At 41.5% G+C, this 56454-nt stretch overlaps 4 protein-coding genes across 8 annotated transcripts; 2 read left to right on the top strand and 2 right to left on the bottom strand.

The window, feature by feature from the left end:
* Positions 1 to 1295: 1295 nt before the first annotated feature.
* On the top strand, positions 1296 to 5989 carry mfsd4ab (major facilitator superfamily domain containing 4Ab). Its single transcript, XM_024375927.2, has 10 exons — positions 1296 to 2560; positions 3222 to 3420; positions 3519 to 3767; positions 3953 to 4115; positions 4313 to 4428; positions 4523 to 4696; positions 4874 to 5021; positions 5206 to 5276; positions 5356 to 5476; positions 5589 to 5989. Exons 1-10 carry the CDS (start codon positions 2331 to 2333, stop codon positions 5675 to 5677), a joined length of 1560 nt encoding a protein of 519 aa, XP_024231695.1. The 5' UTR covers positions 1296 to 2330; the 3' UTR covers positions 5678 to 5989.
* Positions 5990 to 6365: 376 nt separating this feature from the next.
* Positions 6366 to 14081, bottom strand: LOC112216153 (acidic mammalian chitinase). Its single transcript, XM_024375926.2, has 11 exons — positions 14035 to 14081; positions 13912 to 13941; positions 13199 to 13400; positions 13028 to 13084; positions 12023 to 12188; positions 11741 to 11865; positions 11435 to 11558; positions 11135 to 11320; positions 8535 to 8654; positions 6794 to 6935; positions 6366 to 6658 (listed from the first exon to the last, which is right to left on the bottom strand). Exons 1-11 carry the CDS (start codon positions 14057 to 14059, stop codon positions 6366 to 6368), a joined length of 1470 nt encoding a protein of 489 aa, XP_024231694.1. The 5' UTR covers positions 14060 to 14081.
* Positions 14082 to 26694: 12613 nt separating this feature from the next.
* On the top strand, positions 26695 to 30026 carry LOC112216155 (cell division control protein 42 homolog). Of its 3 annotated transcripts, none has more exons than XM_024375930.2 (6): positions 26695 to 26937; positions 27393 to 27523; positions 27710 to 27782; positions 27885 to 27994; positions 28194 to 28391; positions 28639 to 29089. In XM_024375930.2, the coding sequence occupies exons 2-6, from the start codon at positions 27419 to 27421 to the stop codon at positions 28720 to 28722; spliced, it is 570 nt and encodes a 189-aa protein (XP_024231698.1). In that variant the 5' UTR covers positions 26695 to 26937; positions 27393 to 27418; the 3' UTR covers positions 28723 to 29089. The 3 variants fall into 3 exon arrangements, with proteins under 3 accessions (XP_024231698.1, XP_024231696.1, XP_024231697.1); XM_024375928.2 differs by lacking the exon at positions 28639 to 29089 and adding an exon at positions 29097 to 30026 and having other exon boundaries at positions 26780 to 26937; XM_024375929.2 differs by lacking the exons at positions 26695 to 26937; positions 28639 to 29089 and adding exons at positions 26942 to 27031; positions 29097 to 30026.
* Positions 30027 to 32267: 2241 nt separating this feature from the next.
* Positions 32268 to 48458, bottom strand: LOC112216157 (F-box only protein 6). Of its 3 annotated transcripts, none has more exons than XM_024375932.2 (6): positions 47702 to 48411; positions 40723 to 40981; positions 40504 to 40621; positions 39520 to 39615; positions 39282 to 39417; positions 32268 to 33179 (listed from the first exon to the last, which is right to left on the bottom strand). In XM_024375932.2, the coding sequence occupies exons 1-6, from the start codon at positions 48071 to 48073 to the stop codon at positions 33033 to 33035; spliced, it is 1128 nt and encodes a 375-aa protein (XP_024231700.1). In that variant the 5' UTR covers positions 48074 to 48411; the 3' UTR covers positions 32268 to 33032. The 3 variants fall into 3 exon arrangements, with proteins under 3 accessions (XP_024231700.1, XP_024231699.1, XP_042155445.1); XM_024375931.2 differs by having other exon boundaries at positions 32269 to 33179; positions 47675 to 48410; XM_042299511.1 differs by having other exon boundaries at positions 32270 to 33179; positions 48329 to 48458.
* Positions 48459 to 56454: the final 7996 nt, after the last annotated feature.

Below are 56454 nucleotides of genomic sequence, written 5' to 3' on the forward strand. Positions count from 1 at the left end.
AACTTTTTAGGACGGTTAGGACAGCTACTTTCTGCATGACACAAGTCATTTATCCTACAATTGTTTACAGACAGATTATTTCACTTATAATTCACTGTATCACAATTCCAGTGGGTCAGAAGTTTACATACACTAAGGTGACTGCCTTTAAACAGCTTGGAAAATTCCAGAAAATGATGTTATGGCATTAGAAGCTTCTGATAGGCTAATTGACATCATTGGGGCGGCAGGGTAGCCTAGTGGTTAGAGCGTTGGACTAGGAACCGTAAGGTTGCAAGTTCAAACCCCCGAGCTGACAAGGTACAAATCTGTCGTTCTGCCTCTGAACAGGCAGTTAACCCGCTGTTCCTAGGCCGTCATTGAAAATAAGAATTTGTTCTTAACTGCCTTGCCTAGTTAAATAAAGGTAAAATAAAAAAATACAAATTTGAGTCAATTGGAGGTGTGGATGTATTTGAGGCCTACCTTCAAACTCAGTGCCTCTTTGCTTGACATCATGGGAAAAAGAAATCAAAAGAAATCAGCCAAGACCTCAGGAAATAAATTGTAGATTATGAAAATGATGTGGATATATTGAAGTAACATCTCAAGTCATTAGTCAGGAAGATAAAGATTGGTCGCAAATGGATCTTCCAAATGGACAATGACCCAAAGCATACTTCCAAAGTTGTGGCAAAATGGCTTAAGGACAACAAAGTCAAGGTATTGGAGTGGCCATCACAAGGCCCTGGTCTGGCCATCACAAGGCACAGGTCTGGGGAAGGGTACCAAAAAATGTCTGCAGCATTCAATTTCCCCAATGGAAGTAGTTTGGAACCACCAAGAATTTTCCTAGAGCTGGCCACCCAGCCAAACTGAGCAATCGGGGGAGAAGGGCCTTGGTCAGGGAGGTGACCAAGAACCCGATGGTCAATCTGACAGAGCTCTCTGTGGAAATGGGAGAACCTTCCAGAAGGACAACCATCTCTGCCCACTTTTTTTTGTATCCATTTTAGAATAAGGTTGTAACATAATAAAATATGGAAAAAGTTTAGGGGTATGGAAACGTTCCAAAAGCACTGTATTTAGCCTTTTCACAAGGATATGAAGCATATGTAGCATATTGCAGCATGAATGTGTAGTAAATGTGTAGCATAAATACTCTCTTCCAAATTACATGAAGGTCGTTGTGTTAGCATCTATGTGGAAGATACTGGCCTGGGGGCAATATGGTAAATGGTAAGGAATGGGATTCAATAAGTGCTTGTTCGAATTGCTACCATTTGTTGGTACCCATTCCTACTCTTTGACCTTGTTGTGACCCGAAAATTCATAACTGGCCATTAGCCTCAGTAAATCAATTCAGGGATGAGTTGTAAGCCAGCAAACCAAGACGCTCACCAAGACCAGTCTTGGGGACGTCCCTGCTGCTAAACAATTTTATCTTCCTGTCATGGTTGAAGTTTTACAACAAATATAAGTCAATATAAAACTAGTGGTGTTGTGTGATGCACATCCTCCAACCCCAGTCAACCTCCTAGACTTTAGACCTGCAAACAAGTTCATGTTGGTATACTTTATTTAACCTATATTTAGCTGGGGAGTCATTGCTTAAGTCTGCCATTTTAAATATACAACTGACAGTGAGTATAAGTGACACTTTGTCAATGACTTGCGATAATAATTTCCCCCACCTTGACTCTCATCATCAGTACTTTCCCTTGCTGCCCACACAGAGAAAGTCTCGGAGGAGGAGAGTGCCATAGAAATGACCAAGAGCATGTTGTAGTCCTTTTGAAGTTATATTCCAATCATTTATCAAGTATGATGCTTTTACATCTATGGGAATTCATTTTGGGCCCTCCACAGGTTAGGTCCCCTAAGCCCTCCTGGTGATACAACTCCATGCTGGCACCAAGGGAAGCCAAGGCACCCTTTCATCCTGTGTCATTTCCTGACCTGAATGAATGAATGGACATGCCTGACTATGACAGTTAGCTTTAAAATATAATTTTGACACAGTTTGACGCTTAACAGCAAATCATTGACAATTGAAAGATACCCAATGTTCATAGAGTCTCCTCTACCCATTAACTACAAAGGACATCCTTTCAGTTAAGTAATTTTGGTGGGAACTTGAAAATATTTAAAAGAGAGCGAATCACTCAAATATTATACTGCAAGACCTTCAGCGGGTAGAGACAGAGTAGTTACTAACCGTACTGTTGACTGGACACCTAATAACATAGAGGCTAGTTAGGTGTACTACTGGACAATTCTCTTTGCAAAATTGTGGACTGACTTTTGTTCATAATTTCTCAATTTGAATTTCTGAAGCTTGTGGAACAATAATGTTTATAGAAGAGCGGATTATAACACTTTTTAAAAGGAACTTTCACCACACCTGTACATACTGGAGTGTGTTCTTCAGTTTTGGACTGTGTATAGCCTTCCTGGGACCCACCATATTGGACTTGCGATGTCAAACCCAGTCTACACTGAGCCAGATCACCTGGGTCTTCTTCTCCCAGCAGTTCTGCTTGCTCATCGGCAGCTCAATCGGAGGGGTCTTCAAGAAAACGTGAGTGACTATTCAAACAGTTCTCTAATCCCTGTGTGAAGCATAGGGTCGAAAAATTCCGGGAACTTAAAAAAAAAAAACTATCTCTGGTTTTCCCAAAATCCCGGTTGGTGGATTCCCGAAATCCATAATGTGCAACCCTACACTTTTAGAAAAAAAGGTGCTATCTAGAACCAAAAAGGGTTCTTCGGCTGTCCCCATAGGAGCAACCTTTGAAGAACCCCTTTTGGTTCCAGGTGGAACATGGAACCGAAAAGAGTTCTACTTGGAACCAAAAAGGGTTCTCCTACAGTATGGGAACTGTGTTCCCTGGATTCTCACTTTAAACCAATTACAAAAAGATAGCTGTAATTTAAAGGGCTTTCTACGTAGTTCTAGGTACTGCATTTTTTTGAACCACAATGCAAACAGTTCCGTGGCTTCTTTTTGCTTAAACTGTGAAATCACTTTGCAGAGCCTTTAAGAGTGTGAAGGTTTGTGTATGCATCAGTTGGCAATTATCTCTGTAGCCTATTCTATCAACAGTGAGCCCCTAGCCAGCAGGCCTTTGCATATTTCAACCATAGTGTTGGCTAACATCTTGTTCAATGTTTGAGCCATTCAAACCTCTATATGTGTATGTTATTTCTAGTAGTAATAACTCCTCCCCTCTCTCCCAAAGGTTGTTCAGTGCTCTAGCTGCACTGTTCTTGTCCTCGCTACTCATCTCTGTAATATTTGCCATCATCCCCCTCTGCCATAATGTGCTGCTGTTGGCTATTGCCATGGCTGTGTCCGGTCTGGCCATGGGCATCATTGACACCATCGCCAACATCCAGCTGGTCGCCATATATCAGAAGGACTCGGCTGTCTTTCTCCAGGTGAGAGAGTAACTATGCCCAGTTCAGTTCAGCTTTCAGAATATACCCAAAGTGCATTATATTTAGAATGAATGATAGAAACTTTGTTGTTTTTGCAGGCCCTCCACTTCTTCATTGGGTTCGGGGCGCTGGTGAGCCCTCTGATTGCTGATCCCTTCCTGTCGGAGACAGGCTGCAGGGTGGGGAATGTGACAGAAAATGTGACCGAGATCATGCACCACTTCAGGAACACGCTGAGGAACAGCCCCATTGTGATGCACAACGTGTCCATGGACCACCTGCCCCTAGCAGAGGAGCCAGAGGAGTCCATCGTGTCCTACGCCTTCTGGATCATGGCAATGATCAATGTAAGATCTTGGCCAAGCATAGTGAGGTGAAACATAGTGTGTAAGCTCAAGCATAACTGCTCCTAATATTGATTCCGCTCACTCCAAACTTTGAATAATGTTGATTTATTATTGCAAAGGCTTTGATCCAAGATTTTACATTTCTTCCCATGATACATCATTTGAATGATATTTTCCTCTCCCAGCTGCCAGTGCCAATGGCAGTGTTATTCCTGATGTACCAGGAGCAGTTGATCCCCTGCTGCCGCAGCACCACACCTCTTTTGCTGGACAAAGACGAGCTGTCCATGGAGAACCAGGGGGCCGAGGGGCCTGACACAGAACCTAAAGACCAGGAGGAGGGAGGAGGTAAAGGGCAAAACTGGATCTTTTGGATCTGATCTGAACTCCTCATTTCCTCTATAAGATGACAGTATACCCAAGATAATTTGAAAATTATAATACTTGGATCACATCAAATTCTGAGTTTGGATCAGTTGAAAATTCACACCTACTGTACTAGACAAGTGGTTTAGATCTCTCCTAATGTTTCTCTCGGTTTGCAGGTCATGGGGATATCTTCAGCTGCTGTCAGAATAACAACCTGCGTGAGTTGCCTGTGTCCTTCTTTGGGATTCATATCGTTGGTGGAATGGTCCTGTTCATGACCGATGGCATTGTGGTGAGTAGTACCGATTCTGTTATGCAGTCTGCTCCATATTAGTGTATGTATGCAACAATGGATTAATCTGAGGACCTCCACTTTCTATTCCTAGGGTGCGTATGCAGGCTTTGTGTACACATATGCAGTGTCTCCCCCCATTTCTCTACCTAATAAGACTGCGGGATACCTGGTTAGTATCTTCTGGGCAGCCATTACTGCAGGACGTCTGGTGTCCATCCCTCTCACCTTCCGCTTCCAGCCCGTTCGACTGCTCATGATTAATCTGGTAATGCCAATGATATAATATTTTATTAATCCCTAAGGAAAAGGAATTAACATTAATGAAGGCTTGTAATAAAATATTTATTGTCTTTCAATTCCAATATGTTTATATTTAAATGGGCATTTCTCTCAATAATTGATTGTCTATATATCCAATTGAAGTCTTTCTTCATCTCTGCAGGCTGGTGTCATTGTCACAGTGTTGTTGCTGCTCGTCCTCGACACCAGCAGTATATTCCTGTTTGTTGGGACCACTCTACTGGGCCTGTTCCTCAGCAGCATCTTCCCCTGTATGCTGGCTTACACTGAGGACATCCTGGACTACCAAGGTACATTCATCAATCGCCAGCACAATAAGTGTCAATGACTCAGTAACAACACAGTAACAACTCAGTAACAACACAGTAACGACTCAGTAATGATACAGTAATAGAGTGGTTGGATAAATGATGATGAGATACTACAGTATATAATCTCTCTGTCTTACTCTGCTTATCTTTTCTCTCTTGGCAGGATGTGCAACCTCAGTTCTGGTAACAAGTGCTGGGATGGGAGAAATGGTCATGCAAGTCCTCGTTGGATCGGTAAGACTGCACAGAGACGTAGTACATGTTAAAGAGAGGGGAAGATTAACAGTCTAAAATTGTGCTTTTTATTCTCCAGATCATCCAGAGTGAAGGCAGCTATAGTTTCCTGCTCTGTGGAATGATAATCGGTTGTATGGGCTCCATCCTCTTCTTCGGGCTGCTGTTCTTACATCGCATGCACAGGAAATACCTCACTGGTACTAGGACCACCTCAGCCATATCACAGTTGAACAACTGTACATAGAGGAAAAAGTACATAATTTATCTGTAACCCATCTGTTCACATTCTAATCTTTCTCCACCCCACAGGAACCTCAGTGAAGTCAGCCATGGTGGAGGAGCTCCCACCAGCAGCAGCAGTAGTAGACAGTAAAACAGAACAGAAGGAGAGTAGCTGAGAGGCTATGTAGCTGGGGCCATTTGGTGCTCAGTATTGTTATTGACCAACAATGTGAAGAGGAAGAAAACACGCCGTCAGTGAAGACAAATACATACAGTACCAGGACATGTAATGTTTTAGCCATCCTGAAGGCTGCAATAGCCAGAAGAGTGAATAAGTCATGTTTAAGTTATTAATATATTCCAAATGATTTAGTCCCTCCTTTTTTCCTTCCTGAAAATGCCGCTACTGCTTCTTATTCCAATCATCATCATCCCTTTAGATATGCTAATGTTACCTTCTGTTTAAAACCCCTATAGATAATGACTTTGTAATAAGTGTGTGAGCAAGGGGTAGTTAGGTTACAGTATATGAAAATAATGTGCTTTATTTTCAAGGCATTTGGATTGGTATTCATTGTTGCTCATTGTCACAATGTTGAAATGTTTAAAAACATTTGTACATGAGTTGAATGACTACTTTTTTTATTTCAACAGATAAGACAGTGAAATCTTTTGCTTTCATTAATAGTTGATCACAAGAAGGGGATAATTCAAAACATTTTAGGACAATTTATTGAAATAAGTCTTTTTTTTATTGCTATCTGAAATATAATGTAGGATATATACTCAAAAAGGGATGCCTCCAGTTCTGAAATGGAGGGTATCTGACCATGAAATGTCACCTGCCATTCTGAAATAGGGACTTTAGGACCAGTTGCAGCAAGAGCATGAGGTGTCGAAGACCAGGCCAGTAGCACAGTACTGGAAGTAGGTCTTGCCCTGACTGCAGTTGTAGAACTGGTTCTTGTTCTTGGGGTCGGCGTACAGCCCAGCAGCTTTGCCAACACAGAAGTTACTGTTCATGCCACTGGTCGCACCGCTGGGGCTGCCTCCACTGGAACTGCCTCCGCTCGAGCTGCCTCCAGAGTCCCCACCATCATCACCTCCATTGGTAGTTCCCTTAATAAGGGGCAGGGGAGTTGCAGGGGGATTGCAAGCTGAAATGGGTATTAAAAACAAAATCATGAATTGAAAGAACACATTTTGGGTGTTTGATATAATTCTGTAGCACAGCAGTCAGAGATGTCATACTTTTCTGCTATTGAACCCAATCTAGTGTGCAGGTCTCTTACGTGCTGATTCCAGATTGAGGCCTTTCTTGAGGACGTTGATGAGAGGATATTTTCCCTGGCCACAGTAGGTGCCGGTATAGTCATCCATATCAAGAGTCCAGACCATGGCTCCTCCAAAGTTGTTCTTCTTCAGCCAGTCAACCTATAAACAGTGGTGTAAAGTAACTAAGTAAAAATGATTTGAACTACTACTTAAGTAGTTTTTGGGGTATCTTTACTATTTATATTTTTATTACTTTTACTCCACTACATTCCTAAAGAAAATATATACTTTTTAGTCCCATACATTTTCCCTGACACCCAAAAGTACTTGTTACATTTCGAATGCTTAGGCAGAACAGCAATATGGTCCAATTCACACACCTATTAATATAATGCATTGTCATTCCTACCCACTGGGCACACACTGGTTGTTTTATTTCAATGAAATTACCTTGAACCAATGTGGAATAGACATTGACGTGCCCAGCGTGTACTGCCTCTGATCTGGAGGACTCACTAAACACAAATACTGCATTTGTAAATTATGTATGAGTGTTTGAGTGTGCCCATGCAGTCCGTAAATAAATAAAAACTAGAAAATGTTGCCATCTGGTTTGCTTTATATGAGGAATTTGATGTATTGCTTTTACTTATTCAAGTATGACAATTGAGTACTTTTTTCACCACTGTACTTAAGTACCAGATACATTTAGACTTTTACTCAAGTAGTATTACTAGTTGACTTTTAGTCATTTTCTATTAAGGTATCTTTACTTTTACTCAAGTATGACTATTCAGTACTTGTTCCACAACTGCCGAAAGACAGCAAGGGGCACAACTTAAAATGTTAGCTAGCAAAAAGGCGCAACATTTTTTGTGGAGTTCAACACATGCAGAGAAACCCAGTTGAACAACTTGGTGCACTACTATAAGGTAATCCCTAGAGAGCAGCCGCACTAATCATTTCCATGTTATGAATGCACATTCATGTGCAGTGAAATATTTATGCTGTTGTGTGTGTTGAATGTACTTGTGTATATAAAAGCATGCCATAAATACATATTTTTCATATTACCCTCTTAAGGGTGTGTGTGTTGGAAACACATTTAGCAGACTGTTTGATCTAGTCTCGCCACACACGTTTTATACACTCAGTGTATGAATCATTAAGAACACCTTCCTAATATTGAGTTGCACCCCGTTTTGCCCTCAGAACAGCCTCTATTTGTCAGTGCATGGACTCTACAAGGTGTTGGAAGAGATTTACAGGGATGCTGGCCCACGTTGACTCCAATGTTTCCCGTAGTTGTGTCTAGTTGGCTGGATGTCCTTTGGGTGGTGGACCATTCTTGACACACACGGAAACTGCTGAGCATGAAAACCAATCACCATTGTAGTTCTTGACACACTCAAACCGGTGTGCCTGGCACCTACTTCCATACCTCGTTCAAAGGCACTTAAATCATTTTCTTGCCCATTCACCCTCTGAATGGCACACATGGACTATCTATGTCTCAATTGTCTCAAGGCTTAAAAATCCTTCTTTAACCTGTCTCCGCCCCTTCATCTACACTGATTGAAGTGGACAAGTGACATCAATAAGGGATCATAGCTTTCACCTGGATTAATCTGGTCAGTCTATGTCACGGAAAGAGCATGTTCCGAGTGTTTTGTACACTCAGTGTATGTCACCATAATGCTTAACGAAAAGTAGTTTCACATTGCAACAAATACTATTTTTTTATTGTATTGTTCTTACCTTGATCCCAAAGCTCTTGACATTGTCATAGCCCACCCACTGGGTTCCTTTGTAGGCGTACGGCACATCCTGTGGTGTGTCCCAAACCTCTGTGGCTCCGTCTTTCAAAAACCCACAGATCTGTGATACAGTTGAAGTCGGAAGATTACACACACCTTATCCAAATACATTTAAACTCAGTTTTCACAATTCCTGACATAGAATCCTAGTAAAAATTCCCTGTTTTAGGTCAGTTAGGATCACCACTTTATTTTAAGAATGTGAAATGTCAGAATAATAGTAGAGATTTATTTCAGCTTTTATTTTTCATCACATTCTCAGTGGATCAAAAGTTTATATGCACTCAATTAGTATTTGGTAGCATTGCCTTTAAATTGCTTAACATGAGTCAAACGTTTTGGGTATCCTTCCACGAGCTTCCCACAATAAGTTGGGCAAATTTGGGCCCATTACTCCTGACAGAGATGCTGTAACTGAGTTAGGTTTGTAGGCCTCCTTGCCCTTGCACACTCTTTCTCAGTTCTGCCTACAAATTTTCTAGGATTGAGATCAGGGCTTTGTGATGGCCACTCCAATATCTTGACTTTGTTGTCCTTAAGCCATTTTGCCACAACTTTGGAAGTATGCTTGGGGTCATTGTCCATTTGGAAGACCCATTTGCGACCAAGCTTTAACTTCCTGATATATGTCTTGAGATGTTGCTTCAATATACCCACATCATTTTTCTTCCCTCATGATGCCATCTATTTTGTGAAGTGCACCAGCCCCTCCTGCACCAAAGCATCCCCACAACATTATGCTGCCACCCCCGTGCTTCACGGTTGGGATGGTGTTCTTCGTCTTGCAAGCTTCCCCCTTTTTCCTTCAAACATAACGATGGTCATTATGGCCAAACAGTTCAATTTTTGTTTCATCAGACCAGAGGACATTTCTCCAAAAAGTATGATCTTTGTCACCATGTGTAGTTGCAAACTGTAGTCTGTCTTTTTTATGGCGGTTTTGGAGCAGTGGCTTCTTCCTTGCTGAGCGGCCTTTCAGGGTATGTCGATATAGGACTCATTTTACTGTGGATATAGATACTTTTGTACCTGTTTCCTCCTGCATCTTCACAAGGTCCTTTGCTGTTGTTCTGGGATTGATTTGCACTTTTTGCACCAAAGTACATTAATCTCTAGGAGATAGAACGCGTCTCCTTCCTGAGCGGTATGATGGCTGGTGTTTATCCTTGCATACTATTGTTTGTACAGATGAACGTGGTACCTTCAGGTGTTTGGAAATTGCTCCCGAGGATGAACCAGACATGTGGAGGTCTACAATCCTTTTCCTGATGATTTTCCTATGATGTCAAGCAATGAGGCACTGAGTTTGAAGGTAGGCCTTGAAATACATCCACAGGTACACCTCCAATTGACTCAAAAAATACTTGTGTCATGCACAAAGTAGATGTCCTAACCGACTTGCCAAAACTATAGTTTGTTAATTAACAAGAAATTTGTGGAGTTGTTGAAAAATGAGTTTTAATGACTCCAACCTAAGTGTATGTAAACTTCCGACTTCGACTGTACATGAAAGCACAGAGGATCAACAACACCGATCTCCATCAAGTGTCATCACTTTCTTTTGTTGTTCTTGAAAGTACACTGAACAAAAATATAAGTGCAAAATGTAAAGTGTTGGTCCTACGTTTCATGAGCTGAAATAAAAGATCCCAGAAATGTTCCAGAAGCACAAAAAGCTTTTTTCTCTCAAATTGTGTGCACAAATTTGTTTACACCCCTATTAGTGAGCATTTCTCCTTTGCCGAGATAATCCATCCACCGGACAGGTATGGCAGATCAAGAAGCTGATAAAACAGCATGATCATAACACAGGTGCACCTTGTGCTGGGGACAATAAAATGCCACTCTAAAATGTGAAGTTTTGTCACACAACACAATGCCACAGATATCTTAAGTTTTGAGGGAGCATGCAATTGGCATGCTGACTGCAGTAATGTCCACCAGAGCTGTTGCCAGAAAATGTAATGTTAATGTCTCTACCGTAAGCCGACTCCAACGTAGTTTTAGAAAATTTGGCAGCACGTCCAACCGGCTTCACAATCGCAGACTACGTGTATGGTGTTGTGTGGGCGAGTGGTTTGCCGATGTCAACGTTGTGAACAGAGTGCCCCATGATAGCGGTGGGGTTATGGTATGGGCAGGCATAAGCTACGGACAACGAACACAATTGCATTTTATTGATAGCAGTTCAAATGCACAAAAATACTATGATGAGGTCCTGAAGCCTTTAGTGGGGCTTTAAAGGTATCTGTGACCAACAGATGCATATCTGAATTCCCAGTCATGTGAAATCTATAGATTGGGGCCTAATGAATTTATTTCATCATATGAAATGTAACTCAGTAAAATCAATTAAATTGTTCCATGTTGCGTTTATATTTTTGTTCAGTATGATTTCCCTTGTTATGATAAAGCCATCAAATAAGAAGCAACCAGTTGAGTCGAAGTTGAGATACAATTGAAACCAGATCATAAGGAGGCCCTCAACAGTTAGAGTTCACTTTTTATGATGAAAGAAAGAAATATCACCATTTAAAGTACCTCAAAGTAAGCCAGCTCTCCAGCCTCCTGTGTGTATTTGCCTGGAGTTCCAGCCCCGGCAATAGATGCTCCGATTCCGTTGTTAGCTGCATTCGTCAGGGTGAATGTGTTGCCGTAGGTGGGGAACCCAACCATCAGTTTCTCTGCTGGTGCTCCATGGTTCTTCCAGTAGTTCATAGCATAGTCCTGGAACACAATAGCTTTATATGTTAGTGTTTGCTGTCTGCTGGATTAACTTTGCTCTTCAGCAGACTCATCACACCCACAAAGAGCCATCCACCCTTGTCCTGACATACTCACCACATTGAAGTAGATGAAGCCACCATTGTCAGCAGGGCTCTTGTACAGGGGGCTGTACTCTCCAGTGAAGGGATCCCAGGAGCCGTGGAAGTCATATGACATGACATTGATCATGTCCAAGGCCCTAGAGGTTGCAAAAGTGGCAAACTGTTATTATATGGTCAGTATCATAGCCTGAATAGCAGTAATATCTTTTTGAGAAAGACAATGACTGTATGGCAGTATACAGGCTACAAAGTACAGTAGATAGGCCACTACAGAGTGAGTGTAGAGTGGATAGGTAACTACAGAGTGCATGATGCCTACTGTCCAAGCTTGGGGATTTCGTAAGCAGAGCTGATGGTATCCCTTCCAGCGGAGACAGCAGCAGACAGCAGGAGACGGGCCTTGTTAGTCTGCTTAGCCTCCTTCTCAAATGCTGCCCTCATTTCCTGTTATAAACACATTTTTTTATTTTTTATTTTATTTAACCTTTATTTAACTAGGCAAGTCAGTATTAGGGCTTTACTATTTACAATAACTATTGCAACAGAAATATATTAAACTCTCTCAGTTGTATTATTGTTGTTCTTGTTTAGTCAACTTTACCTCCACGAGAACAGAGTAGAGCTGCTGATCCTGAGGAGGGCTCCCTCTGTTGGCTGGGTACTCCCAGTCGATGTCCAGACCATCAAACTCATACTTCCTCAGAAACACTATCACAGAGTTGATGAAGGTCTGGCGGTTGGTGGGGCTGGCCACCATGGCAGAGAATCTGATGGGGGAATAGAATGACTCTAATCACGTTTCCATCCACAGTTTTTAGGCGAGTAAAGACCTTGTAAAAAAATCACGACGATGGAAACATTACCTTTCGCTAGAATGTTATAAAAGCCTACAGATAATTTGTTCGTTTGACATGGTGGAATCGTTTGTATCTGTAAAATTATTTTTTTGCGAGAAATGGCGGTGGAAACGCCTCTATGCTCAAATAATAATATAATGACCATCATATTGAAGTACATTTTGGAGTCACGCGATGATATGCTGTGTGGTCATCCCACTATGACTCGGGAGACCATGCCGTTTATTAGGCTACAGATTAAATACAGTATGAACTTCACAGGGTAGTGAAAGTGTGCAGTGATGAGTTTGATGCTCCTTTCAATAAATATCGAGGGAATGATTTTTTTGACATGATGATCGATGCTCTTAACCATAATAATATCATAATGTAGACTGGCCTGCCGGCACTGTCGGCCTGTCTGCGATCTCACATTCCAAGACCATATTTGCTACTTTGCGCAACAGTTTTTGTGACAAAACTATCAGTAGAGTCGAAATGCAATGGAAACAGATTGATTTGTATTTGGTACATGAAAATGTAAGCGAAAAAGTACATCTTATCTGCAACAAGTCTGTTTGTGGAAACACAACTGGGGGGAAAATACATATTTTCACCATGCCAATTTTAGAATATTCGCATGAAAAAAATCTGAGAATATTCTGATGAATATACTGATGATCTATAGAGAGAAATAGGGGGAAATAGAGAGACACTGATGGCCGTTATCAAGAGGAAAGTATGCGAACAGATATAACGGATCATCTTACCCAGAAGAGCCGAAGTTCCATCCTCCAACAGACAGAAGAGTCTTCAAGTTGCCATTCCTGTTGAAATACAATATGTTATTCCATATTAAGGGAAATTAAAGTAGTAAATTGATGACATTTGTCTCTCTTGACACAATCTCATGAGGTGTTAGTTTCTCAGTAGGGGCTCACTGGTTCTTCAGGCCATTGAACTGGCTATAGAGCTCTACGTCATTCCACTCGAAGGTGGCCAGTTCGTTGTTCTTCATAGTGGCGAAGGCATAGAGAAGATGGGTACACAGACATGGGTCAATGTCATTGGGCATGTAAATGGCGGGGGGTGGTCTGTACTGTGCCCAGTTTGTGAAGTAGCATGACAAAATGTAGGAGGACCCTGAGACACAAGTTAAAACAGGATATGAATAGTTTGATATTTGCTCATTCACTTGTTTATAGGATTGAATTACTTAATTTTCAAATATAGTCTCATAATCCACCTAGTTTACATATTCTATTGCCCCATATTTAGTCAATTACAGATGTAGGATCTTAATTTGATCACTCTGTTGCAGGAGAACTTTCCATCAATGCAGGAAATGTAAAACGTAGTGTATTTGAGGTTTAAAAAGGCTTCTGAAGTTTGTCATTTTCACTTCGACATTTCAGACTAGATTTTACCTTGTGAAAAATGCATAAACCTCTACAAAAATGAATGTAAATGAATTATAATCCACATAATAATTCACATTTCCTGTTACTGCAGGATTATTTTCCTGCTGTCGTAAACTGGCTCACATGAAGATACTACATACAGTATGTACTGTACTTGGTCTATGGACCAATTGAGTTCAATTGAGACCCCTATCCCCAGCCTACAAAGAGTTTGTGTTCTGGAGTCCACTTACCGAGCTGTGCATGCAGCAGCAGGGCTAGAGCTATGGAAAGAGAAGACATAGATTACATTTTGTTATGCATACGTTGGATACCATACAATAATGTAGTGTTGAGCTTTCACCATAACTACTTACCCGTCACAAACAGTACTTTGCCCATGATTGCCTTGAATAAAGACTGTGTCTACGGTTACCACTTTTATACAATCTGCATTTGCTCAAAACGCCTTGACATGCATTTTTTGCAAAAAAAAAAGGGAATATTTACTAAAGATTGTTGTGCATTACCAAAGATTAACATATTTGCTGGCGTAAGCTGTGAGGTGTGATTACCTATCTTTCCATTATGTTCTGCAGGTACACTGCCAAATTGGATTTCTCCTTGTGTGAAGGACCTTTATGGTAGATTGTTTCATGAACATACTGATCATAACAGTAACTAACAAGTACATGTGGCCTACTTTGGGCCTTGTTTTGGTTGATACTTGGCAACTAAGAAAATTTGTATGCACATATTGGCACTGAGAATTTAGGCGATCACAATATCCCAAATATTAAAACTACAGGGGTGGCAGGTAGCCTAGTGGTTAGAGCGTTGGGCCAGTAACCGAAAGGTTGCTGGATTCCCGAGTTGACAAGGTAAAAATCTTTTGTTCTGCTCCTGAACAAGGCAGTTAACCCACTGTTCCCCGGTAGGCCATCATTGTAAATAAGAATTTGTTCTTAACTGCGTTGCCTAGGTTAAATCAAAATAAATAAAAAACACATTGACTGGAAAATGTGTTGAAGACTCGGCTGTGTTTTTTTATTGCACTATAAGCCAGAATAATGGAACTGTCACGTCCTGACCTTAGTTCCTTTTTTATGTCTCTATTTTGGTTTGGTCAGGGGGTGAGTTGGGGTGGGCATTCTACGTTTTGTTCTAGGTTTTGTACTTCTATGTGTTTGCCCTGGTATGGTTCCCAATCAGAGGCAGCTGTCAATCGTTGTCTCTGATTGAGAACCATACTTAGGTAGCCTTTTCCCACCTGTGTTTGTGGGTAGTTGTTTTCCGTTTCAGTGTTTGCACCATACGGGACTGTTTCGGTTTTTGTTTATGCTCTTGTTCGTTTGTATTTAGTGTTCAGTTAATTTATGGAAATATGAACACGTACCACGCTGCGCTTTGGTCTACTCCTTCTTCCTCAGATGAACATTGTTACAGTAACATTGAATAAATGGTGAAGTTTTTCTGTTTGAACAGCTAAGTGGTAACCTAAAAAACATATACTGTTATCACACTGCTAACATAAACAAGGCACAAAACAGAGATGCTTACACTGTAGCTATTCAACCTATGTGATATGTTAACGTCAATAGATTACTTATCTCAATCTTTCCTTCCTTATTTCAGGCTTCTGTTATTTCAGACTGCATCAGATTATGCAACAGAAATGCTGATGCTAATGGAACATGTTGAACAGTGATAGTTATAGTGAGTAAACCCCTTAAAGCAAAAGTTATTTTAATAAGTGACCATTTGTTTTATGGATTTCCCATAGAAACCTTGTTTGTTCTGCTGGAGGTGTTTGTAAAGTGAACAGGGACGCTAACCAGATGTTAGTGGGACAGCAGCAGGGGATCCCTCCTAGTATCCTCATTGGATCTGAACTTACCAAGGTCAAATGTAGGCCATGTTAGTCAGGAGTAGCTGTGTGCAACTACAGTATGTTTTTTAAACACTGGCCACAAAAATCCAAGGTCGTCTATTAAAACCTGGTGAATTCATGGTGAACTAATCTCTGAGGTCAGATTCACACCAAACCAGGTTTCAACATCTCTTATTGGCCTATTACTACTGAAGTTAGTCCTTGGTGGGTGATTATAATGCCAATGGATAAATGTTACATAATGAATCATTAATAACCACGCACTTCTCTGCTCTCTCATTTGCTGCATTCTTGCTTAAGCAAATTGCAAATGTCCTATTTCTCATTTTGGTATCACTTCCCCTAATACATAAACTTTGAGCTGACGAAACTGTAATTTGAAGGAATACTTGTGATTTTGAGACACACATTATCACAATAGTGAGATTATAGGCACATTAAAAACTTCAAACTTGGCTCAGATTGTTAAAAACATTCTAGAAGTTTTACTAAAGGTAAGAACTTTTATATTTTGGGGAATGTCTGCATATTCTCCTTATAACCCCTTAAGCCATAATAGTATACAAGTTTACTTAGGCTACTGTATAACCAGAGACAAAGTTTTCAGCTTGATTAAGGCATTATGCCATGTAACGGTTAGTTTAGACAAAGATGTGTTGAAATACATTTGAGGCTTCAAAGGATTATTCATCTCCCTTTGTGTGCGTCACTAATTTGTTCCGTTCACTCATAGAAAACAACAACCTTTTCTGATGAAAATGGGAAACAAACCATCAAGTAAGTCATTTCCCAAAATGAGATAGAAAATCCAAAGTATCCCTTCGATCAGGGTTCCCCAACTAGCAGCATGCGGGCCGAATTTGGCCCGAGGGGGATTTTAATCTGATCCAAAGTATTCCCACATATAATAGAGAGAGAGAAAATATCATATACAAATGTAAGCAAGGTTTGAAATTATTATGTTTTAGTCAAATAATTTCTGTTTGGGATTTTGTAGTCAATTTGCAGTCTTCAATTATTTGTAATAATGTTCCGGCCCCCTGATCATCTGCTCAAGACAAAATTGTCCCGAGGCTGAATCTAGTTGATGTTCCCTGCCTTAGATAATATAATGTACACAACATAAATCTTTACATTGTGATGTGATCAAAGGTGTGTACTTAGTTGTAATAGTCTACATGTGGGACTCACACCTCAGACTGGTTAGTGGTTTTGCATCATTGTTTTGGTCCTTGGTTGAACATGGATAAGTAAAAGGTGACCTTGTGGTGGTAGTGATGGGACTTTCATAAACATTGTCATGAACACATGTTTCTGTTATTTTGTAGTATTCTTTTGACAATATTTTAAATCACTAAGTGGCCTACTTCAAATGTACTAATATCCTTTATAGCAACAACAACTACAATAGCACCAACAACAACTATTCCTACAACCACATACATGCCAACAACACCATTCATTGCCCAAAGGTAAGCATTGAATTCTATGACTAATTCATACAGCCGCTCAAATTCATACATTATCTTCACACACACCAAATCAGATAAAAGATGTTTACGGCTTATATTATCACTCTTAAATCACTGTTTTTCTCATTCCCTTTTACTCTTCAGGCCCGTATCAGCAGAGCAGATCATAATTGGCCTGGTCACCTGTATTTGTCTACTTCTTGTTGTGGCTGCATCAGGTCTGTTCGTTTATACCCTCTGGAGAAAGACAGCTTTGCGTGAGTAACATCTTCTTTTAAAACATATTTATCCTTTTGAACCTAACACAGACAAAGATGTATATTGATTTATTCTAAGAAAGATTCTAAATGTTTTCCTTTTATGTTTTTTTTCTCCAGCATGTGTGTCAAAATCGAGAGAGTTGGATGATGAAACAAATAGCACAGACAAACCACAGGTACAGAAATGCATCACTCAACAATATGACCACAAAAGCAGACCCTATTCCTAAGCATTTAGACACATTTATATTATTTGTACAGGAGATAAAAGCAACATTTTAACTGTCTGTCATGAAAGACACATTTAGTCTGTAACTTGGTTGTATATAATTTTCAGGTGTTTGTTATTGCAAATGAGCACACATATGCGAACGCTGGTAAATCCAAGGTGCAGAGGATGGAAGACCACATTACTTACAGTGACCTGACCATCCTAAGGGCTAATGCCAAACCATCGCCAGCCACAGAGGTGACTGAATATGTCAGTGCTATAATCTGCACTTCTGAAATTTAACATGCATAATAATGCACAAATATACATCTCTTCAAGGATAATGCTCTAAAGTCACAAGGGTGGGGGCAGCTCAGAATTGGAATCTTTTGAAGTTTATTTTGTATGGTTTTAAAAATATGATTTAGATTGCAATGATTCTAATTATCATAATGTTTTGTATTCTATACATGTAATATATTAGTATTAGTATGTATCCTTTTTGTAAATGTTTTGAATCATGAGAGTAAAGTAGCCTATAATATAGTTTAGATACCATGTACTGTAGCTTAATGAAAAAAACTGCATTACACCTATTTAGTTGTTTCCTCACAACTTTAGCAATAAACCATTGTTTATAAGTAAATCAAACCTAACTCTTTACGGGAACACCTTGGCTCTGGTGTTATTCATTGGCCTTGTGGCTCAGTTGGTCGAGCCCCTTACGAAAAAAAGACATGTTTTGCACACAACGTTTCATTTCACATGTGAAATCATGTGAACATGTGGTTTTGGAACACTTCACATGTGATGATATTTCACATGAAGTTTCACATCTGGATATTTTTCACATGTAAACAAAAATGTCCCCTGAATGTCATGTTATTGCAGTGTTTTCAAATGACCTATTTGACACACAGTAAATGATTACATTGTGTATGTTTATTTATATAGTATTTTTTTATTCAACATGTCCTCACCTGGGATTTGAACTCACAAGCAAACCTCTTGGTTCATGGCATTTTGAGCTTCCTGCTACGCCACCATGTCTGTGTCAATGACTGATTTCACCTGTATTCCTACACTTTGGAATTCAAAATAACTCTCAGCTTTGTTAAAAATACACTCAAGTAAAACTATTATATTTATCATAGTGATTCAGGAGTTACATAGAACAACATATGCACACCAACTACACAAAAAAAAACTCCAATTGGTGAAATTATCACATTTTAGGGAAGACCCAGATGCAGACAGTAACAAAAGTTTATTACTAGAACAGGGGCAGGCAAAACAACAGGTCAAGGACAGGCAGAGGTCAGTAAACCAGATCAGAGTCAAAAGGTACAGAACGGCAGGCAGTGTCAGTGCAGGCAGAGGTCAATAATCCAGTGCGGTCTGACAAGGTACAGAATGGCAGGCAGACTCAGGGTCAGGGCAGGCAGAATGGTCAAAACCGGGAAAACTAAAAAACATGAACTATAGAAAAAGACAGGAGCAAAGGGGAAAACGCGGGTAGGCTAGACGGACAAAACGAACTGGCAACAGACAAACAGAGAACACAAGTATAAATACACTGGGAATAATGGGGAAGATGGGCAACACCTGGAGGGAGGTGGAGACAAGCACAAAGACAGGTGAAACAGATCAGGGTGTGACAGAAATAAGTAAATGAAAGCAATGATGAGAGAATAGTCAGATGTACTGTAACTGATAACTAAAAGTGGTGCCGATGGCACTTTTTTGCTAAGTGCAGAGATGTATTATAGCTAATGAATCTGTAGGGGACTTATGAAAATACTAAAGACTTCGTAACACAGCAGATCAGTTTATCCCAGGTGGGGTCATAAAAAAAAGTCAGCACTAAGTGATCATGTCAAATGTAATCATATTACACTATTTTAGTTGAACAGCGTACCACTAACCTTAAAACTCCTATACCATTTAATTACTTCCCATCCCCCCAAAAATGTGAAAATCTAATTTGCAGTTTTACATGTGAAAACATTCAAATGATGTCACTTTTAAATATTTAAATGGTGTCTCTCAAAATCAATGATATAAAGAAGCCAAGATCAATTATATCAATACTTATTTGAAAAAAATGTAACTACTTTAAATGTAAATATAGGCAGAAAGACAAATTCAACTCCATCTTTAATCAAATCAGATGGTTTATTCATCACAAAACCATTTGATGTTGCTAATTATTTTTATAATTACTTCATTGGTAAAGTAGGCAAACTCAGGCAGGAAATGCCAACAACGAACAGTGAGCCACTGTATTCATGCATTTTAAAAAATGTACAGAAAGAAAATCATTGTAAGTTTGAATTTTGTAAAGTTAGTGTGGGAGAGGTGGAAAAAATATTGTTATGGATCAATAATGACAAACTTAGATGGAAAGCTACTGAGGATTGTACTGTAGCTGACACTATAGCTACTCTGTCATGTCTTTATTCTGAGCCTAGAGGAAAGTGTTTGTCCTCAGGCCTGGAGGGAGGCCAAAGTTATTCCAAAGAGTGGTAAAGCGGCCTTTACTGGTTCCAACTGAAGACCTATCAGTTTGCTGCCAGCTCTTAGCAAACTGTTAGAAAAATTTGTGTTTGACCAAATATAATGCTATTTCTCTGTAAATAATCAAACAACAGACTTTCAACATGCTTGTAGAGAAGAGCACTTAACACGTACTGCAGTGACACAAATTACTGATGATTGGTTGAAAGAAATGGATAAAAAAGAAGATTGTGGGAGCTGTACTGTTGGAATTCAGTGCAGCCTTTGATATTATTGACCATAACCTGTTGTAGAGAAAACACGTGTTAAGGCTTTTCAACCTCTGCCATATTGTGGATTCAGAGCTATCTATATTATAGAACTCAGAGTTATTTTTTTAAATGGAAGCTTCTCTAATGTTAAACATGTAAAGTGTGGTGTATCGCAGGGCAGCTCTCCAGGCCCTCCGCTCTTTTATTTATTTTTATTTTTTACCAATGACCTGCCATTGGCATTTAACAAAGCCTGTATGTCCATGTATGCTGATGATTCAGCAACCACAGCTAACAAAGCTACTGAAACCCTTAACAAAAGTTTCAGTCATTTTTGGAATGGTTACAAACCTTACCCTAAATTCTAGACCTCAGCTAAATCTGGTAATGAATGGTGTGGCTATTGAACAAGTTGAGGAGACTAACTTGGTGTTACCTTAGATTGTAAACTGTCAGGGTCAAAACATATTGATTCAATGGTTGTAAATCAAATCAAATCAAATCAAATGTATTTATATAGCCCTTCGTACATCAGCTGATATCTCAAAGTGCTGTACAGAAACCCAGCCTAAAACCCCAAACAGCAAGCAATGCAGGTGTAGAAGCACGGTGGCTAGGAAAAACTCCCTAGAAAGGCCAAAACCTAGGAAGAAACCTAGAGAGGAACCAGGCTATGTGGGGTGGCCAGTCCTCTTCTGGCTGTGCTGGGTGGAATTTATAACAGAACATGGCCAAGATGTTCAAATGTTCATAAATGACCAGCATGGTCATATAATAATAAGGCAGAACAGTTGAAACTGGAGCAGCAGCACGGTCAGATGGACTGGGGACAGCAAGGAGTCATCATGTCAGGTAGTCCTGGGGCATGGTCCTAGGGCTCAGGTCCTCCGAGAGAGAGAAAAAAAGAGAGAATTAGAGAGAGCATATGTGGGGTGGCCAGTCCTCTTCTGGCTGTGCCGGGTGGAGATTATAACAGAACATGGCCAAGATGTTCAAATGTTCATAAATGATCAGCATGTTCGAATAATAAGAAGGCAGAACAGTTGAAACTGGAGCAGCAGCACGGCCAGGTGGACTGGGGTCAGCAAGGAGTCATCATGTCAGGTAATCCTGGGGCATGGTCCTAGGGCTCAGGTCCTCCGAGAGAGAGAAGGAGAGAATTAGAGAACACACACTTAGATTCACACAGGACACCAAATAGGACAGGAGAAGTACTCCAGATATAACAAACTGACCCTAGCCCCCCGACACATAAACTACTGCAGCATAAATACTGGAGGCTGAGACAGGAGTGGTCAGGAGACACTGTGGACCCATCCGAGGACACCCCCGGACAGGGCCAAACAGGAAGGATATAACCCCACCCACTTTGCCAAAGCACAGCCCCCACACCACTAGAGGGATATCTTCAACCACCAACTTACCATCCTGAGACAGGGCCGAGTATAGCCCACAAAGATCTCCACCATGGCACAACCCAAGGGGGTCTAAAGATGGGGAGAGGTCTGGCCGTGACACCACACTCCACAAAGCAAGTCCTTCAGGCTTTAGTTTTATCTTGTGTGCTGCAAAGAAGGACCTAGTTAAGTTGCAGCTGGACCAGAACAGAGCGGTACGTTTTGCTCTTCATTGTAATCAGAGGGCTAATATTATTACTATGCATGCCCGTCTCTCTTGGCTAAGAGTTGACGAAAGGCTGACTGCATCACTTCTTGTTTTTATAAGAAACATTAATATATTGGAAATTCCAAATTGTTTGCACAATCAACTTACACACAGCACTGACACAAACACTTACCCCACCAGACATGCCACCAGGGGTCTTTTCACAGTCCCCAGGTCCAGAACATATTCAAGGAAACATATAGTATTATACAGAGCCATAAATGCATGGAACTATCTTCCATCTCATATTGTGAACAGCAAATCTGGTTTAAAAAACAAATACAGCAACACCTCACAGCACAATGCAGCTCCATCATGTGACCTACTTGTTGTGTGTATGTACTGACATCTATGTGTCACATACATGCACACACTCACACACTACATGTTCATGTTTTTAAATGTATGTAAATTGTAATTTGTTTTGTCTGTAATGTCTTTTTCCAGTGAGACAAACCCAAGTAAGACTAGCTGTCACCATTGGCGTCTGCTAATGCGGATCCTAAAAAAATATACACTACCGTTCAAAAGATTGGGGCCACTTAGAAATATCCTGGTTTTTGAAAGAAAAGCAACATTTTTGTCCGTTAAAATAACATCAAATTGATCAGAAATACAGTGTCGATATTGTTAATGTTGTAAATGAAAGTGGAGATCTCGTACAACGCTGTGTACTACTCCCTTCAGAGAACAGCGCAAACTGGCCCTAACCAGAATAGAAAGAGGAGTGGGAGACTCCGGTGCACAACTGAGCGCGAGGACAAGTACATTAGACTGTCTAGTTTGAGAAACAGACACCTCACAAGTCCTCAACTGGCAGCTTCATTAAATAGTACCTGCAAAAGACCAGTCACAACGTCAAGAGTGAAGAGGCGGCTCCGGAATGCTGGTCTTTTAGGCAGAGTTCCTCTGTCCAGTGTCAGTGTTCTTTTGCCCATCTTAATCTTTTATTTTTATTGGACAGACTGAGATATGGCTTTTTCTTTGCAACTCTGCCTAGAAGGCCAGCATCCTGTTGTCGTTGAGACTGGTGTTTTGCAGGTACTATTTAATGAAGCTGCCAGTTGAGGACTTGTGAGGTGTCTGTTTCTCAAACTAGACACTCTCATTTTATTTTATTTTTGATTTTATTTCACCTTTATTTAACCAGCTAGGCCAGTTGAGAACAAGTTCTCATTTACAACTGCGACCTGGCCAAGATAAAGCAAAGCAGTGCGACACAAACAACACAGAGTTACATATGGGATAAACAAGCGTGCAGTCAATAACACTGTATATAGAAAAGTCTATATACAGTGTGTGCAAATGTAGTAACATTAGGGAGGTAAGGCAATAAATAGGCCATAGTGGCAAAATATGTGCAGAAGATGAATGTGCAAGTAGAGATACTGGGATGCAAAGGATGTACTTGTCATCTTGCTCAGTTGTGCACCGGGGCCTCCCACTCCTCTTTCTATTACGGTTAGAGCCAGTTTGCACTGTTCTGTGAAAGGAGTAGTACACAGCGTTGTACGAGATCTTCAGTTTCTTGGCAATTTCTCAAATGGAATAGCCTTCATTTCTCAGCACAAGAATAGACTGACAGGTTTCAGAAGAAAGTCCTTTGTTTCTGGCCATTTTGAGCCTGTAATCGAACCCACAAATGCTGATGCTCTAGATACTCAACTTGTTTAAAGAAGGCCAGTTTTATTGCTTCTTCAATCAATACAACTGTTTTCAGCTGTGCTAACATAATTGCAAAAGGGTTTTTCAGATCAATTAGCCTTTTAAATGATAAAATTGGTTTAGCTAACACAACATGCCATTGGAACAGAGGAGTGATGGTTGCTGATAATGGGCCTCTGTACGCCTATGTAGATATTCCATAAGAAATCTGCCATTTCCAGCTACAATAGTAATTTACAACATTAACAATGTCTACACTGAATTTCTGATCAATTTCATGTTATTTTAATGGACAAAAAATGTGCTTTTCTTTCAAAAACAAGGACATTTCAAAGTGACGCCAAATGTTTGAACGGTAGTGTATATATGTGGGTTTTCTCCTAAGGGGCATGACAGTTTTGAGCTTGATTCCCACAGGGGACCAGTACAAAAAAAGTATAGAAATGTATGCACTCACTACTGTAAATCAGTCTGGAGCATCTTCTTAATGACTAAAATGTAAATGTCAAATTCCTTTAAATCGATAATCTGCCATGACAAAACACATTTCAGAAGGAGGCCTTTACTGCCACCTACTGCAGATAAATTGTCTAAGCAGTAGACTCGGAGTAGTGCCCATCATTTGAATGAGGAACATAATATTACACCCACCCACACACAGAGAGAGAACTGGCAAGCAGATTTTGCTCAATGTTTTAAGGGGAAGGACAGACAATAATCCACATACACAAAGTGAAGAACACATAGTTCTACATAAATATTTCACATTGCCTTTTCCTTCTCATCATGAAGACGTCTGTGATATACAGTATATTACATTTGTCAATGGTAAAGTACTGTAAAGTACGGCTAAGGGCTGTTCTTTTGCACAAAGCATCGCAGAGTGCCTGGACACAACCCTTAGCCATGGTATATTGGTCATATACCACAAACCCCAGAGGTGACTTATTGCTATTATAAACAGGTTACCAATGTAATTAGAGCAGTAAAAATACATGTTTTGTCATACCCGTGGTATAGCGTGTGATATACCATGGCTGTCAGCCAATCAGCATTCAGGGCTCGAACCACCCAGTTTATAATAGATAGTTATATTTAGAAGATGATTATTACGAGCTTCAAGAGAAACATGATTAAGTCAACAATTGTGATTCTATTGTGATTAAGATACCAGTTGGAAATGGTTAAAAGAAAATAGTAAAAATTGACTAATTTAAACTTAAGTATTTTTCCAAAGTTTACTTTGCATCTCCTGACCATGTTAAATGTTTGTACAGCTCTCTTCATTCTCCTCCCTCTAACATGGAGGAGTGTGGGCTCGATTCAGCTGTTTGCTCCCAACGTGGTAACCAGAGATGTAACCATCTCCTGCCAGTACAATTCCAACTACAGGCAGAACACAAAGTACTGGTGTAGGGGACCAGTCTATGATTATTGTCAGATTGTGGTGAAGACCAGCAAGCCCAGAGTGAGAGAGGGGAGGATCAGGAAGCTGGGGTCTTCACTATCACACTGAGGTAAAGTGATGAGGGGAAGTACTGGTGTGTCATCTCCAGACCAGGGAGGAATGTCTACACAGGTTTGAAGCTACAAGTCCTCAACACAGGTAATGCCACTCAGATTGTCCTGCTTCAACTTCAGAATGTGCTACCCACAGTGTTGTAAGACCATGCAATAAGCCAGATGAGTATGATCTGAATGAAGTTTATCATTGAATTTAAATCCAACTACTGTGTTCCTTCCACATAGCTTTCTGGAGAAAATTAGAATATACAAACACTGTATGTCCTTGTATTTGATCATATTGTAAATTATAACATGGCATTGTTATTTTTTGCATATATTTTTTACAGGCATATCTTCTTCAACTGCTACAACTACATCTATAAATTCAACAACAAAACTGGAAGAGAGGAAAGTGCAACATCGTGAGTCCTAAAAAAATATATATTTTGAATGGTTAGAATGTTAGGTCTATAGGGGGAAAACAAAAAGTATCATTGTATCCTTCCAATATTTATAGGGTAACCAACTCAAACAAGCAGATCCAGGTGTTTGATAGACAGACACGTCAAGTCAGGTAATTATACTAGACTACTTTTAGTTTTTCCTGATGTAGTTGGTGGGCTATTCTTCGGTGGATCCTCTTCATTTTGCTGTTGGGGAGTTTTTGGCAACAGGTGTTGAAGACAAAAGCTACATGCACCACCACCACCACCAGTAATTGCGAGATGACCGCAGGGACAGCACAACTCCTACGTTGTTTTATGCACTGTAGAAAATCAGGGTGGACCAGATTGATGAGCTCGCCCTACAATGTCTTTCTGCAGTGAGAATACACCCTCTTTAGATAATTATTTTGTAACGTAACTGCAGAAAAACATTGTTTTGAGCTCAAAAAGCAGTAGAAGCAGAATGCAAACCAGCAGAATGAAAATATTTCACCGACGCGATACGGCTCCCCACTTTAACCAAAATGATCAGTTCAAAAAGAGCCATTCGTTTGTGAACGACCCATCACTAGTGTAAGGTACGTTTTCTGTGGATCCCAGCTCATGCTGGGGTAGGGGGAAATGAGGCAGTGGATAAGGTTGTGAAGAAAGCTCTGAAGAGGTAGGAGATATATGTGGGGTTCCCATTAAGGGGCATGTAGAAGCATCATAGCAGACTGGTTGACACAGGAGTGGGAACGTGAATGGGGGATTCTATCCAGAATTCTGTGAGGTTGGTCAGTAGGTATGTGTGGAGTGAAAGGAGGGATGAGGTTCTGTTGACAAGGCTGAGGTTGGGTCATTGTGGATTGGGAAGTGGGTTATTGTTAGTGGGGAAACACCCAGATGAGAAGTGTAAGGCATGTGAAGAGGTAGAGACTGTGAAGCATGCCCTGTTATATTGATGAGTGGCACAGCAGTCTAAGACATTGCATCTTAGTGTAAGAGGCGTCACTACAGTCCCTGTTTCGAATCCAGGCTGAGTCACATCTGGCTGTGATTGGGAGTTCCAAAGGGCGGTGCACAATTGCTCCAGTGTCGTCCGAGTTTGGATGGTGTAGGCTGTCATTGTAAATAATCATTTGTTCTTAACTGACTTGCCTAGTTAAATCAAAAATATTGCTGAGGACACTTTTCTGCGAGTTGGGTGTAACTGAATTTTTGCTTGTAACAATCTTGGGCTCAAATGACAGGCAGAGACAAAATAGAAAGGAAACTGTTGTCGGTCTTTATTGCACCAGCCTGCACCTACAGTTGATAGGCTATTAGATATTTAAATGTGTAATTCTCCCTCCGATCTGAGACCGGCAGCAATACAGCGTCTAGTCTGCCGGAAACGCACAAGAAGAAGAAAGAGGTAAGGGAAATCTTTCGAATTACATGTTATCATCATCAATAGGGTATCAATTGAAATGATACCAACGCTGTTCATGAAGGTGTTTTATCTATAGGTTTGTCATTCATCGTTAGTAACAAATAAAATGAATATGAAATTGAGAATGAGATCTGCGAACACCAACCCAGATAGCTAGCAAACATTAGCTACGTCAGTTTAAATTAGTTAGAGCAAAGTATCTATTGTAGCTAGTTATCTTTTGTCATATATTTCTATTGAGTATTTAGTTGGTTGTTGCTACAACTTCTTCATTTAGACCTGGCTTGCTAGCCACATAGGAAACCAGTTTCAAACGTTAGCTAGCTAACGTTCGTAGCATACAACCAGCTACTACTGGATACGTCTTCCCTGCCACTCGTCTTGAAGTCTTGTAGCTAACTTATGCGGAACTTTTTTCTTTGTCTTTTCTCTTTCAGACATACAGTAAACAGAGAACACAAATATGCAGACGATTAAATGTGTTGTGGTTGGAGATGGAGCGGTGGGAAAAACCTGCCTTTTGATTTCATACACAACCAACAAGTTCCCCTCTGAATATGTACCAACAGTATGTGTATCTTCTATAAATTGGGTTTATCTCAGTCACAGTGATTATTGATCACCAGAGTTAGGTGTCTCATTCTCGTGTTTCACACGCTTTAAAGAGACTTAGCTTGTTCTTCTCAATAATTACCATTCAGAATAATCATGGAACAGGACAGGATATCTCATTCTTTTCATTTTCTCATCACAGGTGTTTGATAACTATGCAGTAACTGTCATGATTGGAGGTGAACCTTACACTCTAGGATTATTTGATACTGCGGGTAAGAGTGGATCATTTTCAAGGACATGTTCACAATTTGAATAGATCATATTTTTGGTTGAATGCTATTCACATTTAATCAACACGTTATCTGTTTCCTTAGGTCAGGAGGATTATGACAGGTTACGGCCTTTGAGCTATCCCCAGACTGATGTTTTCCTAGTTTGTTTCTCTAGTGTTTCACCCTCTTCATTTGAGAATGTTAAAGAAAAGGTGAGTACAATGCCAAGCCCTTGAAGCATACAATGCACATGTTTTAATAAAGGAATATTGACTAAATTATATATTATTTCTAGTAGGTTAAATGGAATGTAAAATTGGTAACATGTGAAGTGATGGGGAAGATGCTAGTTATGACACATTCTGATGGACTATCTGATTGTTTGAAAATAATGTTTCCTCTCTCTTGCAGTGGGTACCTGAAATCACTCACCACTGTCCGAAGACACCATTCCTACTGGTTGGAACTCAGATTGACCTGAGAGATGACCCTTCCACAGTAGAGAAGCTGGCCAAGAACAAACAGAAGCCCATCAGCCCTGAGACAGCTGAGAAGCTCGCCCGTGACCTGAAAGCAGTCAAATACGTTGAGTGCTCTGCCCTAACACAGGTGAGACTTCTTTCTAAAACATATAGAAAATAGGGAATAGAGTTATGACTTGCATAATAGCAACTTGTGTTAATGTGCATCTAGTCTGTGTTGTCTTTGTGCTAAGCTTGTCTTGCCTTCATTCTTTCTGTGTTAGTGGTGGCCTAGTATTGGAAACTCATCCGAATGCACTTTACTCTTGTATGTCTGCTAACTAACCTCTATCTAACACTGGTCATATTCCCCTCTTTCTCCTCCCTCTCTATAGCGAGGTCTGAAGAATGTATTTGATGAAGCTATCCTAGCAGCTCTAGAACCCCCTGAAACCCAGAGAAAATGCTGTCTGTTTTGACGGCGGTCTTTTAAAATATTTGCTTTGCGTCTGATCGTCTGCTGCGTCTTTTAATGTAAAGGAATGTCTATTTGTCAAGTAAATAACCAAGATGCTCTTTTTAAATGCGTGCCCATTAACTTCTTTCATTTCAATGTCGATTTTGTTTACGCCTAGCCTAGTCATAATAGCCCATACTACCTTGGCCTTCATGGCAAGGATGCTAACCTGTATTTTTCTATGGGAAAGAACATGTCCAGTTTGGCACTTAATTGGCAAGTTTACGTAAGACTGCAGCTGAGTTTGTTTTCCTTTTATAAGATAGTATTACCAGTTGTGGTTACACACTGCAAGGTAAAAAATGTATTTGGTACATTCATGTTTTGTGTTTGCAGAAAGGACTAAAGAATGTGTTTGATGAGGCAATACTGGCTGCCCTGGAGCCTCCGGAACCCAAGAAGAGGCGCAAATGTGTGCTGCTCTGAGCATTTCCTCTCTTCTATTGGTTAGAGCATTTCATCAACACTACTCGGAGAAAAGCAAACCATTATTGCACAACGTTACTTCACTCCTATTGGTAAATGACACACATATTTTTTACAATGTTTGCAAAGTAGTGTGTGAACTTAATTGATCTCTACTAGAACCTTTGCTCTTATGTAATAGTACACATCATTCCTAGAGCCATCTCAGTATTTTTCAGTTAAACAGATTGGTGGCTGCATAGTCTTATCAGAAGTGTGGAAGGGTCACAGACACACACACAGCTGATGATTGGGACCAGTGACAACAGGACAAAACAATTTTACCTTCAATACTGTTGGCAATATTCCCCAAGTTTTTTTTATTTTTTAATGATTCCCTTTTTTCAGGTGTATATAATGTTTTCATGAACACCTGAGGTGAACATAAATCCCCTTTCAATTGGGAAAGTGATAATAGATTCTGTAACAGTCGGTAGTAACAATGATATGTTGGTGCCAACCCAGTTACAACATATGCTATGTTTGTCAGGGCAGTATAGTAGTTTTTTTTTTTTTGTCTTTTAAAGCAAATGCCTTGTCTGATGTCACATACTCTATTGCATTCTAGGCACTTAAGTCTTTACTGCTCTGAATGAAACAGCTCATTGTTGCAGTGTAAAACCACCATGAGACTTTTGCTTTAGAATTTTACTCGGTTGACAGATTGTTCCTCCTTTGACAGGAACAGAATCTTACAAGATGTTTATTTGTTTTATACAAACATTTACATCTCCCGTTGTCACAATTTGAGTAAGTTAATTTCTTGAAATGTATCAACCAAATAAAGTTTAGAATTCTCAAGTGTGCATTCTTTTCTGATTCATTCTCAAGAGTAGGAGTGCTGATATGCCCCTGATTTAAGTATGGGCTCTCAGTATATTGTATTGTCAGTGTTCTGGCATAGAGGATGACACTCACTCCACACTAGTTGAAGACACAAGGACAGTACACTTACATTTATTTAACATTGTAAAGGCATAAGAAGCAATCTCGACAGGATTGCAGTACAACCAAATTAGCCTATTGAATTGAAAAGTATTCGTTTTACAAACAGTTATATCAACACTTGAAATAATGATCTTCATACATATAGTAAGGTAGTGCACCATGTTCTGTGTATCCTCAATATATACAGTACATGTTAACAAATAAAATAGGTTTACAAAAGTGTTAACTATGTTTCTTAAGGTGTCCTTTGTCAGATGGTTATGTACATACAAATTTACATTCAAGTTCACTTTGCTTTCTTTCCTTTGGTCGGCCTGCCTTGTTTAAAGTCTCCATGCAGTCTTTTTAATAAAAATGAAATCCTTGTCTAATTCACCTACAGTTGAAGTCGGAAATTTACATAGCCAAATACATTTAACGAAGTTTTTCACATTTCCTGACATTGAATCCGAATATAAATTCCCTGTCTTAGGTCAATTAGGATCACTTTATTTTAAGAATTTGAAATGTCAGAATAGTGATTTCACTTTTTATTTATTTTATCACATTCCCAGTGGGTCAGAAGTTTACATACTCAGTATTTGGTAGCATTGCCTTTAAATTGTTTAACTTGGGTCAAATGTTCCACAACCTTCCCATAATAAGCTCCTGACAGAGCTGGTGTAACTCAGGTTTGTAGGCCTCCTAGAGCGCACGCGCCTTTTCAGTTCTGCCCACAAATTTTCTGTAGGATTGAGGTCAGGGCTTTGTGATGGCCACTCCAATACCTTGACTTTGTTGTCCTTAAGCCATTTTGCCACAACTTTGGAAGACCCATTTGCGACCAAGCTTTAACTTCCTGACTGATGTCTTGAGATGTTGCTTCAATATATCCACATAATTGTCCTTCCTCATGGTGCCATCTATTTTGTGAAGTGCACCAGTCCCTCCTGCAGCAAAGCACCCACACAACATGATGCTGCCACCCCTGTGCTTCACGGTTGGGATGGTGTTCTTTGGCTTGCAAGCACCCCCCTTTTTCATCCAAACATAACGATGGTCATTATGGCCAAACAGTTCTATTTTTGTTTCAACAGACCAGAGAACATTTCACCAATAACTATGATCTTTGTCCCCATGTGTAGTTGCAAACCATAATCTGGCTTTTTTTATGGTGGTTTTGGAGCAGTAGCTTCTTCCTCGCTGAGCGGACTTTCAGGTAATGTCAATATAGGACTCGTTTTACAATGGATAGAGATACTTTTGTACCTGTTTCCTACAGCATCTTCACATTGTCCTTTGCTGTTGTTCTGGGATTGATTTGCACTTTTCGCACCAAAGTACATTAATCTCCAGGAGACAGAATGCATCACCTTCATGAGCGGTACGATGGCTGCGTGGTCCCATGGTTTTTATACTTACAGATGAACATGGTACCTTCAGGCATTTGAAAATTGCTCCCAAGGATGAACCAAAGGTCTACAATTTTTTTTCTGAGGTATTGGCTGATTTCTTTGGATTTTCCCATGATGTCAAGCAAAGATGCACTGAGTTTGAAGGTAGGCCTTAAAATACATCCACAGGTACACCTCCAATTGACTCAAATGATGTCAATTAGCCTATCAGAAGCTTCTAAAGCCATGACATTTTCTGGAATTTTCCAAGCTGTTTGAAAGCACAGTCAACTTAGTGTATGTAAACATCTAACCCACTGGAATTGTGATACAGTGAATTATAAGTGAAATAATCTTTCTGTACAATAATAATCTTTCTGTTCCAACAATTGTTGGAAAAATGATCTGTGTCATGCACAAAGTAGATGTCCTATTTGATTTCAAGAAATTTGTGGGGTTGTTGAAAAACAAGATTTAAGGCCTCCCGGGTGGCGCAGTGTTCTAAGGCACTGCATCGCAGTGCTAGCTGTGCCACCAGAGATTCTGAGTTCGAGTCCAGGCTCTGTCGCAGCCGTCCAGGTTAGGGAGGGTTTGGCCGGCAGGGATATCCTTATCTCATCTAGCACCAGCGACTCCTGTGATGGGCCGGGAGCAGTGCACGCTGACCAGGTCGCTTGTTGTACGGTGTTTCCTCTGACACATTGGTGGGGATGGCTTCCGGGTTGGATGCGCGCTGTTTTAAGAAGCAGTGCGGCTTGGTTGGGTTGTGGAGGAAGCATGGCTCTCGACCTTCACCTCTCCCGAGGCGTACGGGAGTTGCAGCGATAGGACAGCAACTACTACAGTCTACTAAATTATAAAAATAATGAGTTTTAATGACTCCAACATAAGTATATGTAAACTTCCGACTTCAACTGTACATTACCAGTCAAAAGGTGACACCTCATTCCAGGGTTTCTTTATTTTCTGCATTGTAGAATAATAGTAAAGACATCAAAACTATGAAATTACATATGTTATCACCAAAAAAAGTATTAAATCAAAATATATTTGGAGATTCTTCAAAGTAGCCACCCTTTCCCTTGACAACAGCAGCTAGATGTGGTTTCTGTTTTCTTACTACAAATGTGGCTATATCCTTCTTACAGTTTAAAATACAAAATACTCTAACCCCATCACTGAAAGACAAGACTGAGGAACACGTTCTTGTCTTCTGTTTCTCTCTACAGTGTCCACAAGGACTCACTAGAACAGTGGACAAAAACAGGCACTAAATCAGACTAGGGGAAAATGAATATTAATATATAAAAAAACGTACATATTCTACAGCTAGAATCGTCTATATCCACATGGAAACAGGGTGCCAAAGGCAGAAAAGACAGAACAGGTGTACACTATGCTAAGGTACAGATGCTAAAGTAAAGCTTGCAGGTGGGCACAATGTTCACATGTAACCTCTTGGGAGAGTAAATGGGAACACCGAAAGCTATCTGTCCACCGATGGGCAGATCTCGATGCTACTGTTGGTGACCCGAATTCCATACCAGCCGGCCCAGTACAGAGTATCCTTTCCTCCATGAATGAATCGGATGTACCGCACACCTGGTCCATAATTCTTGAACACATGAGTCATCTGAAACATGGAAGAGGATCATTGAAGAGACCATATTTTCATGTTCAATTGTTATTAGTATGCTTTGTTTAATTGGGAACAATCTGTTTTTTATATACAGTTGAAGTCAGAAGTTTACATACACCTTAGCCAAATACATTTAAAACTCAGTTTTTCACAATTCACAAACATGTAATCCTAGTAAAAATGCCCTGTTTTAGGTCAGTTAGGATCACCACTATTTTAAGAATGTGAAATGTCAGAATAATAGTAGAGATTTATTTCAGCTTTTATTTATTTCATCACATTCCCAGTCGGTCAGAAGTTTACATACACTCAATTAGTATTTGGTAGCATTGCCTTTAAATTGTCTAACTTGGGCCAAACGTTTTGGGTAGCCTTCCACAAGCTTCCCACAATAAATTGGATGAATTTTGTCCCATTCCTCCTGACAGAGCTGGTGTAACAGTCAGGTTTGAAATAATAGGTGTGAAATAATCTGTCTGTAAATAAATGTTGGAAAAATGACTTGTGTCATGCACAAAATAGATGTCCTAACCGACTTGCCCAAACTTTAGTTTGTTAACGAGACATGTGTGGAGTGGTTGAAAAACATGTTTTAATGACTCCAACCTAAGTGTACGTAAACTTCCGACTTCAACTGTACATTACCAGTCAGTGTACAGTGCTTTCTGGAAAGTATTCAGACCCCTTGACTTTTTCCACATTTTGTTATGTTACAGCCTTATTCTAAAATGGATTAAATAGTATTTTCCCCTCATCAATCTACACACAATACCAAAAAATGACAAAGCAATGAAATGTTTGCAAATTTAGAAAAAATACAAAAAACTGAAATATTACATAAGTATTCTGACTCTTTACTCAGTACTTTGTTGAAACACCTTTGGCAGCAATTACAGCCTTGAGTCTTCTTGGGTATGACGCTACAAGCTTGGCACACCTGTATTTGGGGAGTTTCTCCCATTCTTCTCTGCAGATCCTCTCAAGCTCTGTCAGGATGGATGGGGAGAGTTGCAGCACAGCTATTTTAAAGTCTCTCCAGAGATGTTAGATCGGGTTAAGTCCGAGCTCTGGCTGGGCCACTCAAGGACATTCAGACTTGTCCCGAAACCACTCCTGCATTATCTTGGCTGTGTGCTTCGTTGTCCTGTTGGAAGGTAAGGCTTCGCCCCAGTCTGAGGTCCTGAGCGCTCTGGAGCAGGTTTTCATCAAGGAGCTCTCTGTACTTTGCTTCGTTCATCTTTCCCCTCGATCCTGACTAGTCTCCCAGTCCCTGCTGCTGAAAAATATCCCACAGCATGATGCTGCCACCACCTTGCTTGACCGTAGGGATGGTGCCAGGTCTCCTCTTGGTATTCAGGCCAATTCTTGGTTACATCGGACAGGTGCCTTTTGCAAACTCCAAGCAGGCTGTCATGTGCCTTTCACTGAGGACTCGCTTCCGTCTGGCCACTCTACTATAATGGCCTTATTGGTGGAGTGCTGCAGAGATGGTTGTCCTTCTGGAAGGTTCTCCCATTTCCACAGAGGATCTCTGGAGCTCTGTTAGAGTGACCATTGGGTTCTTGGTCTCCTCCCTGACCAAGGCCCTTCTCCCCAGATTGCGCAGTTTGGCCGGGCGGCCAGCTCTAAGAAAAGTCTTGGTGGTTCCAAACTTCTTCCATTTAAGTATGATTGAGGGAACTGTGTCGTCTCGGAGCTCTACGGACAATTCCTTCAACCTCATGGCTTGGTTTTTGCTCTGACATGCACAGTCAACTGTGGGACCTTATATAGACAGGTGCTTGCATATTCAAATCATGTCCAATCAATTGAATTTACCACAGGTGGACTCCAATCAAGTTGAAGAATCATTAAGGATGATCAATGGAAACAGGATGCATCTGAGCTCAATTTCAAATCTCATAGCAAAGGGTCAGAATACTTATGTAAACAAGGTATTTGTTATCAAATGTGTCAAAATATTAAAATAAAACCTGTTTTCGCTTTGTCATTATGGGGTATTGTTTGTAGATTGCTAAGGAAAATGTTTTGTTTAATCCATTTTATATCAAGGCTGTAACGTAACAGGAAGTACCTATCCTAATGACTATTCAAGACTGGTCTGACCAATTGGAATCCACGCTTCAAGATTGTTTTGATCACGCGGACTGGGATATGTTCCGGGCAGCCTCCGAGAATAATATTGATGAATACACAGACGGTGACTGAGTTTATCAGGAAGTGTATATGAGATGTTGTACCAAATGACTTAAAACCTATCCTAACCAGAAACCGTGGATAGATGGCAGCATTTGCGCAAAACTGAAAGAGCGAACCACCGCATTTAACCACGACAAGGTGACTGGGAATATGGCAGAATACAAACAGAGTAGTCATTCTCTCCGCAAGGCAATCAAACAGGCAAAACGTCTGCCTCTATACTAAGTGGAGTCGCTCAGACAAGAGACGTATGTGGCAGGGTCTACAGACAATCACCGACTACAAAAGGAAAGCCAATCACGTTGCGGACACCAATGTCTTGCTTCCTGACAAGCTAAACCTGTTCCTTGCCCGCTTTGAGGGTAACGCAGTGCCACTGACCCAGTCCGCTACCAAGGACTGTGGGCTCTCCTTCTCCAAGGCAGACGTGAGTAAGACATTTGAACGTCTTAACCCTCGCGAGGCTGCCGGCTCAGACGGCATCCTTAGCCGCGTCCTCAGAGCATGCGCAGACCAGCTGGCTGGTGTGTTTACGGACATATTCAATCTCTCCGTATCCCAGTCTGCTGTCCCCATATGCTTCAAGATGGCCACCATTGTTCCTGTACTCAAGAATGCAAAGGTAACTGAACTAAATCAATTTCGCCCCATAGCACTCACTTCTGTCATCATGAAATGCTTTGAGAGACTAGTCAAGGACCATATCACCTCCACCTTACCTGTCACCCTAGACCCACTTCAATTTGCTTACCGCCCTAATAGGTCTACAGACGATGCAATCGCCATCACACTGCACAATCCCATCTGGACAAGAGGAATACCTATGTTAGAATGCTGTTCATTGACTAAAGCTCTGCATTTAACACCATAGTACCCTCCACGCTCATCATTAAGCTCGAGGCACTGGGTGTGAACCCCGCCCTGTGCAATTGGGTCCTGGAAATCCTGACGGGCTGCCCCCAGGCGGTGAAGGTAGGAAACAACCCCTCCATTTTGCTAATCCTCAACACTGTGGCCCCACAAGGGTGTGTGCTCTGCCCCCTTCTGTACTCCGTTCACCCATGACTGCGTAGCCAAGCATGCCTCCAACAAATTTGCAGACAACAGTAATAGGCTTGATTACCAACAACGACGAGACAGCCTACAGGGAGGAGGTGAGAGCTTTGGGAGTGTGGAGCCAGGAAAATAACCTCTCAGTCAACGTCAACAAAACAAAAGGAGATGATCGTGGACTTCAGGAAACAGCAGAGGGAGCACCCCCCTATCCACAGATGGGACAACAGTGGAGAAGATGGAAAGCTTCAAGTTCCTCAGCGCACACATCACTGACAAACTGAAATGGTTCACCCACACAGACAGTGTGGTGAAGAAGGCGCAACAGCACCTCTTCAACTTCAGGATGCTGAAGAAATTTGACTTGTCACCTAAAACCCTCAAACTTTTACAGATGCACAATTGAGAGCATCCTGTTGGGCTGTATCACCGCCTGGTATGGCTCAATGTATCACTGGGGGCAAACTACCTGCCCTCCAAGACACATACAGCACCCAATGTCACAGGAAGGCCATAAAGATCATCAAGGACAACAACCACCCGAGCCACTGCCTGTTCACCCTGCTATCATCCAGAAGGCGAGGTCAGTACAGGTGCATCAAAGCTGGGGCCGAGAAACTGAAAAACAGCTTCTATCTCAAGGCCATTAGACTGTTAATTAAATAGCCATCACAAGCACAGAGAGGCTGCTGCCTATATACACAGACTTGAAATCATTGGCCACTTTAATAAATGGAATACTCGTCACTTTAGTAATGTTTACATATCTTGCACTCATCTCATATACTGTATTCTATACTATTCTACTGTATCTTATTCTATGCGCCTCTGACATTGCTCGTCCATATATTTATATATTCTTAATTCCCTTCCTTAGATTTGTGTGTAGTAGGTATATGTTGTGAAATTGTTAGATATTACTGCACTGTCGGAACTTGAAGCACAAGATTTCGCTACACCCGCAATAACATCTGCTAAACACCTGTATGTGATCAATACAATTTTATTTAATGACAAAATGTGGAAAAAGTCAAGGTCTGAATACTTTCCGAAGGCACTGTATATACAGTACAAGTCAAAAGTTGGGACACCTCTACTCATTCAAGGGTTTTTCTTTATTTTTTACTATTTTCTACATCGTATAATAATAGTAAAGACATCAAAACTATGAAATAACACATGGAATCATGTAGTAACCCCAAAAAAATCTATATTTGAGATTCTTCAAAGTAGCCACCCTTTGCCTTGATGACGGTTTTGCACTCTTGGCATTCTCTCAACCAGCATCACCTGGAATACTTTTCCAACAGTCTTGAAGGAGTTCCCACAAATGCTGAGTACTTGTTGGCTGCTTTTTCTTCACTCTGCAGTCCAACTCATCACAAACCATCTCAATGGGTTGAGGTCGGGTTATTGTGGAGGCCAGGTCATCTGATGCAGCACTCCATCACTCTCGCTCTTGGTCAAATAGCCCTTACACAGCTTGGAGGTGTGTTGAGTCAGTGTCCTGTTGAAAAACAAATGATAGCCCCACTGCCAGATTAGATGGCAAGACACTGCATAATGCTGTGGTAGCCATGCTGGTGAAGTGTGCCTTGAATTCTAAATAAATCTTGATCTCGGCATGTGTAGTTCCCACCGTGTCACCAGCAAACGCACCTCCTCCTCCATGCTTCACGGTGGGAACTACACATGCAGAGATCATCCGTTCAACTACTCTGCATCTCACAAAGACAAGGCGGTTGGAACCAAAAATCTAAAATTTAGACTCAAGGACAGATTTCCACCGGTCTAATGTCCATTGATTGTGTTTCCTGGCCCACGCAAGTCTCTTCTTCTTATTGGTGTCCTTTAGTAGTGGTTTCTTTGCAGCAACTTGACCATGAAGGACTGATGCATGCAGTCTCCTCTGAACAGTTAATTCTGATATGTGTCTGTTACTTGAACTCTGTAAAGCATTTATTTGAGCTGCAATCTGAGGTGCAGTTACCTCTACCGAACTTATCTTCTGCAGCAGAGGTAACTCTGGGTCTTCCCTTCCTGTCCGGGTCCCCATGACAGCCAGTTTCATCACAGTGCTTGATGGTTTTTGCGACTGCACTTGAAGAAACTTTCAAAGTTCTTGAAATGTTCCCCATGTCTTAAAGTAATGACGGACTGTCGTTTCGCTTTGCTTATTTGAGCTGTTCTTGCCATAATATGGACTTGGTCTTTTAACAAATAGGGCTATCTTCTGTATACCACCCCTACCTTGTCACAACACAACTGATTGGCTCAAAAGCATTAAGGAAAGAAATTCCACAAATTAACTTAACCAATTTACACCTGTTAATTGAAACGCATTCCAGGTGACTACCTCATGAAGCTGGTTGAGAGAATGCCAAGAGTGTGCAAAGCTGTCATCAAGGCAAAGGGTAGCTACTGTGAAGAATCTCAAATATAAAAAGTTTAAAAAAAAAAAAAAAAATTGGTTACTACATGATTCTATATGTTTTATTTCAGAGTTTTGATGTCTTGGATGTAGAAAATAGTAAAAATAAAGAAAAACCCTGGAATGGGTAAGTGTCCAAACTTTGACTGATACTAATATATAGTTCTTTCTTAGGTTTACAACCTCACATGCACACCTTTTTACCTTGTTTTTATCTGCACTGTTTGTCTTTTAATAGTATTTTTTGGTGCAAATAAATAAAACAAACATCTTACAATGCAATGACTGAAAATGTCTAATGCACACAATCTTAGTAAAACACAAGACAAGGAGAAACCACATTGTTGATTGTGTAGTCAGCTATTTACAGACCCGTGTATATGGAGAATTATCTTAAAGTCTGAAGGTTTTACCTGATTCCATTTATGATCATCCCAGTTTTGAAAGATGACAGTTGCTGGACTAAACTTCTTAATTGGCTGCTTCTTATGATTTAGCAACTCAACACAGATCTCATATTTAGCGCCACATTCCCTCCGTGGAGCATACCTGATATGGACACACAAACGTACAAGTTGTACAGTAGTCTATTCCTCTGACAAGTATAGAGTAGCAGACACTGAATGACAAAATTCTAATATTTCCTCTCACCAGTCAGATATAATGATGTCGGGTTGAAAATCATCCATGAAAGAAGGCCTGTAACCCTCTTTCTCCAAGTCAATCAGCTGAGACTTCCTGCAGGTCCTGAGATGAACCAAAGACAAGACGACACACACAGCCAACACATATACCAAGGTTGATAAGTAAGCAGCCATCTAAGTGTCCATATAGGCTAGACCAGGGATGGGAAACTCATTGTAAATAAGAATTTGTTCTTAACCGATTTGCCTAGTTAAATAAAGGTTCAATAAAATGTAAATAGTAGAATACACAAGGTGCAATCTCAAAATTAGGTTGTGCATCAGCAGTTTCTCTCTTATGTTAGTCACTGATAGTCACTCAATTAGCCTACGTCAGCAAAAACCTTTAAGGTTGGTAAGTTAGTCCAGCGGCGAGCTATCTAAACTTGTCTTAATCATGGTCGTATTACCGACCCGGGCCCCCATTGATTTTGTTCGTCACCATCAAAAATATTAAATACCGCAAACATTTCTCTCCGCCCTTTGGCACAAGTTGGAGAATTGCTGGAAATACGCTGTAGAACTGCATTTCTCTCTCCGCCCCATTGCAAAATGCCTTCTTGATTTAAAACCACTACAATTTTTCTATGCCCCATGGCAAAATGTGTAGAATTGCAGGAAATTAAATCTAAAACTTTTTCTCTCCACTGTCAAGAGGGCCGCTAATATGTTTTGCTCGCACGCTGGGGGTATGGATGTGGGTATGCAGGCCCGCGAGCCACTGAGGACTCCCATGATGAGTGCAGATTTTGTTTGTGGCTTCCAACCCTGGGCTAGACAGCAAGGTCATTGTCAATTGCACTGTATCCATCTTGCATCATAGGCATTATTACCATTCAAATGTATTAGAAAAGCTGGAAAAGAAATACAACACCAATGTGGATGTGAAACAAAGTGGGACCAAGTGATATTCTCTCACTGAAAAACTAAAATGGTATAGTAGTATACTCACGAGTAAGAAGTCGCAAAGTACTTTTGGACAGTGTTGTCAGGAAGCGGCACTTCTTCCACTGACTCTATTTTCCATTTATCCCCTCCATTCTCCATAATTTGCCAGCCCTTGAATTTATCTGGAAAAATAGTAAGGGAGGGATTTGAAATGTGGGTTCTGGGGTTAATAACAGGACCCCCATACACCAACAGAGAATTTAGACGTTGTTTTGACTCCTACCATCTGCTCTGGGGTTCTTGAGAAGATTACGTCTCTTCTTACACAAGAAGTAAAACAAACGCCAGTCTTTAGGTAGTTTAGTCACATATGTCTGGTATCCTTCTCTTCGGCACCTCTCTCTCCAAAGGGAATCACTGTCCACCACTTCTTTCCACTCACGACACACAAGTCGACAGACACACACCACCTGCTGTGGAGGGACATTTAGGAGCATCTCCTCCAGGACTTCTAGAGGGAGCACAGGTAGCATGCCTGTGAACTGAACAAGAGAATGGATGTTTTCGTTGACATGGGAGACAAATTATGTACTATGGACTAATAAAACAAAATTATAGCTATTTGGCAATACAGATGAGTGTTGTGTTTACTTACGACCAAATTAAGTGAAAATAAAATAACTCCCTAGAATAAAAGATGGGGGAGGTTTGATAATGCTGTGAGGTTGCTTTGCTGCCTCTGGATGTCTTGAATGTGCACAAGGCATCATGAAATCAGAAGATTATCAGCTGTTTGAGTCCAATGTTCAGCACAGTGTCCAAAACTGGGTCTTCATTAAAGGTTGTAGATCTTCCAGCAGGAGAACGACCCCAAACACACATCAAAAAGCAACCAGGAATGGTTAACAAGAGATGCTGGACTGTTCTGGGGTCCAGATCTGAATCAGCAACGAGTCCAGATCTGAATCACATCCAAAACCAAAAGATGAAAAAAGCAGTTGGTGGAGGGCACCCCTCAAACATTGAAGAGTTAAGAGCAGTTCGCTGCTGAAAAATTGTCAAAATTCTCAGTAGCGGGTGCAGCAAGCTCATTGACGGCTACAACAAACGTTTATTTTACTCTTTCAGTGAGCTTATAATATAAACTCCAAAGCGAAAGGTACTGTTCATTAATAATAAGAGAATCTCTTGTTCGTATCCTGATAAGAGCTTGGCAGCACTAAATTGTTATAGGTTAGGATGTCTCTGGGTCTCTTCTGCCAGGCTGAAATCCCTGTCCTCTTCGTGGGTCTCCCTGAGGACAGGTTGGCACTCCTTCACAGTGAAGTTTCTATCAGTCTGAGCCTGTTCCTCACTATTATCGGATACCAGCTGTGTGCTACTCTGTCTGCTCTCGTCATCCATAAGTGGCCTGTTGATGAATACCGGATAAGAATCCTCATCTGAGCTCTGACTCAGCGCTCTCAGCATTTCCCTTCCCCACAGACCTCTACGCTGGGGCGGTTCCCTTCTCCACAGACTACGCGGTGCTTGAACTGGTTCATCAAATGGTAGAGAATTACCTGACAAGAGCATATTGCAACGCAAAACCCAGGCCCTGTCTGTACCCCTCTCGGGTTTGACCTCCTAGACAGGGCAGTCATCTTTCCTTGTTACTACCATGTGTATTTGGTCCTCCCAGTGTGATCTTAGCTTTCCCGGTGCCCCACGTTCTGACATGATCCCCTGAGAACAGAACCAAACTCATTTTATTCCGATCGTAGTAGGCTTTTAACTTTGCTGTTGATTTCTCCATGTTTCTTATGGCGATATCATAGTATTCCGCCATCTGTTGCTGCAACTTCTTAGCATGATTTCTCCTGTTCCTTTATCTGTAACCCAAAGAAAGGGTCAATAGGTAGCAGTGGAGCCCTTCCAAATAGCAGGAAATGTGGTGCGAATCCAGTAGCTTCACTTGTGGTACAATATATGCATGAATGACCTTAGTGTACGGTTAAATCTCTCCACCGGATTCCCCTGTGGATAATATGGAGAGGTTCTGGAAGGCTCTGAAGAACTGATTTTCAAACTCTCTTCCCTGATCATGATGGTTTATGACAAAGCCAAAAACTTCAGGAAAAAGTCTGCAGTTTTTGCTGCAGTTTTTCCTGACTTATTTCTGGTGGAGTTGGCATGTGCATATTTTGTAAAGTTATCTAAAATAACTAAAATGTACTCATAGCACCCTCTGCTCTTCTCCAAACGCAGTCAATTGAAATCTGGAAAGGACCTGTAGCCCGTACATGTTGCATTGGAGTCCTAGTTATTACACAGGGTCTATTTTGTTTGATACACACTTTAGTGATAAATTGTTCAATGCCATGTTGAATGCGTGGCCAATAAAAGTGTTTGTGTTAATAAGTTCAACACTCTTTCTGTTTCTAGATAGGCCATTTCAGTGCCTAAGTACTTGTCATTTAGTGTTCTGTACTGACTTGGTACCACAAATTGTGTCCTTTCTGCTGTTTCCCTTTGTAATAATCCCTCTGGTGAGACATGGAGCCTGTTACACTCTTGCAGTAACTGACTTAGCATGACTTTTGTTGACATTGTTGGTTTTGTCTTAGTCCTTTGCCTTTTCAGTTCCAATATTCACCATACAGCTGCATCCTTTAACTGAGCCTGCATGAGATCGTGTGGAGACAATCGGTCTGTAACTGTTCCCACCCACCTTAACAGCTCCTCTTGCACTGATGGCCTTAGTGTGACTGCGGATATCCAAGTTACACAGTCATTCCGTTGTGTCTGAACATTATTGAGTGTTGCTTTTACCGTCTCAGGTGAGTGTTTCTCGGTGCATTCTTCCATTTAATGTTCAGCATGCAAAGAAGAACGTGACAAAGTCTGCGTCAGTGTTTACATTTTCAGGACGATACTTCAGTGTGGGATTAAAGTCAGATAGCTCCGCCACCCAGCGATGACCGGTGGCATTCAGTCTCGCTGTAGTTAGTATATATATATCAAGGGGTCAAAGAGGTCATCTCGGAACTGCTTAGTCACTGTCCATTTGAGGGACAAGAATTCCAGTTTCCCTGGGTGAAGGTGATAGTTTCTCTCTGCTTGTGTCAGAGTGCGGGAGCCATATGCAATGACTCTCAGTTGTGGGTTTTAGCTTGCTTGAGCCTGCTAACTGAGGAGTGTTAATTCACCTGTTTCCATACATGTTTCATTTTAAAACATGCATCTTACAAAGGAGTCGTTTAATCTAACTGCTTAACTATTTATCTGTACATGGAACTTTATTTAAAAAAAATGTTTTACTCACTTTCTTCTAATCTATACAGGAAAATGCCACGGGCACCATCTGATGTGTGGATACATTTCACGGCAGCTAATGTAGAAGGAAAAGCTGTGTACATTTGCAAATACTGTGCCAAATCATGTTAAGAATTCAAAGATGCAGAGTGCATAAAGTGCATAAAGTTCCCTCAGCGCTCACAACAAGCAACCTCTGACAAAAGTCTCTACTTCTATTTGAGTTTTAAATTATGAATCAGACATCTTATCGATAGCAACAGCTCAGGGTCCTCCTGGAATCAGAAGTTTTTTTGACTCAATGGAGGAATGTAGTCAGAGAAATGCTGATGAATGTCTTGCTTGAGCTGTGTATGCAACTGGTTCACCTCTGATGCTCACAGAAAATGTGTATTGGAAGAGATTTCTGAATGTTCTTCGCTCAGCATACACCCATTGAACCAGACATGCTTTATCTACTAATGTACTGGATGCAGAATTCAACAGAGTTCAAGTGAAGGTCAAGCAAATCATAGAGAAAGCAGACTGTATTGCAATCATCTCTGATGGGTGGTTAAATGTTCGTAGGCAAGGAATAATTAAGTACATCATCTCCACCCCTCAACCAGTATTCTACAAGAGCACAGACACAAGGGACAACAGACACACCGGTCTCTACATTGCAGATGAGCTGAAGGCAGTCATCAATGACCTTGGACCACAGAAGGTATTTGCACTGGTGACAGACAAGGCTGTGAACATGAAGGTTGCTTGGTCTAAAGTGGAGGAGTCCTACCCTCACATAACACCCATTGTCTGTTCTGCTCATGAATTGAATCTGCTCCTCAAGGACATTATGGCACTGAAAACAATGGATACACTCCACAAGAGCGCCAAGGAAATGGTTAGGTATGTGAAGGGTAATCAAGTTATAGCAGCAATCTTCCTCACCACGCAAAGTGAGAAGAATAAGAGCACCACATTAAAGCTGCCCAGCAACACCCGCTGGAGTGGTGTTGTCATCATGTTTGACAGTCTCCTGGAGGGGAAGGAGTCTCTCCAAGAAATGGCTATATCAGTCTGCCGATATGAACAGCCCCATCAAGAGGATCCTCCTGGATGATGTATTTTGGGAGAGAGTGGTAAGCAGTCTGAAACCTATAGCAGTAGCCATTGCACGGATTGAGGGAGACAATGCCATCCTGTCTGATGTTCAGACTGCTTACAGATGTAAGAGCAGAAATCCGTACTGCCACGCCCTCTTCACTGTTGCTCCAAGCAGAGGAAACTGCAGTTCTGAAATACATCAAAAAGCGTAACGACTTCTGCCTGAAGCCCATACACGCCGCAGCGTACATGTTGGACCCAAGTATGCTGGCAAGAGCATCCTGTCTGGTGCAGAGATCAACAAGGCCTATGGTGTCATCACTACCGTGTCTCGCCACCTTGGCCTGGATGAGTGCAAGGTTCTTGGCAGTCTGGCAAAGTACACTTCCAAGCAAGGGAATTGGGATGGAGATGCAATATGGCAGCGGTAACAACATATCTCATCAGCCACCTGGTGGAGCCACCTCAGAGTCTGATGTTCAAGAGGTGAACATTGGAGAGGTCCAGGGAGAAGATATGGAAGTCTAAGAGGAAGACAACCAAAGCTTTAGTTTCTAGACTATCATTCAACAGATGCATGTTGAAAACGTTTTTGGGAGATGCAATGGATCATTGGGGATCATTCAATATTCCCATCCCATGAGTCAACTCATTTAATTAAAGTTCAAATTGTAACTAAATGTTGTTTTTTTCTATTGGAAGGATTGAATCATTTGCAATTTAGTCTACTTATAATAAGATAAAATGTGTATGTTTCTGTCTCCATATGATATGGTAAATATATCCAATGCAAAAAACATTACATTTAAATAGTATTAATATTAATGTGCATATATTTCCATTAATTCCCATATATTCCCACTGAAAGTTTCCACCTCTGAATATTCCACAAAATGTGCAACCCTAGTATTGCTTATGATTTCTGCCAGAGGTCTAATGTGTGTGTGGCAAATTCAATCTTCTCCATTCCTCACTTATGATGGATACCTGATTCCCTGTGTCCCATAGTGCTTGTCTTCTCCATTCCTCACTTATGATGGATACCCAATTCCCTGTGTCCTATAGTGCTTGTCTTCTCCATTCCTCACTTATGATGGATACCTGATTCCCTGTGTCCCATAGTGCTTGTCTTCTCCATTCCTCACTTATGATGGATACCCAATTCCCTGTGTCCTATAGTGCTTGTCTTCTCCATTCCTCACTTATGATGGATACCCAATTCCCTGTGTCCCATAGTGCTTGTCTTCTCCATTCCTCACTTATGATGGATACCCAATTCCCTGTGTCCTATAGTGCTTGTCTTCTCCATTCCTCACTTATGATGGATACCCAATTCCCTGTGTCCTATAGTGCTTGTCTTCTCCATTCCTCACTTATGATGGATACCTGATTCCCTGTGTCCCATAGTGCTTGTCTTCTCCATTCCTCACTTATGATGGATACCTGATTCCCTGTGTCCCATAGTGCTTGTCTTCTCCATTCCTCACTTATGATGGATACCTGATTCCCTGTGTCCTATAGTGCTTGTCTTCTCCATTACTTATGGACACCTGAGCCCGTGTCTCATAGTGCTTGCGTATTTACGCCCTGCAAATAACACCACACTTGACATTTAATTCCAATGAGCTGTGCTACATGTTCTGGGGTAGCTGGAGTAGTTGGTCCCCACTCTTTCTGTGTCATGGGACAAGGTGAGTTGTGGTCTTTCATTTTGCGAGCAGTCTTAAATGTAGGTTGGTGCTGATTCTAATGATCCTGTTGGAACATTAGGCAGCTTTATGAACACATCTTAAACTCTGAGGTTCTCTCTCCCTTTACACTGCAGCAACACTGGATGGAACTAGACGTATCTAAGGTCACACACCGTTCCATGGTTGTGACCCTCAGGCGTTTCCCGATGGCTGTGCGTTGCCCCTAGATCCTACTGCCCAATGGCTATCACTGCCACAATTGTAGCAATGCTGGCAAGTCTGATGACCAGTCTGTTGACCAGTCTCATAACAACTTTTGAATTTTCTTCTCTCCCTGTTGGTTGTACTTGGTTTTCTGTTGGAGCGATTCCTAACTGTCACAATGGCCTTGCACTGACTGTACTAATGATGATACATGTCAGTTCTTTGATTGCGTGCATCAATTGTATTTATTTTGTTTTCGGACTGTGGTCTGTGGGGGCTCTGCCTGTGCACATTCCTCTCCGTTATCCTCACTCTGTAGTGCGTTCACTCATGTGGGTGTGAACTCACGTCAAATCCTGGCCTTTTGCATGTGTTCGCTTTCATTGCCCTGAGCAATTTGAATTTTCTCAAGCAACAGTTCATGACTGGTGTTAAAATTCTGGAGATGCACTCTCATCTCTGTCCTGACGTTATCGTTTGTTAATCCAGTAACGATGGTGTGCAGGCACTGGCTCTTAACTAACTCACCCATATTTCATTCCTGATTGGGCACGAGCTAAGGCTGATAACACTGTCTCAGGTCGAAGACTAGGAAGTTCAAGGCAGACTCTCCAGGCTCTTTTTGTTGCCTTAGTGAACTTGTGATAGAATTCAGTGGCGTCCTTCTCTGCATAATGTGTCCTCAAGATTTGCCTTAGTGTGTAGAATGTCATGTCTGTTTTCCCCTCCATATAACACCTCATCTTAAAACCCTGGGCTCACAGCTCTGATTACTGCTTCTATGATTTCTAATTCAGTGTATCCTTTTCTCAGTACATTTTCAATCTGATGTTCTAGGCTGCTGAAGCTGAGCTTCGCTTTCTGATTCTGATCTATCTGTCCGTGGATTTTAAAAGTTTTTATGACTGGGCATACTAACTCCACTCTCTCTGGTGTATGCCTTTCAGTAGCTGGGCTCACCTTTCTGCTGGACTGAGGACCCCCTACCTCCTCTTTCCGTCCTGCCGCAGCTCCTGTCTCTCCGCTGGGTTCGCTGTCCAAGTGCGTCGTTGGCGCCGACTGGCTAGGACTTGTAGGCAGACGGTTCGCAGCATCCTCCGAGTTTGATATTACTTTTATTTCGTCTTTCAATTGTAACAGACAAAATATTCCCTCATCCTCTGATTCCATTAAATCCTCCTTCTCACAGTAATCTTGAATCAGTTTGCGCCGCAATGCGCGACGGCTCTTTCCTTTCACTTCAGAGTCATCTACACCTCCTATTCCACAACGTACACACAGGAGCCGTAAATTGTCCTCAGTTAAAGTCCATAAACTCTGTTCGATTTCATCCAACAACGTTTCTATTTCTCGATTCATATTTTCCTACTCACGTGGAAATAACGACAATGCAGGCAATGGCAAGATAGCTAGAAATCCGTTGCGTGGTTAACCCGCTAACGTTAGCTAGCTAGTTACTCTCAAACGTCTTTCACTCGTTTTCCGTTCAATGAATATGGGCCTGTGCTCACATGTAAATAACTCCCAGCTGTGCCTCCAAATTTGTTACCCTTTCTATGAGCTTGTACTATAAACTCCAACGTGAAAGGTACTGTTTACTTGCATGTTACTCACGTCAGCACGACTTAACATAAGTTTACAGCATTTTTGTTAGTTTTCCTTCCTTGCCCCTGTCCTTCTTCGATGAGGTTTAACGGCGGTTGGTATCCAATCAAAGTTGCATTACCGCCACCTACTAGACTGGGGTGTAACTCCCTTATACATTGATTAAATAAATAAAAATACCCTACCATTTACACTACACTCAAAAAAAACACACACCACCCTACTACACTATTTAAATCTATTTAGTCATACTTCAGGCCAACAGCATGAAAGGATGGGACACCAGCCCTTAACACACCCTGTAAATCTTCTGATGTCAACCCAGCTAGCACAGTGGATCTGGGCCAATTCCGTCTGAGTCGGGGCACTCGAGAATCAGACTCGGCCGATGTCATGTGACCCTGGGCCGCCTTAGGCAGTATTACTTATTTCTAGGATGCGGGGATTGAGTTTGGGCCGATTCTGGTGTGAGTTATCTGGCCCAAATGTATTACTTGGGTCTCAGGCCGATTGGGGCTACTCTCTGGCAGTTGATTACACGGGCTGCTTTATATAACATTTCATTATATATTTATTGTTCCATATTTTCTCATTGTTTCTGTAATCAAAAAATACAATTAACATTTAAATTAAATTCTTTCAGAGTCCAGATTAAGTAGTATTTTAGTACTTTATGTAACGCAATTTATAAGCATTCAAAACTTTGTGGATGGAGCCTCCCGAGTGGTGCAGCGGTCTAAGACACTGCATCGTAGTGAAAACTGCTTTGCTACAGATGCTAGTTCGATACCCGGCCAGGTGTACGGTCCAACATATATTTTTAGGGGGTGGATGGGTATATTTTTTTGCATAAAATGTATAATAGTAATATTTAAAATGACTAAATAAGGTAATTTTGTATACATTTATTTAAATTTGCATCGGGCCGCTTCTGGGGGGATTCTGGTAAGATGCCGGCAAAGTCAGCTGCATTCCTGTAGATGGAAACGGCCCAATATACTTGGGCCGATTCAGGGCAGTCATTCATTTTGATTCCAGGCCGAGTCCAACACTGGGCCAATTCAATCAGTTCCGGCCCCCCAGAAGAGGGCCGGCTTCTGGGCAGATTCTTCATTGCTAGCTGGGAAGTCTCGCACACCCATGTGCACACCCACCCTCGCACACACATACCAATACTTTCCCCAATGCTACACATTTCTTTGCTTCATGCCCTTCTGCACACTTCTCACACATAGGAATCTCCCTCCTTCACACTTCTGCCACATTCCCATAAGCTTGACACCTGTAACAATGTAATGTATTCAGCACAAAAGCTTGTACAGGATAACTTATACAGTATGTCCTAACATCTCTTTATCAGGTAAAGACACAACATCAAAACTCAAAAGAACAGACAACGACTCTTCTGTTTCACCACTCACGCCACCCTTCCTGCGCGCCCCAAACGACGAGCATCACAAACACCAGGAATCTTCCCCTTCAGTTGGTCAACTTTCACATTTACCGCTACCCCAGTAATCACTCCTTTCAATGGCGCCCTTTTCATGGGAGCAAAACAATTCACATCTCTTACCCCATTCATTTGAAGCGGAGTGCCTGCTCCCTCTGACCAGCAGAAACACAAATAATTATCACGAAACCACTTCTGGTTACCCTCACCAATTCCACATCACCCAACTCTGTTTTCACCCACCCTGAAATTACAAATAGTTCAGCCAAAAGGCAAGGGTCCACTTTTTCCAAAAACTTCACCCCTACTATCAGACTTATCTTTATCCTGACCCTCGGTGCAAGCCTCGGGCTCTGACAACTTCACCACACCTACCACCTCCGATCATTCACTTCCATTTATCCTCCTGTCTTCAGCTCACTCTCCTTACACTTTCTACCATTCTTCTTTAACAAACCATCTCACCCTCTGCAGCGCCCCAACCCAATACATCCGACTCAGCTTTAGAATCTTAGTGAAATATTCATTATTGGTTTTGGGTGTGTTAGGCCAAGGCTAGAGTGACAACCCACAGGATGGCAGACCCCCAGGGCCAGGACTGAGCAGGCCAGCAGCTAGTGATTGCCTAAACACGCATCTCTCATGACGTGGGCATTTTCTCAATGCAGACTCCTTTAGTCGTACTGTATTCCATTTAAGGCATCCAGGCCTTATGAAAGTTGCCCAGTATACTCATAATCTTGTATAAAATAAAATCTAGTGATACATAACTTGACATTTTAGGAGTATAACCAACCCTTGGTTACACAGTTTCTTCAAATAACAGTCTCCAGTATCAAGATTTCCAAGCAAACAAAAACAGGAAGAAGGGAGAATCTGTAGACATGCTAAGATAAGATACTCTTTTCCAGAATTCAGCCAGCCTTCACAAGACCATAATGTGCAAATATGCCCCCTTTTGTGTTTTACAGCTCCGTCATGAGGCTGTGCATTATCATGCTGAAACATGAGGTGATGGCCGCCGATGAATGGCATCTCGTCATGTTCTCTCTAGGCATTCAAATTGCCATCGATAAAATGCAATTGTGTTTGCCTTCTGTAGCTTATGCCTGCCCATACCATAACCCCACCACCACCATGGGGCACTCTATTCACAATGTTGACATCAGCAAATCGCTCACCAACACAACGCAATACACATCTGCCCGGGACTGTTGAAACCAGGATTCATCCATGAAGAGAACACTTCTCCAGTGTGCCAGTGGCCATGAAAGGTGAGCATTTGCACACTGAAGTCGGCTACGATGCCAAACTGCAGTCAGGTCAAGACCCTGGTGAGGACGCGAACATGCAGATGAGCTTCTTGATATGCCATACCTGTCAGGTGGATGGATTATCTTGGCAAAGCAGAAATGCTCACTAACAGGGATGTAAACAAATTTGTGCACAAAATATGGAACATTTCTGGTTTATTTTATTTCAGCTCACGAAACATTGGACCAACACATTACATGTTGTGTTTTTATACTGTAGGTGATTAAAACAACTTGTATTTGAAAGTACAACTGCAAACTGTAAACTGTTATCCATTACTGCATTCAGTTAACAGATAATAATAATAATACAAATCTATGTAGTAATATTGTTGTAACAAGGCAACGTGCTGACTATGAACTGATACTTGGATAATAAAATAGATTTTTAGTCTCCTCTCACAATAACTAATCAATTTCTTTGATCTAGAGTCAAGCTAATAAATCAACTTGCTTTTAGGGCCCATAGGGTCAAGAGTTACATTAAAAGTCTGGGGTGTTCAGAGTTTAGAAATACAGCCATCCCTAAAATGTCATTTTAATGATGCAGTGCAGGACTATCAAGACAATTCCACACAGGTCTTCAATTCATTTTTATTCTCCATCATTTTCTAACATCCAAACATGGAAGAATTACAAATGGACACTTTGTTCCAGGCCTAAATTACCCTGCGGGCAAAACTGGTTGAAATGAAATCATCACAACCATCACATCCTTATAACCAGATTTGCCTGGAGGTATCCTGCCTTTTAGAAGAGGGTTTAGGGAAGGGACGTCCCAAGGATCACGGATATTGTGGCGGAAGAATCAGAATAAGCTCGGTAACATAGATAATTAAGATGTCTTATCTGCATAATGTCACACCTTGATCTGTTTCCCCTGTCTTTGTGATTGTCTCCACCCCCCCTCCAGGTGTCGCCAATCTTCCCCATTATCCCCTGTGTATTTGTACCTGTGTTCTCTGTTTGTCTGTTGCCAGATAGTTTTGTTTCATCAAGCCTACCAGCATTTTTCCCTCTGTTCCTGTCTTTCGATTGTTCCTGTTTTCTAGTTTTCCCGGTATAGACCTTTTCTGCCTGCCCTGACCCTGAGCCTGCCTGCCGTCCTGTACCTTTGCCCCACCTATCTGGATTATGGCCCCTGCCTGCCATTGACCTGTCTTTTGCCTCACCCTGTTGGATTAATAAATAAATTGTTGTTACTTCAACTTTGTCTGCATCTGGGTCTTACCTGAAACCCGATACATAATATGCTTATATGATTGAACTATTGAACTCTTTTTATTAGAATGTATCCCTTCAGACTCTGGTGTTGGCAGTTGCACTTCCTCCTTCATATGGGCCTCAGTCACCTGGGGCCCACAGAGGGGAGAAGTCAGGCTTGTCTATCACATGTCCCTGTTGCTATGCAAAATATCAGAAAGAAAAGAGGACAGGAGGGAACATTGTCTTCACATGTAGATTAATGGGGAACCAATTACTTGTCTCCACAATGTCTATGCCCAGTCACTCCCCCCTTGGCTTTGGGGGAGATAAGGTCTGAGACAGAATGTGTGGGGTAGTGTCTGGAAACATTGTAAGTCATCTCTGATGTTGCACCTATCCTGGGATAGTGTAGGACCTAGAAGCTCACTCCCCTCCTTAAGTTCGTTTAGGCGAGTGGTCAAGGACATACATTTTTCTTGAGAAAGGGGTATCTGGAGTTGACAATTGATTTAAAAGTCTTGTCTTCAGAGGCAAACTCTGTACAATAAGAACAGTCTTCATGGCAAATGCTATCTGGCTGGGGGATAGCTCTTTCTCATATATCAAGTCTAACCTTGTGACCCATTCCACACATCGGCTGTTTGTCATGTAGACTAAGGGGGTGTATTCTTTGTGTCGGGGCTCTCAACAAATCATCTAAGAGTGGTTCGTCGACTAGCCATCGTTACGCACAGCACTCAATCGTGCCCTCACCTGTCTGAACAGTCATAAAAAGAAACGTCCTATTTTCAGGACCTTGTCTTTCAAAGATAATTCGTAAAAATCCGAATAACTTCACAGATCTTCATTGTAAAGGGTTTAAACACTGTTTCCCATGCTTGTTCAATGAACAATAAACAATTAATGAACATGCACCTGTGCAACGGTCGCTAATACACTAACAGCTTACAGACGGTAGTCAATTAAGGTCACAGTTATGAAAACTTAGGACACTAAAGAGGCCTTTCTACTGACTCTGGAAAACACCAAAAGAAAGAGCAGGCTTCCTGCTCATCTGCGTGAACGTGCCTTAGGCATGCTGCAAGGTGGCATGAGGACTGCAGATGTGGCCAGGGCAAAAAATTGCAATGTCCGTACTGTGAGATGCCTAAGACAGCGCTACAGGGAGACAGGACAGACAGCTGATCGTCCTCGCAGTGGCAGACCACATGTAACAACACCTGCACAGGATCGGTACATCAGAACATCACACCTGCAGGACAGGTATAGAATGGCAACAACAACTACCCGAGTTACACCAGAAACTCTCAATCCCTCCATCAGTGCTCAGACTGTCCGCAATAGGCTGAGAGAGGCTGGACTGAGGGTTTGTAGGCCTGTTGTAAGGCAGGTCCTCACCAGACATCACTGGCACCAACATTGCCTATGGGCACAAACCCACAGTTGCTGGACCAGACAGGACTGGCAAAAAGTGCCCTTCAATAAAGAGTCACGGTTTTGTCTCACCAGGGGAGATGGTTGGATTTGCGTTTATCGTCGAAGGAATGAGCATTACACCGAGGTCTGTACTCTGGAAAGGGATCGATTTGGAGGTGGAGGGTCTGTCATGGTCTGGGGCGGTGTGTCACAGCATCATCGGACTGAGCTTGTTGTCATTGCAGGCAATCTCAACGCTGTTGAAAGAAAGAAGGAAAGAAATCCTCCCCCCTCATGTGGTACCCTTCCTGCAGGCTCATTCTGATATGACCCTCCAGCATGACAATGCCACCAGTCATACTGCTCGTTCTGTGCGTGATTTCCTGCAAGACAGGAATGTCAGTGCTCTGCCATGGCCAGAGAAGAGCCCGGATCTCAATCCCATTGAGCACGTCTGGGACCTGTTGGATCGGAGGGTGAGGGCCCGACGTCCACAGGTGGGGGTTGTGCTTACAGCCCAACACCGTGCAGGACGTTTGGCATTTGCCAGAGAACACCAAGATTGGCAAATTCGCCACTGGCGCCCTGTGCTCTTCACAGATGAAAGAGTCTGGAGACGCCGTGGAGAACGTTCTGCTGCCTGCAACATCCTCCAGCATGACTGGTTTGGAGGTGGGTCAGTCATGGTGTGGGGTGGTATTTCTTTGGGGGGCCGAATGTGTTGGCCAGAGGTAGCCTGACTGCCATTAGGTACCGAGGTGAGATCCTCAGACCCCTTGTGAGACCATATGCTGGTGCGGTTGGCCCTGGGTTCCTCCTAATACAAGACAATGCTAGACCTCCTGTGGCTGGAGTGTGTCAGCAGTTCCTGCAAGAGGAAGGCATTGATGCTATGGACTGGCCCGCATGTTCCCCAGACCTTAATCCAATTGAGCACATCTGGGACGACATGTCTCGCTCCATCCACCAACGCCACATTGCACCACAGACTGTCCAGGAGTTGGTGGATGCTTTAGTCCAGGTCTGGGAGGAGATCCCTCAGGAGACCATCCGCCACCTCATCAGGAGCATGCCCAGGCGTTGTAGGGATGTTTTAAGGACATTACATCAAAGTTGGATCAGCCTGTAGTGTGGTTTTCCACTTTAATTTTGAGTGTGACTCCAAATCCAGTCCTCCATGGGTTGATAAATTTGATTTCCATTGATCATTTTTGTGTGATTTTGTTGTCAGCATATTCAACTATGTAAAGAAAAAATAATTAAATAATAATATTTAAATAATTCAGATCTAGGATGTGTTATTTTATTGTTCCCTTTATTTGTTTGAGCAGTGTATATATACAGTTATGTCCCCCCCACTTCTAAAACCAAAGTTGCAACCCTGTGTACATTAATAAATGGCATTACAATTACAACATGTCTATAAAGGGCAATAAACACAGCATCAATATTAACATAAACATTCACCTTTTGGACAGAGAAAGAAACCAATTACTTGGATTGACAAATGGTAAAGATTTATGCCACTCTCTCTCTTCAGCCTTGCATGAGAATCTGCCAGGCTGAGACCTTGTGCAACCAATGCAATAACACTTATGGCAGTATGGAATAATACTACATACGACACACAATAGGCAAAGCGGTATTGGAAACGCTAACATTAAAGAAGAGTAACAGCCATAAAGTAGAACAAATGTCTGAAAGTTATCAAAGTAACAGTAAGTAATTAGTGGTAATTATCTATTATTACACAGCATGTAAAACCCCCAATAACCCCCCCTGCAACTTACATTTTGTTGTACGCACAACACTCAGACATTTGTGTTACTGTCAAAAATAGAAAGATAACACTCTGACCTGAGTGGGTGGGTGCAGTGTCCAGATGCGCATTTCCAAGGTTGGGAATGGCAGGGCTATGTAACTGAGTTTGATGCTCCATAAGTTTGTGCTATTAGTAAATAAAAATGAGAGACTGGGTTGCTTAGGTAGGCTGAGGAGCCAAATTAACGAGACTTAAGGGAAATTGAAGGGACTGTGAGTGGAAGTTAGGTAGGGGAAGTTAGGTAGAGGAGAGGAGCAGGACGGCCTCTTTTTTACAATTTGTTAAAAATGGCCCACGACATGGTTTGTGAAATTATCTAAAATGCGCACAAATTCGATTAGAAAAAAAAAGGTATCTCTGGTAATACAGGTCATATTTTTTCAAATAATTTAGGCTAGACACAAGCTGCTCTCTTTGCTGTGAAGCTGCTCCATTTCCCCGCTCTGGCACTCTGAGGCTGCGTGACAGCAAACTTGCAAAGTCTACTCAAGCTGGCCTGTGCTCTTGGTTATAACAGGTGATAAAATTATACAATGTATCAACTTTGCTCGCTCTGTGCGCTGTTCCAATGTAACACATTTACTAATCTAACAGAACCCATATCAGGGTCTGCACCCAGCTCGTCATTACAGCTAAATTATATATTTTTAAACTGATGGGGGAATGGATGCTGTTGTGGAAAATTACATAATTAGTCATGCTATCCTGTGTTTACTGCTTAATAATAATCTCTCGTTATTCTAGTGTTTTTCTAACTTGATACAAACTTGTCTTTGTGTGACTTAGTCATAAGACTGGGCATACAGCTAAGAGATGTTTGGGTGCGACTGTAGCATGTGCCATCCCGTGGGTTTACTATCTACAACAAGTCACATGTACAGAAACCTGCAGAAAGGAGTACAATATAGTGTTTGCTGTTGTGAATGCA

The sequence above is a fragment of the Oncorhynchus tshawytscha genome, linkage group LG16 (assembly GCF_018296145.1).
Source record: "Oncorhynchus tshawytscha isolate Ot180627B linkage group LG16, Otsh_v2.0, whole genome shotgun sequence".
NCBI lineage: Eukaryota > Metazoa > Chordata > Actinopteri > Salmoniformes > Salmonidae > Oncorhynchus > Oncorhynchus tshawytscha.

What these genes read in the sequence shown, in the direction of transcription:
- mfsd4ab (XM_024375927.2), top strand. Translation starts at nt 2,331, where the DNA reads ATGTTTATAGAAGAGCGGATTATAACACTTTTTAAAAGGAACTTTCAC. An exon ending in GGATCATGGCAATGATCAAT is followed by an intron (nt 3,768 to 3,952) that starts GTAAGATCTTGG and finishes TTCCTCTCCCAG; the next exon opens with CTGCCAGTGCCAATGGCAGT. An exon ending in TGCAAGTCCTCGTTGGATCG is followed by an intron (nt 5,277 to 5,355) that starts GTAAGACTGCAC and finishes TTTATTCTCCAG; the next exon opens with ATCATCCAGAGTGAAGGCAG.
- LOC112216153 (XM_024375926.2), bottom strand. Translation starts at nt 14,059, where the DNA reads ATGGGCAAAGTACTGTTTGTGACGG. An exon ending in TTCAATGGCCTGAAGAACCA is followed by an intron (nt 13,085 to 13,198) that starts GTGAGCCCCTAC and finishes GTATTTCAACAG; the next exon opens with GAATGGCAACTTGAAGACTC. An exon ending in TCTACTCTGTTCTCGTGGAG is followed by an intron (nt 11,866 to 12,022) that starts GTAAAGTTGACT and finishes TGTTTATAACAG; the next exon opens with GAAATGAGGGCAGCATTTGA.
- LOC112216155 (XM_024375928.2), top strand. Translation starts at nt 27,419, where the DNA reads ATGCAGACGATTAAATGTGTTGTGGTTGGAGATGGAGCGGTGGGAAAA. An exon ending in AGGATTATTTGATACTGCGG is followed by an intron (nt 27,783 to 27,884) that starts GTAAGAGTGGAT and finishes CTGTTTCCTTAG; the next exon opens with GTCAGGAGGATTATGACAGG. An exon ending in AGTGCTCTGCCCTAACACAG is followed by an intron (nt 28,392 to 29,096) that starts GTGAGACTTCTT and finishes TTGTGTTTGCAG; the next exon opens with AAAGGACTAAAGAATGTGTT.
- LOC112216157 (XM_024375931.2), bottom strand. Translation starts at nt 48,073, where the DNA reads ATGAATCGAGAAATAGAAACGTTGTTGGATGAAATCGAACAGAGTTTA. An exon ending in GTCCTCAGTCCAGCAGAAAG is followed by an intron (nt 40,982 to 47,674) that starts GTGAGCCCAGCT and finishes TCTCTTGTTCAG; the next exon opens with TTCACAGGCATGCTACCTGT. An exon ending in ATGATCATAAATGGAATCAG is followed by an intron (nt 33,180 to 39,281) that starts GTAAAACCTTCA and finishes TCCATGTTTCAG; the next exon opens with ATGACTCATGTGTTCAAGAA.